This window comes from Pollicipes pollicipes, unplaced genomic scaffold (assembly GCF_011947565.3).
Source record: "Pollicipes pollicipes isolate AB1234 unplaced genomic scaffold, Ppol_2.1 Scaffold_7231;HRSCAF=8579_pilon_pilon_pilon, whole genome shotgun sequence".
NCBI lineage: Eukaryota > Metazoa > Arthropoda > Thecostraca > Pollicipedomorpha > Pollicipedidae > Pollicipes > Pollicipes pollicipes.
The window spans coordinates 3576918-3641302 of NW_023597034.1; the positions used below are offsets into that span (position 1 = coordinate 3576918).

Sequence of the window (64385 nt, forward strand, 5' to 3'; positions counted from 1 at the left end):
ATGCCACGCTACAACTTCATGGAGTACCCGGCCAACAGCACCATGCGCCGCCTGCTGCATGAGTACAAGCGCAAGCGCATCGACGAGGTGACATTCAATGAGCAGGCGGTCGAGCTGGCGCGCAAGATGAGTCCACGTCGCATCCTGCTGCACCAGAACCAGCTGCTGCGCGACCAGCTGGCACTGGAGCGGGCAGCCGAGGGCCGCGGGGGGCCCTCACTGACGCTCGTGTCGGCGCGGCCGGTGAGCGAGCGCACGCCCATGCGCTGGCACGAGCCGAGCCCTCCAGCAGACGTCCGCGGCCGCTTTGCCGAGGCGCTGGTCGACGAGGCGCTGCGCCGTGCCGGCGGCATTTACCGCCACCTGCTCGAGCGCAGCGACATCGACCTCTCGACGCTGCTCGACGCTGACGACGAGACGCGCCCGTTCGACGACGACGGCGACCTGGAGCTCAGCCCGTCCGCGTTCGACTTCGGCGACGAGCAGCTGGAGGTGGACGCGGCGGCCGTGGAGCGCATTGACGCCATGTACCGCAGTCAGGCGTGCACTGCGCGCAGCGAGCGTGAAACCCGCGCCTACCCGTCCGGAGAGCTGGGCACGTTCAGCTCGGCCGTGCTCGACCCGGGGGTCAGCTGCAGCTGCACCACGCTCAGCGGCATCGACTCACAGTGCTCGCTCTGCCAGCTAGCGGTGGCTACCGGCGCCGGCAAGACGTGAGCCGGGCCGGCGGAGGGGGGGGGGGGGGGGGGGAGGCGTCGAAGGGATCAGCGTGGCCGGCTGGGTGACCGGTAGTCTGTTAGTGCCTGGGAACTTCGCCTTTTGAATTTAGCGATTTCAAACAGAAGTCTACTTCCCATGACCATTGGTAACTGTCTTCATCACAATATTCACGTCCCGGCAGTGTCGTCCTGTAAATGTCAATACATGTCGGATATCCACCTCAATTTGTGCGCCACCAAGCTGTTCAGTATTGACTGCTGAGGGAACGGCCGGCATCTCCCCGAGCTGGGAGAGCGCGAGGCTCGGAATGGGCGGGACGCCAGCCATGTTTCGGAGGGCATTCATGAGCCACGGGACGCTCCCGCGTGTGGCGCAGTATTTATTGCCTGGGGGCGCCTCCATCCAGGACCGTATTCATAGCGCCACTTGTGGTTCCCATGCGTCCCCCAGCCGGCAAGTGGTGTGGCGCATCTGCCATGAATGTTGCATCTCTCGGGAGAAGTGAGCCTGCGAAATAAGCACGTGTGCGGGAACGGCGGATCGTCTGGGGCAATATACAATGTGTCTGCGGAAGCATCGCACCTACGTTAGTTACGTGTGTTCGGCCGGAGGGATGCCTGAGGTGTCTACGGTGGTTACACACCTTCAGAAATCAACCATCACTTGTCCGCGAGAGCGACCTTCGTGTAAGTCTCTTGTGTTCTGGAATGACATGTAGCCTATCTGCTGGAATGAAAGGCATAACACATTACAGGTGACGTGTATGTGTGTGTGTACACTAAAGTATCATGAGTTCAAATATCAACACGCGCCGGGGCGCTCGGTTTAATACCTTTCGCTCGTCAAGGGGGTAAATTTAACCCACTGAGATCTAAAAAAGAGAGCTAGAGACAGAAAATTCACAGGGTGGATTGACCTGTATATGGACTAATTTGTGTCAAAATTTGAAGTTACTAGGCTTTGAACTTTGGGTCAAATAAGGTCAGATACCACACTGATGTCCGACGTGCCACCAGATCTCCTTATGTGGCCGCCTCGAACCTAAATGCCTATTCTAAGAAAAAGGTCACAGTTGTCTGTTCAAGGTCAAGTGGCGTTCTTGGCCTTTAAAAGGTCATAGTGACCAAAATCCTACGAGATTCTTTTCATCGTTGCATTCGAATAAGCGTGAAGGATTACGGTAGGTGGTATGTTCCCAGAACAAAATGTTGACCGAGGTCATGCTAGGTCAGTGACCTATTCTGATTTTTAAAAAGTTCATAAAATATGTATGATGCGGTTCCTGCTATTAATATCTTCAAAATAAGCACCAACAACTACCGCATGCAAGAATATCTTGAGTAAAAAAGCAGGTTGGCTTAGAAGTCAATCTGACCTCCATACCTGACCCTAGATCAATGAAATCTGTCGTAATCCTAAATTCAATTATCTTGTTAGCTAAGAAAATATCTATGATACGTACGACTTCTTCTAGCACTCCGTTATCGTAAGATTCCCCACACACTGTGTTCACTGACAAGCACTGTCTGACTTTGACCTGCCATAGGTCAGTGAACTTCTAAGACACATCTGATTATTTGTGCCAAAATATCTGTTATCTAATTGTCTTTAGCTACGCACAGCTTGCGCGGCTGCGCCACTCCGTTCCAAGATAATTTTATAAAAACTTTAAGTGGGAGGGACAGATAAACCCTCTCACCTGGGCGCGTCTTAGCACGCGCTCGGGTGGCCGGCTGAATATCCTCTGCTCAGATGGGGGTCGGTTTGATCCTCTGAGACTTAAAAACTAAGATAGCTAGAGACGCCAAATTCTCAGAGTAGATTTAATTGTACATGGACGCACTTGAGTCAAAATTTGAGGTCACTAGATTATGATCTTAAGGTCAAATAAAGCCAAACAAGGTCAAGCTCCAAATTATTGTCTTAAGTCCCCCAGAACTCCTCATGCACCCGTCGAAAAGCTGGATATCTGTGCTAAGCAAAACGTCAATGAGATCAGTGACCTTTTAACCTTTATAAGGTCAAGATGATCAAATACCTACGACATCTATCCCATTTTGTCATTCGGATAAGCGATACGCTAGGCGCCATGTTCCCAAAAACAACATGTTAACTTTGGTCATTATAGGTCAGTGAACTACTCTGACCTTTAAGGAGTCCATGGTACGTACCTTTTGCAGTCCCTGCTATAAAAATAGAAGAAAACACCCGAAACTAACCCATAAAACCAAGCATACAAGTAAAAAAGCAGATAGTTTTGACCTTGTCCTGTCCTTTCTGCCTGACCCTCGGTCAATGAGATTGGTTGTAATTCTAAATTCAATCGGTTCATTGCCTACAAAACTATTTCAGATATGTATGAGAACTTCGTCTAACACTGTGTGTGCATGTGCATGTGCAATGCAACACTGCGCTGTTGGATCACATTGAACGATTTTCTGGAAATGCCCTTTGCTGACAGCTATGGCAGAACTTTGACCTGCCATAGGTCAGTGACCTTGCAAGGTAGATCTATTTTTTGCATCAAAGATTCCCTATTTAATTCTACACGCGCAAGTTTGCCACCGCGCCTCCTGCACCCTAGGGGCGACATATGCTGGCCCTCGGCAGTGAAATGTCCCGGGGCTGCGGCGGTGGCATGTAATTTAAACAAAAAAACAGACAAACAGAAAGACACCTTCCAACGGAAAAACAGCGTGAAAAACAGAGGAAGTGCCGTAAAAAAAACATTCTATTTAATCAATCGAGTTTGAGCATTTGTTGTTGGCACCGCAACAGCGTTAAGAGTTTCTGTGTGCAGCAACTCATTTGCAGCTCTACGAAACAAGGCTCCGGAAAGGAGCCACCGCGCCGGAAAAAAGCCCGTTCACGGAACTCGTCTCTTGTTCGCAGCCCAGCAACCTTCCGCGCCAATGGTGTCGCCCCAGTGCGGGCGGGCCGTCCCGCCGGCATCTTTTTGTGCGCCGCTCATCCCCGGGGAGGGCGGCGGCGCGGCGTGCCGTACACAGCGACGCCGGCCTGTTACCCGTCGTGCAGCTGGGACGGGCGCGCGGCCAGCGCCGCCTCCACGCTTTGTTGTCGCTACGCTGTCCGCAGCCGACAGGCCGAGAGACCGCCGGCCGGGTGGCGACGACGGGATGTTGTGTGTGACGAACGTGCTAGCCTTCGCTAAGTTTAGGTTCATGATCGTCCTCGCCGTTCATGTGCCGACATGGTCGGCGTCTCAACGCCTGCGACGATCTAATTGGAGTGCTGTTGTAAGCCACACCACTTCACGCTAAATCTGGCGTGATCCTGTTTTACATGGTCTGAGCATGCCGTTAAGCCTCCGCCGTGGGGGCCTACACTGATGCCCAGGGGCTCATTAGGCCTTTGATGACTGCGATCGTCTTTATATATCTCCTGGACCGTCTGGGCCGAGTGGACCTGGCTCATAAAAGCGGGCATGAGATAGCAGGCGTCATCGTTCATCTTCCTCAGCACCGACCGCGAAATATATTTCGCTACGTGATCTGGCAAACAATTGGAAACATGGTAAAAACTGAATCGTAAGTTGAGGTCTGCATAACGCAGATCACTGGCACACGACAGCCACTACACAGGCCACCGCACCACTACAGTGGCCTGCGCGGTGACGAAGCGAGAAATTAAACGAAACACCAAATAAAAAAACTGAATTGTAGACAGCGTGGGAATAATTAAAACATACATGAAACGCTTTGTTGCTTGCACTGTAACCATCCACCGCATTATTAATTGAATGCACATATCCGTGTTTAGCTGATGAAAGCTTCAAGGTGTCGAAGGCAGAGTTGACATACTTTCTATAGCAGATCTAAAAGTGATAGATCATAGTTCTTCCACGTAGTGCGGCGACCTTTAACTTTTCTAGCATCTAAAACAAAGCATAAAGGGCGTAAAACTAGCCCTTTTACACAACAAATTGTGACTGTGAGCCATCAGTATATGCTACAGCAATACTCGATTTTTTCCTTCGCAGGCGTCATTACTTAAACTTGTTTCAGAATAGACAAGCAAGTTCCTTGCGAAATTATGCTCTGCTGTCAAAAATATTCCCGCTGCTAGCGGTGCGGGGAAGAGAACCCAACATGTTGAAATTACGTGTCCTCACAGCTGCTTTTTATTTCATTTCATGATTTCCATTTCTTAAGCAAGTTGCTTGCGAAATTTGCTCCGCTGTCAAAAATATTCACACTGCTAGCGGTGCGGGGAAGTGGACTCGGCATGTTGAAATTACTTGTCCTCACAGCTGCTTTTTATTTCATTTTTTGTGTGTCATTGTCATATGCCATTTTTCCTCACGGCGCATGGCCGAAAAAACAGCTCTCAATCATTTTAGACTTAAGACAGATATATTTTTGTGGTTTACTATCCAACAATCTAAGGGTACATCTCTCTGAGACGACGTAACATTAACTACTCTTTTGAAGGCGTATGTGCTGCCATAGTTGCAACTTCTCTAAATACGCGCATATATCACGCAGAACCCAAACCAAAAAGTACCAACAACAAGTTACCAAAATGCTCCTTATTTATATATTTGGCTCCTTTTGGGACCGGTAGCGCCCCAATTTCCCCTAATATCAAGAGTTTTCGCTGTATTCCGAACTTAACTCCGGTTGTCCAGGATACTACTTGCCGTTGGAAGTAGCCACGCAGTAGAACTGCGAGACCTGAGCAGACCGGCTATGCTTCAACCAGCAATATGCGATAATAACCCTGAAACCGTTATGAGCACGAGTAACTTAACCCGTATTACCATTTTGCACGGCCATAGCAGGACACAGGGGGTGCAGTTCGCCGTTTCAAACCGATAGGAATGGGAAATTGCTGTGGTAAATTACATATGAGCCATTCAGCACTGCGGGCCGACAATTTGACACATGCTCGCTATTACAGGCCGCCAAGAACGAGATCGCAGCCGAATCACCTTACATAAAGACAGAAAAAACTGCCCATCTCGTGATATCGGACGATGTGACCCTCGAGATGAAGCTGAAGAATGATAATATGCAGCGCAGTCACCACACAAAAACGAAGCGCGGTGTAGTTTCGAGCAAGGCCTCAGTCTTCGTAATGGGATTCTGCACAGCACGGCGACATTAAGCACCCAGGTGATGTATGAATAGCTTGAAGATGCGTGCAAACAAAAGGCTACTAAGAACAAGCACAATGACCCTCTTTGTGTTTGTAGGCTCGAGTCCAGGCCTGTATTCCAAAGCCGTTCCATTTAATTTCGGCGTGCCTCAAAGGATCGTGGTCGCTGTGCTCAGATCTCTTCTCGGTGCAGGCAGTAAACAGGGACCATAAATTCATTCCGCCATTCGGACCGAGCTGACCTCCACGCCGTGCATTGTTCTCCCATACTCTGCCCTCAGACGGCGCCCAGCCACACCCCTGCAAGTCAGGCGGGCTCGTCGAACACCGCCCAGTTCAACTGGCTGCGAGAACAAGACTCCAAGGTCGAGGTTATTCTTGCCATAAATCTTGCTCCGCTCTTCGTGTGGGACGCCACGTGGAAGGAAACTACGTGTTTTTATGAAATCGCACTTTCTACAATTGGTTATAAACCACACGCTACCAGCCACATAAAATATGCCAGACCAAGGCAAACACTACACTCTAGTGTGTTCTGAACGCTAAATTATTTTGATGCCTCAAGAGACGCGCAAAACGCATTACTTAACATTGCTGTGTCGTACTTTATGCTTTTACCGAAACCGAAAACTAAAACACAAAGCGCCCATTGAGCTAGCCCGAAAGATTCAGGCAAGCAGAGTTCATGTATATGTGACTAGGTGCGCAGATTGCAATTGCATAATTGTGTTGAATGGTGAGCAGCCAGAGCCAGCGTCATCGTCCACCCTTTTCGAATAAAATACCAAACTTAACTTTTTCTCTCCTTTTCTTGTTATTCTCGCTCACCTTTTCAATGCTTCAAACGTCTTCAGTGGGAATCATTTTTTCATGGTAGTTATAAGCCTAAATTATCCTTGCCTCGAAAGTTTTCTGCAGAAATATTTTAAACATGCTGAAACGTTTCGAAAATGATGAACAAATATTCCTGTTAAAATAGTCTCAATCATGTGTGCTTGCCGCAAATAGTTGGCGTAAGTGAAATAGGTGTACGAAATGTTCCAGCTGTCTAGCATTTCATGTGTATGATCTTCATCGGCTAACATCATTGATTCCCCATGCAATCAAAGCAAAAACGGAATTTTACGGTGAGGTGAGAAAAAATCTTAGATTCTAGCCGACGTGACGGCTGTGCCAAACTGGGCCAGGCTGGGTGGGTCAAGGTCAAATTTCCTCATGCGTCAAAAGAGTTTCTCAGCCCAAATAGAAGTTGAGTTTTTATACAGTGCTGTTGGCTTTGTGTGCAAAAAATATTGCTAACAGTATTTGATTGTTTTTTAACCATCTGTGACCGTTTATTAGTTCGAAAAAGTTTGGGACCAACGCGCCTTACCGTAAGAAAGCTTCCATTACTTTTTAGACAATAATACACCGTTCAAAATATTGTAATCTGACAACAACCTGACGATTCATTCTCCGGCATACAAGACTTTTCAGGAAAAGTTTCAACAATGTTAACGCCTCGCCCCAACGCATGCAGCGAATTCGTCCGGCCGTTCAAATCGATTGGCTTCCCGCCAGCAGCCGTATGGTAGCCGCCACAATGACGTGTGAAGAGCGCCGTTTACAGCTTTGACCGGCTTTACCGGAATTGTAATGAACTGAGCTCTTATTGCATGCTATGAGCGACACAGGCGATCTTTCGAGGAACATTGTGAGTGGCGCTGAATCCATGCACTTACATAAGACTAAGGTGCGGTAGGAGGCCTGCATTAGTCATCCTAGTTCTGCTCAGGTGCTTCGTTGCATTAATTTGAATAGACCACGATTTAGACAAATTTTCGAAGCATCACAACTTTTGACGTCGCCGGTGATACCACCATTGGTGTGCAGTTTGACTAACTGAACAGTGCTGGGATCGCATCGTCCAGGGTAGCTTTTGTCTTTGGATTGGCTCTAACCATTGGTTATGGCGTGGTAATGAAAGGTATTAATTTTTTTTTTGGTATTGAAAGGTATTGAAAGGTATTGAAAGGTACAAATTTTCGAAGCATCACAACTTTTGACGTCGCCGGTGATACCACCATCGGTGTGCAGTTTGACTAACTGAAAAGTGCCGGGATTGCATCGTCCAGGGTAGCTTTTGTCTTTGGATTAGCTCCAACCATTGGTTATGGCGTGGTAATGAAAGGTATATTGCTTGGAATATCTAGCTAATGCGGCTATGACGCTCAGCACGTCGGGACTTGTTTTTTCAGCCTCACCAGGCTATGTGACATGGCGTGAAGTCACGTGGCGCTGTAAAACACGCTCGTGCTAGTGCTGCTGCGCTGAATGTCAATACTTTGGGTGTCGAACCGATGTCATAACTTATACTTTGGTATGTCTGCTGCCTGCCACGGATCAGAATTTCTTCTGCCTTGCCAGTGGGTTGTGGTCTGTGCCGAGATGGGCATGATTCTCCAATTCGTACCTTGTACTGTGATACAGAATTTAGACTGAGCTTCTGGTTAGCGTCGGTCATGATAGCCGATCGAAACATTACGTTTTTCCAAAGTTGTATCCTCACGCTGGGGTCGATTCGGTCTGCAGCCCGGGTTTCCTTTGTCATAAACATAACATTCCAGCCAGAGCACTGACACGCAGTGACTCTCATCGACCTTCAATGCGGCATGCTCTGACAAAATGTGGGCGTCCGGCCCGCACAGCCTAAATGTGATTCCAGCCTCAGGTTTTATTTGTGGGAGTCTCTCAGCAAAAATCGCGGTCTGTTAGTTGGGCATTCTCTGCCATGTTATTCCTGTTACCCAAACTCACTCCCCGACTGGAATATTATGCCATAGTCTTAAATATGTCGCAACTAACCGCTACCACGACTTCAGAAACGGACTGGATTTTCATAGACAGATGATGATTGGTTATTTCTTTACCTATAGCTTCATCCTGAATGGTTTGCATGCATGCCTTCGCGCTCTCCGAGCACTTGGCACGCAAAACTTACGCGCGTACCGTGAACCCATCACAAAGTTGTGTCGCCTGGCTCAACGGATAACTTTGCCTTCGCACTGGCGCCGGACAGGACTGCAGCGGGTATTACATGCGCACGATGCTGCGGCACGGTCGCCCAGGCCTGGCTAGTCATTCGTTCAGCCGATTGTTCCAGGCTAGTCGGGCCAGGGGTCTGCTCTCCAGCGCTTCCGGGCAACCCGGCCACCTCCATGGCCGGCCGGCCATGGAGATGGCAGCGGCGGATCCAGGGAACTGCATTAGAGAAGAGGGGCTCGGATTTCGATCGTCGACAGTCTCGAACTGGATGTTTCTTCGGACGAAGGGACTATGACACCTCGACCGTGTCGGAATGTTGCGGAGGCGAATGCGGAGGCTTCGCGAGCAATGGCATGCAGAGATACAGGAGGAAGGAGCGTCAGTGCTTTGTACGCTCATGCTTTGTACGCACTGTGCAGCTTACCGCCGCATCAAACATGTCCTTTCTCCGCGAACTTTCTATGTCCTGTAGCCGTCACTGATTTGCACTGTTGCCACAGGTGAATAGAAATAGCACAATATACAGTAAGTGTCAAATGGTGGTCTTGGCTTCACAACACTTTCTTGATGCAAAGTCATCATCACATATTTTTATGTCCTCCACAAAAAACGCTTCCACGGGAAGCGTCATATGCAGATACGATCCAATAACACGCATAAAGATAAGAGGTATACGATACAGAATACCCGGTAAGAGACAAACCGGCAATGCAAATTGCACCTAACACGAGGCAATCGTTCCCCTTACTTTAAGCGATGCGCTGTCAGCCACTCAGTCATCCACTCCGCGCGATGCGCTGTCAGCCACTTCGTCATCCACTCCGCGCGATGCGCTGTTAGCCACTTCGTCATCCACTCCGCATGATGCGCTGTCAGCCACTCAGTCATCCCCTCCGCGCGATGCGCTGTCAGCCACTCCGTCATCCACTCCGCGCGATGTGCTGTCAGCCACTCCGTCATCCACTCCGCACGATGCGCTGTCAGTCACTCCGTCGTCCACTCAGCACGAAATTACATCGCAATGCCAGCGTCGTGCAATTCTCCCAGCGCCTCGCTCTCCCGGGCGGTGGCACGGACGCTAAGTGCTGGATGAGCGTGCTGAGCACAGCCGCAGGTACTGCCGCGGAACCGCGGGTTTCTCTGGCCGGCACGGGCTCTCGCCACGACGAAAGGTCTTTCGGGCAGGTTGGTGCATGCACATCGTGCACAAGACGGTGTGCCGTGGCAAAGGTTTCCCTAGGCAGGACCACTGTCCTCTTTGGAATATTTAAACTCTCGTAAGCGCAGGGTTGCACGCCGATGACGACAACAACATTCAACAACTCTACTGCGGTTATAATATTCATATAAAACATGTTCACAACGTGACTGTCACGACCCAAGCAGCCAGACAGCCACACAATAAAGGATATGTGGAAAAACCCAAGCTTCCACGAGTATTTCAGTCCCCTCCTGCTGATAGCTGGTGCAAAAATTTTGACAATGAACTACCTTGAATAGCAGCATTTCGTCACCACGGAAATATGCCCTTTCAAAAGTAAGATAGGTGCCCAGATTGACTCCCAGAATTTTACTCGAGGCGATGAGCGCAGCGTCACGTCACCGAAACGTGTTTCAAGATATTGGTGAAGCCTTCTCTGTCGTAAAGATATTTCAATAAGATACATTTTAGTGTGAACGATTTTTCACGTGTTCTACACACGCCATGATCACACGCTCACCCAGCAGTCACTCCGCTCAGGTGCCACCAGCAGACGATACTTGATTTCTTTATCCCCATTTTCAATTCCTATATTGATTCTGTATCCACCATCGATCCGTCAGCAGCATGCCCACCTGCATTTCTTTCAGAGCTCACCTAAATTGCGGAACCATCGTGCAAAATAACGCAGGATGGACAACGCAGTAGTAATAACCCTATTCTTCGTAGAAAAACCCGGAGAATGGAGATATAGATCAGTTGATGCCTCGGCAAATGCATTTATTGAACCGAATACCAGAAGTAAATTCTTAGCGATTTATTTTTGCTATTCGTTTCGATAAAAGCACGTTGTCGAAATATCAACGCAACTATATTCTCCTGGCCTTTTTCTTCATCTTCATTCTCCTGGTTTTTCTCTGAGGAATAAGACTGTTGGTACTGCCTTATTCGTGTTTATAATGTTCCTTGCAAATGCACTAAACACCTTACGTAAGAATGCATGATGTTTCGATATTTGTTCAGATAAAGCAGGTTTAGCTTACCACCTATTTTGTCCTTCCGTTTGTATCATTAGTTTTCGGACATTTGTATCTGCGCAGAAGCGCAGACCACACCACAAGGTTCGATTGATATGTCTTCGCGAAAATCGGTCCAATAGGCTTAGATCTCGCGGTGCCTTGGCAGCGCTCGCATGGGTTGTTTGCAGCATTCGGGGCATGTAAAATATAGTTAAATGCTATGATCTTTCCACATCTTGTCTGTTTGCCTGCATTTCTCGGTATCCAAATGGTTGATTAATGCCATTACTTATCTACAATATATCAACATCAGTCCATCAGTCAGTATCAGCACCATTATCAGTCTACTTACAGTACCTAATAAACGCCTTTTTCTGTTGTGACTATTATGCCATTATGCAACCAATACAGTCATATTCGCTAGACCTCCCCGCCGCATTCAGACGAGTTGTAAACCAAATGTCTTTTAGTCTGTGAAATATTTGCTATCACTTGGCAAGAGGCTGCAGTTCAAGCAATCCGAACGCCCATAATGCCTTTGATTGAAAAAGGCCTTTAACCCCATGTTCCACGACCAATGTAGCTCAGAGACGCAGAGGGTTCTGAACGCCGCATGACGGTAGGTAAAACTCATAATGTCTTGATATCTTTGGCGTAAGACACAAATATCTTTCACACAACATGATTTCCTCGCGGCGGTTTACATAAAGTGGTGGGCTGACACAAGCAACCGTCCGTAGTTCACCACCCGAGTGTATCCAAACGACTTTTACCTATATATGTGCATCCCCAACAGTGGCTGCCGTTTGAGTACCGACTGCGTGCCTATTTTTTGGTCTATTTGTTTCATCCAGAGATCCCCTTGTGACCTGCCCACGCGTTTTCCGAATAACAATATATGGCTTATGTTGAACTTGTCAGCAAGGAAATAATTTTGCTGGGACACAGAAAAAAGTCTTCGCGTGCACCATCCGTGCAGAATAAAACGCCTTAATCGCTAGACAGATTGGAAAAGCTGAGATCACCTTCCAGTCTAAACTCCCTGTTCTGCAGCCGACGAGATGCGATTCTGCAAATCTGACAAGAGGCTAGGCAGGGTCAGCCCCGGTCGGGTTGTTCATGTAAATACCAAGTCCTCTTTGTCTCGTAAAGCGCTTGGAAAGCCACTTCGTCGCTCACTCGCAACAAATGCCGCGCTCTGTTTGACTGAGCCAACTACGAATGACCCGGTGGCGTGACTTTTTGCGTAAAATGTGCCCGTTTCCCCCCTTTAAATGCGCTGACTGTGAAGAGCATGTACGGTTTCGGACAATTTTCACAATTTAATCAAAATGAGTTTTCAAACATAGGCACCTTTTATTTACGAAAAAGCTTCGGGAGTAGCGCAACATTGCATATCACCCCTGGTTGGAGGATTTCCGAAGTCCGGTTTCAGGGCCTATTTTAACAAACGTTGTGCCTATTTTTACTAAGAATGGTTGTAGAGAGAGGGGGTGGGGGCGGGAATTCCAGCAGTGACCACCAAATCTGCCCAAAATAAACATCGAAATTCGTCCACCCATTGTGAAAAAATGGCATGCCAGCAAGTCACCTACGACATGGCCCTTGGAAACACTGCAAGAAACAACTGTGAGGAGCATGTTTCTGTGGTCTGGCATTTATTCAAAACCACAAGTGAAAAAGAAAAGGAAAATGAGTGTACAGATGTTTCTTAAATGCCGAAGAGGTTTCCAGTGTCACCAGCTTAAAGCTGATTGGCGTGGATGAGTGCATAGATTAGGACGAGGTCACCGACAGGGATATTTTATGCTTGCCAGAGTTCCGCTAAATTTAATTCTGATTGGCTCAGTTTCATGAGCTGCTATGATCGCAAGCCAGTTGATATAGATCGCGCAAAGTGCGGCGAATCAAGCTGGCGAGCCGCATACGGACCACATACCGGTATGTAGAACCCATAATGACCTTGGTATCATCGACGCGAGAAACCGGTATCTTCCCTGCAACATGATTTCCTAATGGCGGTGTAGACAGTAAAAGTAAGACGAAGCTTCTAAGATGCTGACTTCCACAAGAGAAAATGTTGACACGCTCAAAAATCATTTACCATTGTCACGACAGCGAGAGGAGTCGATGCTATGTTGACGAATTACCGGGACAATGGCAAAATGGAGTTTTGAATTATGAACGTCGTGACCCACGGGTTAACACAGCTCAAACTTTATATTTTACTTTACTTTACAAACATGAATTTGATGACAATACAAAGTGTACGAATTAACATGCAGTTTTGCGATTCACTGGAGGCAAACAAGCATGACTCAAGTCATTCCATTGTGGTTGTTGTGAACCATGAGCCAACAAAGTTGAACTCAGAATAATATGTTCTTGGCTGCCAGCAAAATAGAGAACCGCCTTCAAGTTTTTGGACGACTTTGAATTGTGTTGAACCATAGGTCACAACGTTCATGACCCACACATTTCATCCTTGTTCGCGTCCGGAACATCGACTACGACACGTTCCGCATGTTTCACCTACGTGCTCCATGCCTGTTTGCCTCCAGTGAAGCGACTACGCCGTGCCGATTTTTGTAGATTGCGCGTGGATTGGTCACCGCGTATCCGCCACGCAAAGGCTATCTGGTGACCTGTTCACATCGCGCAAGATACGCGCTAAGAACACGCCGGTCAGAAACGGGCCCTGTCTTTGACTTGAATCGAGAAGGTATGGTTGCCGCACCCCGCTACCTAATGCGATCACCATTATCGAATGCTTCTGATGGTTCGTCTTTATACACGACCGGCTGGCCAGTTGAATACCATTCGTTCCGACAGGGCGGGGTTCAACGTAAACCCCTAAGGTCTCAAGAACTAAGTAGACGAAATGCATCAAATTTACAGGGCAAGTTGGCCTGTATGTGAACTAAACTGTGTCGAAATTTGACTATCCCTAGGTCATCACCCTTATATCAAATAAGATCAAACAAGGTGAATCTCCAGATTGGTGTTCACTTTTCTATACGTAATTGTTCAATATTTATGCCCCAACATTCCCCATGCAGCCGCCTTAAAACTAAGTACCTGTTCTAAGCAAAAGTTAACCGATTTAAATTTCAGGTCAGGACTTTTTTTAACCCTGATAAGGTCAAGATGGCCAAAAACCTACGAGATTGCTTCTATCTGGCATTCGAATAAGCCTCAGGGATTACGCTTATCGAAATGCTCCTAAAACACAACGTTGACCTGGGCCATTTAGGTCAGTGAAATCTGACTTTTAGAAAACTCTGATCTTTAAAAAGTTTATGGAACATGTCTGTTGCGGTCCCTGCTATCTGTAAATTCGAAATGAACACCATAGGCTAGCACACAAATCAAACTGCCGAGCAAACGAGTAGGCCAGTTTTGATTTCAGTCTGACCTTCATACTTCACCCTACATTAATGGAGTTTGTTGTGATTCTAAATGCGATTTTGTATTGCCCAATAGACCATCTCAGGGATGTATGGCTTCGTCTTCATTGTCGCATCAAACTAAACAATTTCTTAAAATGGTTTTGCTGACAGCCACGGGCTGACTCTTGTCAGCCGGAGGTCAGCAACCTCTCAAGAAATATTTAAACTTTTATACCAAAAGATCAGATATTTTATTGCCTGCAGCTATGCAAACTTTGGAGCAGCTACACCGCGTCGTTCCGAAGTAATTCTGGAAAAACCTCGGGGTTCAAATTGACCCCCCCCTCGAGTGTGTGTTGGAAGTGGCAAAGACGTCGAAATTTCAGGTTATGTGGTCGATGGGGAATTTCTCAGTAAGGGGGCGACAACGAGCTTTCCTTAGATAATAGTTTTTGGCCTAAATAGTAAGGGCGTAATGGCCGAGTGGTTAGCGCGTTTGGCTCCGACTTGAGGACCCCAGTTCTGAGCCCCGGTTGCATCATAAGCCCTGAGTGTCAATTTAGCCCTTGCAATCACTGATGCTCCATAAAAGGATACACGACAACGTGTGTCAGTTAAGATACACGCATATCTTGGGAACAGGTTGCGCTCTCTGATAAGATGGTCATATGTTGTGTGAGAAAAATATACCCACATATGGGTCGTGAGCGATTTCAACGAGCTAGGTTGCTGTGACTAACTGACTCTCACCATGCGCGATTGGGCCCGAAAGTCTTAATAATTACGGACGTTAACGTTCCAGACAGGGCATGGTCGACATGACTTACGACCGCCTAAACTATCCGGTGAAAACCCGTGGTTAAAGCGACAAAGAAAAACAGACGGAAGATAAAGGAGTATAGAGTTTTCAGCTGCATTGCAACGCAGAGGGACTCTTCCTGATAGGTGATCACAGTGTTGATCGAGCCTTGCCGAGCCCGATATTATGTTTCATGCAATGAATCGTGCAATAAGGTGCATTGCATGGTCTTCCTGTGCACGCAGTGCACCATTGTTCACATGTAAACCAATATCGCTTAACTCCATGCAACGCCGGTGTCATTAAATGACATTTATGCAGTGCTCCCAAAATTGTGTAAAGTTGGGATGACACTAATACTGGAGATCAACTCGGAATGAAAGATTGGTCGACAGAGAATGCTTGGAAAGGTTGAAGCAGGAAAGCTGTCTGAAGAGAGGGTCTCCCAATTATAACAAAATGCTGACCGTGTCCACATTTTGAATAAAGCGAAGTGCTCCCACTTCAATCACCATACCGATGTCTCACCCGAGCGGCAATGTCTCAATCGGCGCCGCTACTGTATGTGAGCCAACTACATTCTACTTTCCGTGTTGCGTGATCCATTGACAACCATGCATTGGTGTCTTTTTTCACCGTCTCCACTTTGTATGTGTGTACACATACAAAAATGCGTCGTTTCCATGCGAGGATGCTGCTAAAACTGTCACGTGAAAAGCTCGAGACTTCAAAACTTTAAACCCATTGGTATAATTTAGCTCATTGTGTGGAGACTTTGGAATAAAAAAGCCTGAAAATGGAATGTTTACGGCCCGTCAGGCATTAGAATTTACGCTACTTTTTTCTATTTGAACTGCGTTTTGCAGTATGGTGGCATGACATCCAATAATCCGCAACAGCAGCAAGAACAAAACAAGAGACAAGGCTCCAAGCAGTCAAGGTCAGAATTCGTGACATCTCCGATAGATAATGATAAACGAAATGCTCTACAGGATCGTGAACTGCGGCCTTACCTGAAACATTCTGAAAACTTTAACAGGTTGGTAAAGGCCGGAATAGTCCTGTCCGATGGGCGTATAGTCTGCAGTGACGAACAGTGGAATGAAACAAGAGAGGCCCTGTTGAAGAAGACACCAATAAATATATACGGCAGGAGTCCATCGACATCCCCCGAAACAAAGATTATGAAGACTGGCGGGCCAGGAAAGTCAGGGTCGTTCAGCCAGGAGTCCGCTGCATCACCTTTAGTGAAGGTAAGGACCAGAAAAAGTAGTGCTCATCAGCATGTGGAAAACCAAAATGACGAAGCTTCGCAAAGCAGTGACGAGATTTGGGGCAACACGAGCTCTCATGCCGGCACTTCAAAGGAAAGAAGCCCGAGTAGGAAAGGTAGCGCGTACTCCCGTGAAAGTGTCGCAAGGCATTCTTCACAGTCCATTCATCCCCCCGGATCCAGCAAATCAACATCTGGAAAAGCACGTACCACAAAAGCTGAACGCGCGTCAGAAATGAAAAGGAAATTGAAAGAAAAAGATGCACTGAATAAACAAAGAATTCTAGCAGAGCTTCAGCAAGACGACGGCAAAAAGGCACCAACACAAGACAAGCGTCAAGAAATAAAAGAACATGCACGGAATAGGAATAAAGGAAACGAAGAACCAAAAGCTCGTAGAAGGAACACGGAACACTCCGCTGAGGTTTGGATACATAGCTCGCTTGCAAAGATTGTACAAGCAGACGATGCTGTAATGAAGACTTTAGAACAATCCAGAGATATTTTAAAAATGATGATGGACGAAGGTCGCCTAATAAGAACAACAAATATGCTAGGATCAGACAGCTCTAGTGAAAGTGATAACGTTGTGGATAATCTGGACTCTGTATTTTTTGATCTCATGAAAAGACAGGAACAATTATTTCGAGCACTGGGCGAAAGAAACATTGATGACATTTCTAGCCTTTTGGAGTTCATGCCAGCAGCCCTTGAGCAGGAACACAAGGAAATGTACAGGGTATATGGACCCCACGCACAGATGGGAAGAATGGTGGATGATCTGCTGTGCAATAAGATAACAGCAGACATTTTCTTCAAAGAAGCTGCAAGCCTGGTCAAGCTAATGCATCCAGGTAAAATCATTGAGCATTTTGGAAACTACATAGCTTCCAAAACAGGGCCACGACGTCTTTTGAAAGTAACCTCATCATCTTCTGCTGAAGACGACCGATTCGCAATGTCTTGGTCATCCCAGCCTCCCAGCAAAGAAAAAGCGATGGCTGTTGCATCCAGACTGGTGGACGACACCATAGAGCACGCCCGCAGCGTCCACACCTACCTAACGGAGGGCAGCGGTGTCAACCTCAGCCTTCTGGGGATTGGCTGTCCGGACCCACTGACCGTGGCACAGAAGAGATTCAGCGTCGGTGACCTCACCATCGAGAGCTACAGTGACGAACATGTTTCATTCAGTGAACGAAGTGTCATTTGTCCCCGCCCCCTGGAAGAGGGCCAGTCGGTTGCCGACCTGAAGCCAGTGCTTGACAGGCCACCTACGCCGATACCCGAGGCTGAAAGAATTCGGAGAAAGTCACGAGAACGTTTAGAGGCATATAAACACCTTCCAGAAGCCAAGAAAAACGCGCGGGAGCTCGCGGAGGATATTAGGCAGGAATCAGAAAAACGGCTGAAAAGGAGAATGAAACAAGACGGACTTAGGACTGGCAAAAAAGGTGAGCATGATGCCAAGGGAACTTTACGTCTTGCTGAAACTAACGCACAGCTGAAGGAAGGTGTCTACGCGAGGCTGGCTGAGTGGAAACAAATAGAAAGAGAACGAAGCAAACAGTTAGCAAGAGTGGTAGAGTCAATATCCGACCTCATGCCTCATGTTGAAGGCGAACAGCGGGACAGGTTTGTTCGGAATATTTCCAAGCAAGTCTCCAGCATCGTCGGCACAACCTTGAAACAAGCGCGGGACATCATGCTAGAGGCGATGAACATGTCTCAGGAATCGGCAGTACCTGAGACCGCGGAGGACAGCGACGACTTTGAGTCTGTGTATTCAGCCGTAGATGATGACACCAGGCCCAAAAACAGCGCTGAGCCTGAGGGCCACGCGGAGGAATCTCAGCCAGAACTAACCGCACAAGGCATCGGGGAAGCCAAGTTCACACCTGTGTTCGGCAGCAAAGATCTCAGTTTGGACTCAAACGTCATCTCCAGCGGCCTGGCGGCGATTTCGGTCAAGCACGAGCAAGACGTTGGTCGCCACAGTCACGACGGTCACAGTCACGCCCCCTCCGTTTCACACATGAGGGAGTTCTTCAGGACCCGCGTCTCCATGCCAGCGATCTCCGGTCTCGGCCGGGGCCGCGTGGCCGACAAGAAACGACACTCGATGCCGGCGACGCTGCCCGAGTGCATGGACCCTAGCAAGCTGCAAAGCCGCCACAGCTTCCTGTCGGTGGTGCGGCCGGACGTGAAGACGCTGCCCGAGTACCGGGACAAGACGCTGCGCCAGGTGGAGAGCGTCGTGCAGGACCACTCGGTGTTTGGCCGGCTGCAGGAGCTCTCACCGGCCGAGTCGGACGAGGACGAGCTCGCCTCCGAGGAACTGGGCCAGGCCGACGAGGAGATCATCCCCAAATTCCGGCGCGAGAAGCTGCCGCCGGCGCCGCCAGTCGACGCCGACGCCCAGGAGGAGGCCGCCGACGCGGTGCCGGACCTGCCGCCGATCGGGGAGCCACGGCCCGATCAGCAGCCGCCACGCGCCGTGGCGAGCACGCCAGTGGCGCACCACCAGCCCGACCCCGAGGAGCCCGAGCCCGACCCCGTGGCGGCACCGACAGCCAAGACGCAGAGCCTGACGCCATCGCGGATGATGCTACGCTGCGATTCGGACCCGCGACTCTCGCTGCGCTCGTCCACGGCCGAGGTGCAGGTGGACATCCACCAGCACAGCGCGCTCTGCGAGGACCACGAGGCGCACGACGAGCCGCCCGAGCAGCTCGAGAAGATCGAGAGCTCGGCGTTCGGCATCAACGCCGAGCGCACGGCCTCCGACTCTCAGGTGGCGACTGTCGAGTCGGCGGCGGGCGCGGTCAAGCGCTCGGGCTCGGCCGATGGCGGCCCGCTGGCGCACCCTGATGTCGACAGCGACGACGAGACGGAGCTGCGTGTGCGGAACCCGGTCGACGACGCCGCGACAGCGGGTGGCAGTCAGACCCGCTACTACTGACCAGCTCCGCAGGCAGGTTGGAGTGGGGAGAGCTGGCAGGGACCTATCCGCGGCCGTCCGCTCGGTAGGGCTCGTGCGAATATCCGAGCAGAAGTGGATCAACCGGAGGGGCGAGCTTCTCCGGTATCGGTGCTTACTGATTGGGGTGTATTTGTCGAAGTTCGGGTGGCATGGTTTAAGCTGAGAGTTTGTTTAGCGAATGAATCCTTGCAACGGTGCAGAAATTGGGCAAACGACACGTGAAGCTACAACATCGAATGAGCACCCGGCTAACGGAATCGTCTGCCTCTATTGTTCGTGAGTCTCAGCCTACGGATGTATACGCCCAGTGTTATCCCAATCTGAAGCGGATTGGTTAATTCTGTTGTATGGCATATGGGCAAACACGGTTGTAATATGTTTCACATGTCTGCAATTTCACTCAACTGCTGCTAAACTGGGTGTAAATAAAACAATGGACGAAATGATGCTGTCTGTTAAAGAAAGTGTGCAACCTTTTTTCACTTATTCAAAGTAAGATCAGACGCTTTCATTTCATCATCAATACGAGTTTTCTCGAAATCCTTTAATAGCTCGGAATTTCGATTTCAAGTAACCGCTTCTACCGGAGACATGTGATTGGAGTCCATGCCCACCTCTATGGAAATGCTACCTTTCATTTGCTTTGCTTTCTGCGACGTTTGTGTTATGTGGCGTTCGCAATGCTCTAATTGGTGGAAATGTACAATGCGTGTAATTTACAAAGCAGGCATTTACCAGCAATATATTACATGGAGAAAAAGCGAGCTCCTTCGAACCTCCATCGATGCAATTGACTCAAGTGGCCTACGCCTACCCCCGCACCAACCACAAGCCATCATTTCTAGTTACGTCATTCATACCAAAAGTGTATTTTTGAAGCCTGCAGACGAACAAAGCGCGAGCAAGAATATTTCAAAAATACCACCGCTAGTACGCAACAGCTGATGACGGCCCTCAGCACATTCGGCTGCTACGGATTGGATGTTGCACTTTTGAGCTCTTTTTGTCCGCGCTTTGGGAGCTTGAGGGAGCTTCAAGAATGATAGAGAGTCCAAAGAGCCCATCATCCTCATCCTCATGCCAGTTTAAAACGAGATCGACGTGAAATACCCGTGCGCAGTTGCGGAAGCTGTGATGAGTATCACACTTTAATATTTTACAAGCGCCAAGATCACCCATGCCAGAAATGAAAGCTGGGGCTGCAGAGTGAAAAAGATGTGACGAAACGTTAACCGCGTAAGTTGGACTTAGCAATGATTCAAGTTCGATTCTGTCTATCTAGTTGGTGATGCAGTGGCATTCCCCAGTCCCCAGTGCTAAGGTAAGACATGATTCATACCGAGGTTTCGCCAGAGCATGTTTTTGAATTATGCTTCAGATGTATCGCATCCCCTTTAATAAACATCTAGTAGGTGTTGAACCATTCGAGTGCCTTCGTGGACCGTGTGTCAAGCGGTTCCACGAAAAACCGGATTTTGTGCCAATATGTCCCCTTGTCATAATTAGAAAGAAAAAAACAACTGCTGATTTAGTCAATGCATTTATCAGAAAAACATATGGGCTCCAAGATGCTTTCCACTTCATGCGCGTTCTACATTTGCATCATTGGTGGGTTAATACCCTGCGTTACGGAAAGTCGGTCAATGGCGGTCCGCCGACGTGGAAATCTCGGGGTGGGGGACAAGTTACGAGGACAGCATTGGACCTAATACCATGGACACGGAAGAAGAGATGTGACACTAGAGCGCATCAGCCGAATTACAGCGCTGAGAGCTCCGCCTTCAGACACCGTATATTTGAGACGTCTCATATGCATGGTAATTCTGGAATTACTGGAACGTAAATAGCAGTGATTAAGGCCGTCACGCTTTTTAAAGTTAGTTTTATCGGTCCAATCACGGCGCTCAGAATCGTGAGCATTACGGGAATAAGTGCTTTCAATTAGTGAAGAAATCGAAGCATTGCCCATCGCTTCTCGGTCAGGAATTTTTGGTTAACCCTAAACTGGCAATCTCCCCAGCGAGGTGCGCGTGGCGTGCTGGCGCTAAGGGCACCAACCCAGCGTGGACCCACGCTGCCTGGGGTAACGCCTGCGAGGGTGCACGCCGGGCAGATCCGACGGCGGCCGTCGGGGGCACCGGTGGGACCTGCACCCGACCCGACCGCCGGTCAGGTCAGGCGCCCGAGGCAATGGCCTCATATCGGAATCGACGGATGGGACGTAATAAAGCAGTGTAAGGCAAGACAGTCGAGCTTAGCAACTGACCAATACTGCTCATAGCACTGCACGGTGAATCTAGCCGGCTTCAAAGCCACCACCAAAGCAAACGAGATTGCCCAAACGTGCGCAATTGTTTTTCTTGAGAGGCTGCGTGATATTTAATTCTGATACAAATTTTGGTGGAATGTTTACGGATAACTAAGCATGGAATGGCAACACCTTTATATTCTAATTTTTGATTCAGTTTTGTTCTTGAGCTCGCGGATTTTTCATGCAGCATTTTGTGTGATCTTTCGAACATTTCAGCTATTTTTTAACGTTTTTTTTTGCTTGAGAAAAATTACGCAAATAGCGTGCCGTCATCAATGCAGAACTTTAAATATACGTATTTATGCATTTTACCACAATTTAATAACGAGAAAGGTCAGTGACAGGTCATCGAAAAAACGCCGTAGATACTTGATGACAGTAAAAGATGGGAAATAAATATTCCATGTTAAAAAATTGTTGATGGCTGCTGAACGGTATACGTGCGTTTCAACAACCTTTTAATTCAGGGATTTTATGCATTTAATTGTGAGAAGAAATCAAAAGTCATAAAATGTTATAGTGCAAATAAATCGTCTGTGCTTTAACCTAGGCCGAATGTGGCCAAATGTTTTGTTGAGAAAAAAGCATGTGCACACATTGCCTAGATATCAAGCACTTGGGAAAACCATACAATCTTTTATCTTAACAATGTTGCTAAGTCGAAAGCCGAAACCTCGAACGATGAATCAAGAAGCTTGGCAATGCGGAATCAGCGGTCGATTTAATCAAGCATGCACGAATAAAAATATTCTGCCAAGATATACTGATTTATGTATATACACGCATATAAATATGCATGTACATATAAATATATATTTATATGCATGTGTGTGTGTGTACATATTATATGCATACACGTGTTGCCGAGGTGTATTAATTTACGCGTGCATACTTACCAATTATCTATGCAGTCATATAGATAGGAGATTTGTAGCTCAGCTGTGAAAGCGACCCACTGCATTAGCGCGAATCATCTGCGTAAAAGTTCTCCCATTCACCACGGACACTCGTCGAACCGCGCCACCTTCGCTGAGCCCACTCGTGCTCGTAACAGTACATGTACGCACGACAAGTAACCGCCCATCTGGTGGCCGCGATGGCTCCGCAGCCCTGCTTCCATCAGCTCTGATCCATCATGCCATCAGCTCTGATTCCATCATGCCATCAGCTCTGCCCGATGCCGGTCTCAGCGTCGTCTTCCAGAAGCGTCTCCTCTGGGCCGTGCCGGGCTCAGAACGCTCCGGGCTGACAGCGGGCGAGCGGGCTCGGCATCGACCTCAGTGCGCGTGTGCTGTCTGAAGCTGACCGTCTCGCAGGCGCGGGACACCTCGGAGCCTGCCCACCGGCGCCGTGAGCGATCACAGGCGAGCTGAAAGCCGACGGCGGCTCGGCCTCGGCGCGCCGGTGGTTTTTCTTCGGCCGCCTTAGGCCTATCAGCGTGAGTGGCGTCAGCGGCCGCCGGCCAATATTGCGGATTATCGTGTCAGCCGATACCACGATATTGCGGCTCGGAACAATGCGGTTCACCTGGCACATGCTTAAATCAGGCACGCGCAGAATTTCGCACCGCACAAGGATGGAAAAGACATTTTACATTAGGTCGCCGTTATATTCGTGGCATGCATTGCCTAAATATGCCTTTCAGGTTAGCATTTGAGCGGGTGACTAAACGCTTCCGTCTTCACCACTAGCAGTGCCATAGTTAAACGTAAAGTCTTTCTACTTTCGATCTCACTCTGGAAGCCATGGAAGATACCCTTGTTACGAAACGTCATGATCATTGATCGTACAGGTTTTTGGCTTCATAAAGATGCATTTTTATATAGAGTAGTTCTGCATTTAATGGCAAACTTTTAAGAAATACATTTAGCGCTGGAATGAAGCATTTCACAGGTTCCTGATTCCAATTATGATAACGTGCTTCTTCCCTCCCAGCAAAACACATCTAGTCGGACAATTTGCATAATTTCGCCGGCAGACCACTCATGCCAAATACTCGCCGCATATTCAGAAGCGCTTCAAGCAAAGAAGAAATAGCGCTCTACAGTTCGTGGCGGCCTGGCTGCACGACGAACACCACCACCTGACGACGTTCAGGTCCTCCCCATGTTTTAGCTGCTGCATTCTCGTGTTAATCGGCGATGGGTTGGAGGGGGGTGGAGGGGAAGCATCACACCGAACAATGATTTCTGCGGCCATACCATGACTCAAACGGCCTCGTTTGCCCCCAACTTCCTGGCCGGAGTTGGGCCGCCGGACCAGCGGCACGGTGCTCTTCGCCTCCCCCTGCTCGAGGCCCGCACGGGAGGCGCGCGGGCGGCCGTCGGCACGCCGCGCCGCCGCCGTCGACTCTGTTATTAGGGCGACCCAGCGAGGAAACATTTGATCCCACACACAATTAGTACGAGGGGCGCGGTCGGCGGAGATAAATCATCTACACTGGAAATTAGACGATCACCGGCGGAATTGGCCGGCTTTGTTGGACACAGACTTCCCACACTGTTTTGCCCGGTGTCTATAGCACGTATGTGCCTGAGTTCCCATTCAGTGCTACCCGAAGCACTCAGAAATGACGGAAAACCATGCCAACCTGCGCTTCCTTTGTCTCAGCTGGCTCCACCTATGAAAACAGTTCAGCAGTTTTCGCGTGGCGGCGGCGCGAGCGTCTCCCCCGTGACATTTGTCCGCGCCGCCGGTAAATCGAACGGAGCTCTTGTATAAAAGGGAAAGTTCATATTTATGAACAAAGTCTGGCATGTGGTCCTCCCACAGTTTGGGAAGTTAAGCAATACGGCCGTTAGAGCCAGCAAGCATTATCACGGCATTGCAGCACACGTCAAAAATTGCCAGCTTCGAACAGCGGCGGTATTGATGTGAACAGAGCCTACGAGAGTTTGATTTGATGGAGCAGAGAGTTCAGGGACAGATGGTGCCCAGCTGCGATCTTCCCAACTACCATTCATATTCAACATCACAGTAAGTGTTTTCACGCTGAAACCTTTGTGAACTGTTCGCTCAATTATGGCTGACAGGGCCACGTCCTCGGCCGTTTTCCGAGAATGTGAGAATAGTTAATGTAACTCGGTGTGAAGTGCGATTGCAAGGGCCGCCACGGCGCTTTGTAAAAGCGCGCTGCTTTCCGTCCGGAGACAGCTAACTGGCTCGACGCCCTCGTTCCAAAGCTAAGCCCTTCGGCCCACGTGTGGCGTGAGGTGGGACTCAACCAGGTCAACGACGTTGACTTGCCTTAATACCAACCAGTGAGAAGGCTGATGTTACTCTGTCGACTACATTCAGAAACATTTCAAAAACCTTGAGGTCATAAGGGCGAAGAAGCGAACAAAAAATAATTACACTCTGTATGCACACCAACTGCATATTTCCAGCACAACAAGCATACGCTCACGAACACGTTTATGCGTTTGTATGTCAAAGTCCAGCAGCGCACTTAACTCTGTCTTCTCTAATGGACATATCAGCACAGAACGTCGGCATAGAGTACTATTGTCAAAAGCGTTAACCTTAGTCACTAACGCAAGGTCCGGCTTTTTCAACGCTACATGCCTTAATCCGTGCCCGGCCGGGGGTCTGGACAACCGTCTGGACAATCTGCAAAACAAGTTGGTTTTCCCCCTTGGGATCTCAAATTTTCAGACGCCGTGTGAAAAAATAAACCAATTTAAAGACTTGTTAAGGCATAAAGAATGCAGATCAAATTTCTGACCTTAGGTCAAAAATGAGGTCAATAGAGATTACGCAAGGTAAAAAAAAACGGTCGTTCGATCGATGCAGCTAAGCCCATGCCCGCACGTCAAGGCGGATATTGAGGGCGCGTTAACAAGGATCAAGGCTACGGGAAGTCCATTCCGAACATTTCTGTTCCTTCATATGGGTCAGGCCAGACCAGGTCACCATTCAAAATCGCCCTACCAGAAGCCTACGAGAACGATACTTTCCTTTACAATGTGTTTTTGACTAGGTTTATTTTATTAGATGTAAATGTGGGACAAAAGATATTCCGGGGACACAACTGCCATTTTAAGGTGACCTGGTCATCTGAGGTCAGCTTGGGTCAAATTTATACACCGTCCGGTAACAAAATTTGACATGCTGACCGAATCTACGTGACCAGTACGATGCTCCTCTGTGGTCAAAAATCGTGTATCGCACATCTACATGTACTCAAGATCGCATAGCTGTTGTCTACATTATACATGACCTTCCGACGCTTGGCAGTGTATTTGTAACAAACTGAGAACAGGTGTGTTGGCACCAGAAATTAGACGTCATCAGCTTCACAAACACGATACAGAGGTTGTGATAGGCGTCGCACCCCTTCATCTAGCCCCTCCGCTACTAGCGACGTAGGTCATCGACCTTGGATAACATCATATGATCTTGCATGTCTTCGCGTGACCTATTATGACATCATTATACATTGAAATGATGTCACGGCATGTAATCAGTGGAACATTCCAATTCTCCTTTCAAATTATCTGACAAAACTGCCTATTTTGAAATCGGTGTGTGGATTGCAGAAGGCACCCACAGAGGTAGGTCATGACCTAGGCCAAGGCCATGAGTTATGCGGTCATGTGTTGGTTGCGCATGTGAGTGAGCACTCTTTTTCCATATACCAACACCAAAACCATACAGAAGTGCGTACAAATTTAAATTATTGACCAAAAATAGTAAAAATTGGTCTCACTTCAGGTCAATGAACTCGCATTTTCCGAAAAATCTCAAATATTAAACTTGTCTATACTATCATGTTTTATTATCATATCTGGTTTGAACAATGACAAATGGCTTGTAAAAAGCTATATGTGGGTAAAGTTTTTAGAGGTTAACCTCTTTGACCTGACCTCGGTCACTGATCTTTGCAGACCAAAACTTCAATCTGCACAAAGGAAGCCAAATGATAGATAAACAGCACTAACAACCTCGCCCGGCTGCAGGTGTGCGTTGTTTGGCCTGTGCTTAAAAAACCGTAGAGGGAGCCAACTTCTCTCGGCCGAGCGCGGTTTAAATTTTACCCCCAAACGCATTAGGCATCGATGCCCGTTTACCAGCATGGCCCATTCCGGGTCACATAGCTCACCTGTGTCTGATGAAGCTGAAGACGAGGCCGACCACGCTGAAGCTGCTGCAGACGACGACGGCCAGGCTGAGCGCGTCGTCCTGCGGCGTGAGGACGGCGGCGCCGCTCGGGTGCGCGTGGTGCCCGGTGGAGCCGAACATCCCGGCCGCTACCTCCCCCGCTCGCGCAGATCTCAGCACACCTGGGGAGAGCTGCGCCCAGCTAGCTACCGGGCATCAAGGAAGCTTGAAGGGAGTGTCCAACATTCGGGGCATGTTTCAAAAACATACCCTAGTGAAACCTCGAGACTCGTTACGCCTAACAATGACACTGAGTAGTGCCATTGCAGCACCGTTAAGATGTAGTACATATATTAATTCTAGTTATTTTCGGGTCCAAATTACGCTGTCAACGCTTTGCAACAGCACCACACTTCTTTCCTGCAGTCGCAAGCATCGTCGTTATGACAGCGACCGTGCGCACCTCTACTGATGCGCACGTAAATAAAGAACATTTGTGATTGGCCCAGCAAGCAAGGACCCGCTAGCGAAAAGTTTGCTGGTTGGAGTGAGAACAAATGCGTCACATGTGTCACGTGATACTCCTATTTCCAAAGCCAAAGTACACCACGATAAGAGGCACTCTGGTAAACGCCACAATGCATGGGGAGAAATAAGACCATAGTATAACAATTCGTTGAGTTTGCGGGATAATGCCTTCTTGTTCGCATATCTTGTTGTCTAAACAGAGTGTTTCAAGCTTTCGTAGCATTCATTACACTAACATTTGGGCACATTTCTGTGTCGCAAACATTTCAAAACACACATGTTGGAAAAAGTATGGCGAATGAGACGTATTATATCCAAAGTGGAGAGCAGGGGGTCAAATGAGATTTCTCCCGCGGGTCAGCTTCTTCAAACAGAAATTCTGAGCTGTTCAGAAGGACTTCGAGAAAGCTGGTATTACTGATCAAATCGCACCCGTCTGATGAAACAATAAGTGAAAATCACAGAAAATGAGGCGTACTCCCTATGACAACGCGGGATGTGGGGCAAAGCAATCTGCTGTTGGGGAGAGGAGGGGAGGAGGCTGATTCAGCGCGGCGTGGTTTATATCTTCCGGAACGCTGGCGTCCGGGAAGCTTACCTTATTTCTACGCTAATGGATGGCGTGATAGAAGACTGGCTTTCTGGGAAGAACGTCTGACTAGATGTGGTTGTCGTGGCGTTGAAAATAAGATAGGACAGTATTTGGGAAACCATGGCATACCTCTCAGCGAGAGTATGGAGATTAAACTAAGCTGAAAATGAAGCACTTGGGATGTGGCTTAGTCAGTGATTCCAAAAAGAGGCTTCATTAAGAAACAAAACAATTTCGAAAATGTGTATTTACCGACCACGGCCTAGAACTGGCAGCGATAGATTTTAACAAAATGCCGATGCTTCACCTTTTGTTCACCTGCCTGATGCCTCGGCTCACAACGCCACGCCGCCGCCATGGATACTGTGCCGCAGTGCACAACCAAACGCCCTGTACCAGGCAGCCGCACGGGCCAAACCTAAACCAAAATTGGCAGAAATTTTGCTCACAAAGTAAAGACGAATATCTAAAAAGGAAAATGTATTACCCAAAAGGAAATATGGGGGCTGTGAAAGCACGCTGCCATTTTTGTTGCTCCAATCTCACTAATTTCATCACAAATTCCCACCAAGGTGCATTTCGCATGCCATGTTATGAAAAGCCTAATGACGTGCTGCTACGAACTTCCGAAGACCATGACGGCACATGGCGAGGAAAGGTCACGCAATGGCTCCCCTATTGCACGCTGTCCCGGCGGGCGGCACGCGGCTCGCTCGTGGCCGGCACAGACCCTGCCGTGGTGCCGAGCTGTGGGGCCAAGAGGTCGCCGGTTGCCGGTCGTGCCGAGAATCGGCCAGCTGCTGCCGGAGCAGGAGTCCGGCCGGGGTCGCTTTCCCGGGGAATGGGGAGAAGTGACACTGTCGCAGCTACCTACCTCTTGATACGGTTAGCAAGTGCGCTACAACGGCTACCCATTAGCGTAGCCAGAACACCCCCTCCCCCCCGTAGCCACCCGGCTCGGAAGATGGTTGAGTCCTCTGAGATCAGAAGCCCAATGCTTTCGCAGTTTAGGAAGCCAGTAGGGCCTTTATGACGTCACAAACTGGCCCTCGGTGTACGAAAATGGGATCCGAGCCTAAAAGGCTCTAGATTCCGAATGCTATAATGCTAAGGTTGTCCGAGTGCTAAACAGAGCCTCTGTTGCGATTCAGCGCACCCGTTGGATGGAAGAACTCCCTATGTTTCAATAAGCTCCCTCTCGGAGGAGTGCTCCGATGAGCCCCTATGTGCCGATATCCCTCCTCTCTCCTATATACCCCGCTGCGGATACCTACCCGGGAAGATAGTCAGAGTGACGCCGCTGCGGCGCCGCGGTGCCGTCGAGACCGACGGTCGGAGGGGCCGTCCAGACGTCGCCGCCGACACAGCTCGACTGGCGAGCCGCCGCCGTCCACCCGGCCGCAGCCGTCCGGCGCCACCGACGGAGGCACAGAAGGCAGGCGGGCCGGCCCCGTGACCGACCTGACCTCTCCGGCCGCCCTGTCGCCTGGGGGAGTCGCGACGGGCCGCCGGTGGAGCGGCCGGTGACCTGCGACGTCTGCAGTGTTCGGGAGCCTGAGGGAGCCGCGACGGACCGCCGGTGGAGCGGCCGGTGGCCTGTGACGTCTGCAGTGTTCGGGAGCCTGAGGGAGCCGCGACAGACCGCCGGTGGAGCGGCCGGTGGCCTGTGACGTCTGCAGTGTTCGGGAGCCTGAGGGAGCCGCGACAGACCGCGGGTGGAGCAGCCGGTGGCCTGTGATTTCCGCAGTGTTCGGGATGATTCTCAGTTAGTGTAGGCTTAGGCGAATGATGTTTGTTTAGAAAAGCTTACTCGGCTCTGTGGAGATGAGCGACTTTAAATTTTCATTTTCGATGTCAATAATTTTGCTGGAGCGGCGTCATCCTTTTAACACCCCATTAAATTTCACACGCAGTCCATAATGAAAGGTGGGAACGGAAATTCACACTTGCGCAAAATGTACGCGAGCTATCTACACATACGATACACATTTGAGCATGACGAGAGTAAAGCCTGTAAGGGACAAAATAATAAAAAAAACATGACTTAAAACTGGAATGCACCATTACGCCTGTATAACGTATATGGTGAGAAGCTGGACTCAATGGTCATCTTAAGGCATTGTCAATGGCGCCATGGTGTCCAAGGTTGATGCAGCTATACACCGTTTTATAAAACTCCAGCGACTCCAGCAGTCGTATCAGGGGCCAGTGACCGTAGCGGTAAAGGGAAATGGACCGGGGCCTGCTAGTGATAGTCCACATCTTAAAGATGGGGACTGACACCACCAACAGGTTTACTCCTTCCTTGCAGAGAATGAGGAATCGCTCCCCACAGTAACATTTAGTCTTCTCCTGGTAGGGGCGTAAACAGCACGTTTCGTTTTCCTCAAAGGACGTACATGTGAGCGTGCCGATTGAGAAGCCCTGCCGCCGAAAAAATTGCGAATGAAAATCCAGCAGCGCCGTTCAAATAGATCAGAGCATATCGCAAAAACGCATTGCAAAAGTGATCCGCTGACAGTCTTAAGTACCCATTCGTCCAGCGTAAGTGACATGGCCATGCCCATTGTTGTCGAGGAGCACTAAGCTTCCGAGCAATCAGCATATGTTTATTGACGGGTTTACCGAAGCCTTACAGTCTTTGGCGCTGCGCACGATCAAACCATTCTTGAAGGATTGGGTAAATCCTTTTCCACTTAAAAGTATACTTACAGTTATAAGTGAGTTCGTTTCATCATGGTGATGCCTGATTCGAGATCAAATGTGAAAATGTGAGTCAAATGTGAAATATTCCCTTTAATTTTACGCTAAATTAAAGAAGCTGGAAGAGGCGTCTGTCGTTCTCAGGACAAGCGAATGTAAAAGGATTCTTTGGAAAGGGAGTGAGCCGATGTACCGTACCGTAACCATCATTCATCTTATGCTAAATGGCATGGAATCTTCAGACAGCACGAACCAAAAATTTGCAGCAGCCGAATTTCTGTGAGAGCGCCCTTGATTAGTGATTAGCGCTCGTGCGGTATGTGTGCACAAGATGGACCTTGCAATATGACATTAGTTAGTAAGATGTTGCTTAAATCCCCAGATGGTGGTGACAACTTCAGAAGGGACGATAATAGCCAACAAACACCCCAAAGCAAGACAGGTGAGCGAGATCACACAAGAACAGCTCAAACCGGACTTTCCTACCGCTGCAAGAGAATATTAGAGTCATCGTTCATGACGTAAGCTATTTTACTTTTAACCATTCCACTGCACGTGGCAATGTTAAGTAGTAAACTTGAGACATTTCAAGACGCAAAGCAATGTTAAGTATTGTTCAGAAGACAAATTTCCTAAAAAAAAAAAAATGGTGCGGTTAGCTGTGAGTCAGGATGGCCTTCCTGAACCTTTCAGAGGCAGTGTTTTTCTCCCGCAAGACAACGACGGACGAGGGAGCTTGTCAGAGGGAGTACCTACTGAAAAGCCTTCTACCGTTCATCGCGAAATATAAATGAAGCCCTATCCAAAATGCTTTAGATCAGATTCTCCCGACTGAGGACTTGTGACAGGTGAAGAGCAAGAGATCAATGGGAATGTATGGGGGAGTCAAGTCCGAGCGAATGCCCAATTAAAACATGGCATGGGCTGTTAGAGAATATCGCGGGTGAGAGAAAAAAGCCGTGCATCTTCTGATGCAAGAGCACCGCACAGAGGTGTGCCCCTCCAGCAGATATTCCTCCATGCAGCAGTCAACTGATGTTTTCAGCAACCAAAGATATTCGACAAAGTTTGTGTCCTCTTTCAGCACTCAACGAGTTCGTCATGCATTTGGCGGCAATGAGTCGCTGGATCACATTTTGAAACTCATCAGATCTCTCAGTTCAACTCAAACCCATCAACAATCAGAACAAACCCGGCAGCTCCAGCACTCACCCTGGACTGGCAGCTGGCCTGGCAGTGTGGTGTTTCCACGCAGGCAGCGACTGGTGAGCTTGCACGAACCACTTACAACAGGTACTGTGCCGCCGTCCGGCAAGCGTTGCGGCACAGTCTACCAGCCTGCACTGCCGGTGCTCCACAGGCCATCCGCAGGGAACTCCCGCGGATGGTTCTCAGGGGTAGGAAAACAGGGGGAAATACGATGTCAGGCGCCGTATGAGTCATCTCTATAAATTACCTTTCGAATGCAAGACCCATTTTTGTCTATTGTGTCTCATGGCACCGACAAACTGAGGTGGCATAAACTTGATATAAAAAGAAAGGCTTTGAGCTCCTGGTTTTCTGCTATTGAGAGTTGGGAGGTGCTATTCTGGTAACAATGTGCCTTCAATACACCGGGAGGTACTTGCATTCTGAGCGTGATTGATAACCACGATCATCGAGCAGGCGTTGGCTATTGTGGCGAAGCTCGGCGTTTCAAGCGGCGTTGCTGGCATCCGTTCTCACGGATTATGTCAGCGACTACCGGCTCACAGCGGCTGCTGCCGAGGCTGGTCTTCTGGTGGGCAAAAATCGCCGACGGGAGCGGTGATGACCGGGTCGGAGATGATGAGATGATGGACCGGTGATGATGAGAGTCAGCCGACGCAGCCCAGTCTCCAGGTCGTCCGCCTTACCGTGCCTAACGTCAACCATCACCATGCTCGCCTGCAGCTCGGCCGTAATTCTATCAACCTCTTGGTCTTCCTCGAAAAGCGTTCTTGCAGTATCACAAATCGCCTGTCTAAGTGTCTCCATCGCCTCGCGCAAGCTCCTTTGAAAGCTATGAAAATCCTTCTGCAGCACAAGAGTCACTTTCCGTGCCTCTCATCGCACGAGTTCTCTAATGAGATTCGGCCAACTTGCTCTCAGACTGGCAGGCCAGGCCGCCGGTCCGCCGGCCTCGGTCTAAGCGCAAGGTCAGGCCCGTATCCGCGGGTGCCTTCGAACCCAGTCGGCGAGAACGCTTGCTGGGAGACCGGTCCGGTCCGAGGCTGGAGACCGGAGACCGGAGACCGGTCCGAGGGGCCAGCCGCGCCGGAGTTAAACATCTGGACGAGCGATGAGATTGGCAGCTACTGTGCGCTAGGAGGGGTCTTCACGGCCAGGGTAAGCCCATGGTGCCCAAGCCCGTGGGTTTCCATATGGAATGGGTAGAGGGGTGGAGTTGGGTTCAGGTTTGGTGAAAATCGCTGGTATGGGCGCGGGTAAGGTAAGGCGTTTTCGTAATATCCGCTAGATACTTCAAGAAATACCGCACAATGCTGCTGCTGGGGCTTCTTTCTGTCATATGTAACGCCACTCAAAATACTTTTGCGATTATCAACGCCAGAGAGCAGATTTGGGAGTAAGCTTTCCTGCAACTTTTCCATGCTTTAGAACTAAAGTGCTGGAAAATGCAGACGACTGAGCAGCGTATGGGCGGGGGATGACACAACTGATTTGGAGTGGGTAACGGACGCAGGGTGGGCATGGGCACAGTCCCAAGGGTCACGGGTGGATTAGGTGAAGGGGATCTGACTCATGAAAACTTCTAGCCAGGGGTGGTGGCGTTTGCTCCTTCTCCCTATACACCGTCAGCGTTCTTGCCGAGCGGAGCCACTGAAACCAACTGGAAAAGTCACAGCTGCGTGAACGATTGAAGTTTCTGGACTTGGTGCCAGTCAGCTGGGTTCGCTGGATCACCTCCGCTTAGCGCTTAGGCGTGAAGAAATAATTGGTACTTTGGCATAGCATGCTGGTCTACGGTTAAGTTTGTGTGCTTTAGTTTGTTGGTGTCCTATGTCCGGGCCGGGGCGAATCTCTTTCAGTTTGCGGCAACTCCTTTAACTGTCTTTTTTGAAAATTCCCCTCTTTGCCCTCGGAGCGACTCTGGTCCTGTGTTTTGTCATTTCCTTTGCTTGGTCCTGTGGGTTTACGTTCACCCAGGGACCAAACTAACCGCTGCGGACTCCGTCTTTCGTCTTCAGTGTTTGAGCGCTCCCCATTATGGGGTTGAGACGCAATTCTGCACTTGCACATCCTAGCACTGACTCATAACGTATGTGCGCGTGACCTCTGCTATATGCTACGACATGTGTTCTTCCTACGCATGGGGCCTACCTGCGTTTTTTTGGGTGTCCCCCTACTTGGAGTCATGGGTGCCTCCCTATTAGGGTCTGCGGGACACCTAAACCAGGGCTTGGACTCACCTCAACCTGTGTAGGGCCGGAAGTCTTTTTACTTGAACTCTCCCTGCTACGACTCGAAAGCGCCCTCTTCTACAGTGGGGGAACCCTTTGCTTGAAATCCGGGGGGCCCCCTACCAAGACTTGGAACACCTGCCTACTCAAGCTTGAAGGCATCCCCTCACTGTGCTTGGGATGTCTACCTGGGCTTAGGTCACTGCTCTCTAAGCTTGGTGTCATCTTTCCCGAGTTAGAACGTCACTATACTTGGGCTTGGGAAACCCTCTTTCTTGGTTAAGGGTCCCCCACCACCTGGGCTCGAGGGCGCACATTCGGTTGAGCTCAGGGGCCAGGGGCCAGGGGCTTAGGGGCCAGGGGCCTGAGCTGCTTATCCTTTCCAGTATTGCTCCCTTGGATCCACTGCAGGATGACCGCCTGAGTTCGCTGGGAGGGCGCCAAACTTTCAGGTGCTCAAAGGGGCCCACAAGCCCTAAAACGTGCGCCGCATTTGGTGGGCTGCCTATCTATCCAACCTCCAATATGAGGGAAAACTGAACTTGGCCGGTGGAAAAATGTTATGCCGGAGAGTGACAGGTGCGTCTGCCAAGCCCTGGGCTCTTACTTACCCTTGCGCTTTATTTACATTATACAAAACAAAGTGGATGAGGAACTCGGTATGGCAGGTTTGGAGGTAGCCGTAATACTTATTTTCGGTTGGAACAGCCCTTGCCTCACTCAGCAGTTTCTTCCACCCACTCTTCTCAGCATTCTCCGGCGGTGACGGGGACGCCCGAACGGCGAGAAGGAGCGGTGGGACGCGAGAAAAGGCAGCCCGAAAGGCATTCGTCTCTGGACGGCACACGCATTGTCTGACAGCAGACCTGTGCAGATAAAAAGTTGCCTCGCTCTAACCTGATAATGTATTGGATTACAACGCCGCTGTATCATCGTCACCTTTATCGAATCAGTAAACCAACCACGGCAAAGGATGGCGCAGTAGATCTTTGATCGACGAGCGGCCCGCGCTGAGAGCGTTCACAGACAGCCGCATCGCTGCCTCCTCTGACGACGCCGGTCATTTCCCAGGTACGTCGACACCAGTGTGTTTGAGACCATCGACTTCGATAAACGCGCCTGTTTAATAGCCGGTCACACAATGCAAAACGGTGGAGAGCCCACGTGATCTTACGAGAACACCCGCAGTCAGGGTAGCTATCACAAGCGGTAGGACGCTGTCTCTGATTACAAGAGCACGCCTCAGACATGTCAGCCTTCTCAGCGGCCACGCTATCAGCCACCGCTACACGCGCATGGACGTCCCCCTTCGCGACACGGGCGGCTCCATGAAGACCATAAAAAACTACGGTCTAAAAACTACTAGCCACGTCTACGCTGAAACTCGTGCCGTATGGTCTTCCTGCCCGCACCGAAGGCGAACCGCTGAAGTCGACAACCAGGCAATCAGTCACTGACCGTCGCCGACGAGCGAAGGCACAGCCCCAAACACAGCAGTCAGGCTCGTCGGTTTTACACGGTTCAACTGCAACAGACGCCCTTCTAAGTCTCCGCGCGAACCACAATAAAAAATTTCCCCAAGCTCTTCGCATTCATCAATGACGTAAGCATAGCAATCGCACGTCAAATCACAAGGCTTGGAACAGAGCGACCCGAAAATGGCAAAGCTTGCACCTTCGCCATATAACACCCTCTACTGGCTGCACACGCCGCCTGGCGGTAAGGAGGCCTCAACTCCTCGCTGGCGGCGCCGACCCCAGCCACAAAGTGCCCGTGGCCGCACTGAGACCTTGCACACGAGGCCCGTGGCCGCACTGAGACCATCCACACGGGCCCCGTGGCCGCACTGAGACCATCCACACGAGCCCCGTGACCGCACTGAGACCATCCACACGGGCCCGTGACCGCACTGAGACCCTGCACACATATTCTGCGGGCGGCACTGAGACCGTAAACATGAGCTTCGCGGCCCTCGCGCAAATGATCATCTCGCAGCACAAGCCATCACGGTGCATTGGGCACATATAGCATTTGATTTGCTCGAATTATCACATCATGTCTGGACTGGTCAGGCCTCGCTAAAACGTCTTAGTATAAAATGCAGATCAATATATTTTTGTACTTGCATCAAACTGAAATGGCACAGTGCAACAAAATTCCGTCCAATTATGCGGAGCAAAGTGACTTTCGTTATTGTGCTAAAGCGCCAGCGTCATCTGACAACAGATGGATGGTAGGATTCCCAATAGCCTCGCATAGCGTCATGTTATATTGTGCCCAGCTGCGTGTGCAGCATTCCACACATGCTAGCAAAACAAGCCGAAATCGGGTAAAACGCACGCAAGAAACCTTCCCACCTTTCAAAGGCCAAATCCAGTGCAATGCCCCCTTTTCCAATTCTGACCAGGAGAGGACGCATAAATTACGACTGGTACTTAAAAACGTTGCAAGGCGAATTTGAGAAACCAAGCTACAAAGAGACTGCCGACTGCGTCGGAGCGGCTAAGGAGCCCGCTAACCTGTGACGTCACGCACGCGCCGCGGCTGCCCCCGCCGCCAGCAGCGGGCGGCGGAGCGAGGCAGCTCGGCGGAGACCCCTCCCTCCTCCCCCTCACGACTGTCTGACTCACGGCTCCAGCACGCCGGCGGCGATCCGTGGAGCGGCCGCCGGACGATACGGCAGGGGCTGCGCCGACAGCCGTGCTGGCGGCCAGGCAGCCGCGCTCAGGCATACTGCTCGGCGCCCACAGCGTCCCGATGCCTGGCGTCGTTTGTCTACAATTCCACACGCCCGCCGGGAGCGCAGGGGCGCGCGGCGCGCTCCGGACGCCGGCACCGGCCGCCAACTGGGCCCGGGGGGCTTAACACCACCAGTGGAATGTACGCGAATGGCGGAGAAGCACGCGAGGCCGTGATGAAACACGGACGGACTGGCGCGGCGCCCAAGGCCCCCGGCCGCGCCCCATGAGGCACGGACGGACTGCGGCGGAGCATGGTACTCCCAGGCAAACCCCCTCCCGACGCAGTGGACGCCGCGCCCCATGAGGCACGGACGGACTGCGGCGGAGCATGGTACTCCCAGGCAAACCCCTCCCGACGCGGTGGACGCCGCGCCCCATGAGGCGAGGACGGACTGCGACGGAGCATGGCACTCCCAGGCAAACCCCCTCCCGACGCAGTGGACGCCGCGCCCCATGAGGCACGGACGGACTGCGACGGAGCATGGCACTCCCAGGCAAACCCCCTCCCGACGCGGTGGACGCCGCGCCCCATGAGGCACGGACGGACTGCGGCAGAGCATGGTACTCCCAGGCAAACCCCCTCCCGACGCGGTGGACACCGCGCCCCATGAGGCACGGACGGACTGCGACGGAGCATGGCACTCCCAGGCAAACCCCCTCCCGACGCGGTGGACGCCGCGCTCCACGGACTGCAAGCGACCGGCGCGGCGCGGCGCGGCGCGGCGCGACAGACGGCCCTCTGGGAATGCGGGCGGACGGCGCTGTCGGGCGGCCGCGGCGGGGTCCGCCTGGACGGGGACCACGAGCGGCCGGGCCGGGCCGTGACCGGCGGCGCAGGCGGCTGTTGGGCGGCCGCGGCGGGGTGCGCCTGGACGGTGACGACGAGCGGCCAGGCCGGGGCGTGACCGGCGGCGCGGCGGCTCACTAGCCAGCCGGCGATGTCCTTCTCCTCCACGGCGTGGCTGCTCTTCAGGTGTTTGCGCAGGTTGCCGGTGGACCCGCCTGCCGGTGCGGACGCGCTAGTCAGCGGCGTCGGGCTGCGCGGAGGCTGCCGCTGCCGCCAGTGGGCGCGGAACAGCCGCGGCACGCCTGGTCTATCGAGCGCCACCCTCAGGTAAGGCCACGGGCGTGTAGGGCGTGCTGAACGCACCTGGACCGTGCTGTGATGGCCATGCAATGCGAGTGGCTGGGCGACGAAGCGCACCCCGAACTCAGTGTACCAGGGAGCAGACACACCATCTGCAATGTGTATGTTCACGATCGCGTTGCCTACGATGTGCGACTTAACCAAGAACAACGAAGAAAAAGACATTCCAAATCATTTTCCTAGCCGGCGAAGTGACCATGTTCCCCCAGCTGCTGACTGACATAGCGAACCCCACACCGTCTTACCGAGGGAATGAAGCCGTTTTCCGCAGATTTTGCAGGAGGCGGTGCGGTTGCGGTGGTCGGAGCCCTCCTCCTTCTCCAGCAGGTTGTAGTAGAGCCACACCTTGCTGCGGCACCGTGACCCGTACACGGCCGTGCGCACTGGAAAACAGGCCACTGGTCAGGCACCAGGCGGTCACCGACTGGTCGTGAGATCGTTATCAACCGGTCACAAGGCTGTCACCGATTGGTCACAAGGCTGTCACCGATTGGTCACCAGTCTAGTGCTGGCATTTCACCGGGCTGTTACTGATCATCACCAGGCTCTTCATGACCCGTCATCAAGCTGGCATTGGTTCGTCATCAGGCTGTTACTGATGCGTCATCAAGCTGGCGCTGATCCATCATCAGGCTGTTACTGATTTTTCGTCAGGCTGGTACTGATCCGTCATCGGACTGTTACTGACTCTTCATCAGGCTGGTACTGATCCGTCATCACGCTGGCACTGATCCATTATCACGCTTGTGCGGATCCGTCATCAGTCTGGTAATGATGCGTCATCAAGCTGGTGCTCAGGCTGGTACTGATCCGTCATCACACTTGCACTGATCCGTCGTCAGGCTGGTACTGATCCGTCAACAGAGTGGGATTGACCAGTCATCATGCTGGGTCTGATCCGTCATCAGGCTGGTACTGATCCGTCATCATGCTAGTACTGGTCCGTCATCAGAATGGCACTGATCCGTCATCAGGATGGTACTGGTCCAACATCAGGCTGTTACTGATCCGTTATCAGACTGTTACTGATTCTTCGTCAGGCTGGTACTGGTCCGTCATCACGCTGGCACTGATCCGTTATCACGCTGGTGCGGATCCGTCATCAGTCTGGTAATGATGCGTCATCAAGCTGGCATTGAACCGTCATCAAGATGGTACTCAGGCTGGTACTGATCCGTCATCACACTTGTACTGATCCATCATCAGGCTGGTACAGATCCGTCATCATACTGTTACTGATTCTTCGTCAGGTTGGACTGATCCGTCATCAGGATGGTATTGATCCGTCATCACGCTGGTACTGATCCGTTATTACGCTGGTGCGGATCTGTCATCAGTCTGGTAATGATGCGTCATCAAGCTGGCACTGAACCAGTCATCAAGCTGGTGCTCAGGCTGGTATTGATCCGTCATCACACTTGTACTGATCCGTCGTCAGGCTGGTACTGATCCGTCATCAGAGTGGCATTGACCAGTCATCATACTGGTACTGATCCGTCATCAGGCTAATACTGATTCGTCATCAGCGCTGGTTCTGATCCGTCATCAGGCTGGTACTGATCCGTCATCATGTCAGTACGAACAAGTGCCACACCAACGGAACTACCCGGCGCCAACAGCCTGGTACTGACCCGCCGCCAAGCTTATACTGCTGCCAGCAACCTGAAGTCCTGAAGCTTTTATCAAGCTTCTCTGCTGCCGATCTATTATCGGGGTGCTAACAGTAGGTCACCAAGATGTTGTTAGTGGGTGTGTTGAACGGGCACCAGGATGTTGCTGCCTAGCCACTTGCTGAAAATGATTGCTCACCAAGAGGCTGCTGACGGGTTACCAGGATACTACGTGTTTCATTCCGACTTAACGACGCACTCAGCTGCTGAGGCTATATGGCGTCGTCTGCTTCTCACCCTGGCAGAAAGGGCGGGCACCGCGGGGAATCGAACCCATACCTCTGGTTTCCCGAACACGCAGTGGTTAAGGCACACGCGTTAACCACTGTACTATCGGCACCTCCGGCTGCCAGGATACCACTAATGAGTTACCAGGATACCACTGATTTATCTCCCGGCTGGCACTGATCAGTCCCCGGCCTGTTTTTAGTTAGACAGTAGACCGTTTTGAACTGTCTTGTCACCGGGAAGTTACTGGCTGGCAGCTACTGTTTTTATAACGGTTTTGCTAGCTGGCTGTAGTCTTGAAGCACGCCGAACTTCAACACCCGCGACGCTGCTCGGCTCAGCGACTGTGACGAACCTACTCTATACTTGGAAGCGCCCACGTGGCGAGACAAGAACCGGGGCGACGGGCCGAGCTCAGACCGACTACGACCCCAGTGCTGTCTTCTTCACGCACCCGGAACCAGTTAACACTGTACTGTGCCGCCCAACCGACACACAGCACTGCATGTGACAGTTTCGGCACCAAAGTAGGCTACGTGCCAGAAACAACATACCCTGCAACAACATGCCCTGCTCCAACGCGCCGGGAGTCCCCTGTTCTGCCCGCACCAGGAATTGCCTTCTCTATCCACACCAGGAACCCCTGCTCTGCCCGCACCAGGAATCACCTGCTCTGCGTTGCTCAGCAGCAGGAATCACCTGCGCCCTCTTGGTGCAACGAACCCGCCGCTTTGGCCCAGTCCAGGGATGAGCCCACCCGGGCCAGGCACAGCCACCGGACCGGACCACCGGCCGGCGCGCGTCCGACAGACCCCGACAACGAAACCCCTGCTTTGGCCCAGTCCAGGGATGAGCCCACCCGGGCCAGGCACAGCCACCGGACCGGACCACCGGCCGGCGCGTGTCCGACAAACCCCGACACAGTCTCGGAGACAGCCAGCGCGCGTCCGACAGACCCCGACACAGTCTCGGAGACAGCCGGCGCGCGTCCGACAGACCCCGACACAGTCTCGGAGACAAGCCACCCGCGCGGTCTCCGACAGACACCCGAGCAACAGTCTCGGAGACAGCCGGCGCGCGTCCGACAGACCCCGACACAGTCTCGGAGACAGCCGGCGCGCGTCCGACAGACCCCGACACAGTCTCGGAGACAGCCGGCGCGCGTCCGACAGACCCCGACACAGTCTCGGAGACAGCCGGCGCGGCGCAGACGGCCGACCATCAACCCGTCTCGATGTCGGGCAGGCAATTATCCGCACAGCCTAGGCCGATTCAAACGTCTGAGCCGCGTCGGCTTATGATGAGAATATGACTACGAGGAACCGACTCAGGACGCACGAGTCAGGGGCAGGCGCTGTGACCGCGCCTCATCTCGTCTTTGGAAGTGGAAGGGAGGGAGGGAGGGCTCTGATGCTAGGAAACCGCACAGCGCCTGCTACCTGCGTCCGACACCTGGCCTGTCGCGGCCCGCTGCCCCATGGATTGGTCGTGCTGGCGTGCCGTACCTCTCGGAGCCTCGCTGCACGCTGCTCAACCAGTTCTAAGTTTTCCTCTTCTTGCATTTGCTTTTTATGGTAGGGGCTGATGTTTATGTTTATGCCTCTTGTTTCTTTTAGACGCCGAATTACGTGGATCACGGCTTCACGCACATACGCGCGCTCAAAATTCGTGTTTGGCGGTGGCCAATGGGTTGTAATAGCCGATGACCTTGTCACGGGCGTCACCAACACCGTGCCGTGCCAGTGACACGCGAGGGTTTTGCCCGGAGTAAACAAAAATAGTTGACACGTGCAATGAGTACTGACAAACGTTGGCAAGCCACCCGTTTGTGCGCTGGAGGCGGGCACTCCCGAACGGCAGCCGGTCACCATCAGCGTGATTTGTAGCGCTGGCTATTTGCCAGCAGAGAAAGTGAGTGCGGCTGTCATTACATGGCGCCTTCCGGCAGGAGTTTGGACGCGTTATTTGAACGCCTAGTCACGGGCGTGGGAGTGGATCAACTGCCGCCGAGCATTAGGCGCACGGCCGGCCTCTTTCGAATGCATGTATAATTGCGTAGCAGGCAGATTTTGAAACTGCGTGGCACTTGTCTGGCACTCTCATCATCGAGCTTACCTCACCAGCGATCGCGAGTCCTTTCTAAAAAAGAGGATCGTTCAAAAAACACTACACAATTGGTCTACCTCACCCGGGTAAATCCGGTAGACAAAGCGACAGAGACGGCACAAACAAAACACTTCACCCCGGGTGTCCCTTTGTGTACGTAGGGGGGGGGGGGGGCGGGGCTGTAAGCCCCCCGATGCTGCTGGAACCACCTCAATGCTTTTCTGAGCCGCCCGTACATATGAGCAATAGGAAGAATACTGGACCACTGAAATGCAGAGAGCCTGAACTTCTGAACTGCAGATACACTAGGTAGGTAAACGCACCACATCAATATCATCAGCATACATCATCATTATCACTACCACATCCGTTTCAAATGGGCGGTCATACCTGAACATCGAAACCATTTTGAAACCAACCGAATATCTTTGAATATTTATGTTGATGTTTTTGTTGTTGTTAATTATGTTGATGATATGTTATCAGGGGGCACAAATCAAAGTGGCCGAGGTCCGGGGGAATCCGAATTTGTGGGCATGTTCGGTCAACTTGATTGGCTCAGCCCCGCCCCAACCGATTTTAGAGTAACACCCCTCACTGCACCACCAGCACTCAACCCACACCTATTCTTGCGGTGTCAAACTCGCGACGCCGGCTATCTACGCCCAAGTTTTAGGCTGCGATATTACGGAAGACCTGTGTCACCTCGTCGCAGCGCACCGCACTTAACGCCCATCACGCCGCTGCCGCCGTCTCCTCCGCCGCCCGGCCACCACCAGCGTGGTGGCCAGGCCGGGCGCCGCAGCCGGCCGGCCGCCGCGCGGTCGGAGGCCGCTCGTCGCGGGTCCCGCAGGACAGCGGCGGCGGCGGCGGCGGCGGTGGCGGGCGGCGCGGGGGCGTGGGCGGCGCCGGGGGTGTCGGGCCCGGCGTCAGCGGCCGCCGGCCCCACCATCCGTCAGCCGCGGCCGTCATGCGCCGGCGCCGCGTAATGACTGAGTGCGTGCCGAGGCAGGCTGGCACCGGCGTCGTGCAATGACGGAATATGTGCGGCGTGTATAGGCGCTGAGCGATGACGGAACGCGCACAGGAGACGCGTGAAATGACGTCACGTAATGATGGCATCCTGGGGAGGAGCGGAGGCTGACACCGGCACTGTGTAATGACAGGGGCGGTGGTAGGAGGTCGATCCAGTACGGCACCAGCTCCAGGCGACGCCGAGCGGAAAACCAAGCAATCCGAAATGTATTGGGGAGATACCGGTAGGAGCCACGCCAACGGCGGGGTTAAGCCGCTAAGCCCAGACCGGGAAGTTGAGAAGGGACGAGGCTGGTCGAGCGTCGTCAGCGCGGAAATCGGCGCATGAAGAGCGCCTCCGCCCGGCCGGATGGCACCAGCAGCGGCGGGCCAGCAGCGGCGGGCCAGCGGCGGCGGGCCAGCGGCGGCGGGCCAGCGGCGGTGGGCCAGCGGCGGTGGGCCAGCGGCGTGGGCCAGCGGCGGGCCCCGGACGGGCCAGCGGCGGCGGGCCAGCGGCGGTGCACCAGCGGCGGTGGCCAGCGGCGGCGGGCCAGCGGCGGTGGGCCAGTGGCGGGCCAGCGGCGGCGGCCAGCAGCGGCGGGCCAGCGGCGGCGGGCCAGCGGCGGTGGGCCAGCGGCGTGGGCCAGCGGCGGCGGGCCAACGGCGGTAGGCCAGCGGCGGCGGGCCACCGGCGACGGGCCAGCGGCGGCGGGCACCGGCGACGGGCTCAGCAGCGGCGGCCACCGGCGACGGGCCAGCAGCGGCGGGCCAGCGGCGGCGGGCCAGCGGCGGTGGGCCAGCGACGGCGGGCCAGCGGCGGTGGGCCAGCGGCGGTGGGCCAGCGCGGTGTGCCAGCGACGGTGGCCAGCGGCGGTGGGCCACCGCGACGGGCCACCGGCGGCGGGCCAGCGGCGGGCCAGCGGGGGCCAGCGGTGGTGGGCCAGCGGTGGCGGGCCAGCGGTGGTGGGCCAGCGGCGGTGGGCCAGCGGTGGTGGGCCAGCGGTGGCGGGCCAGCGACGGCATCGGTCCCCAGCTCACCTCACACACCGCCCGCCGAGCCAGTGCCGGCAGACCGCCGCTCTCGAGACGGTGGGGGAGGGGTCACGCACCACTCCCAGGCGACCGTCGACGTCATGCCAGGTAGCGCGGTCCGAGCCAGCGGCCTATCGCCACTCAGGACGAGCACCATCAGACGGGGGCGGAAAGACTCTCGAACCACTACGCCGACGTACTTGGCGGCACGGATTCGCTCTCAGCAGTCCGATATTGCAATGTCCAGGAAGCGTCACACCAGGCTCATATCCAGACATGGAATGCTTCGCAGCCCGGGGGCTTATCTTGGGCGTTCAGCGCAGATTTGACACGTATCGCCCGAAACATTACGCAGGTGGATGCTGCCGGGACCAGGCCCGCGCATGGCAGCGGCGATATGCGGCGACCACCGTCACCCAAAAACGCATGTCCTGGCACAGTGGTGGTGGATTGAAGAGAGAGCGCGAGAGAGAGAGAGAGAGAGAGAGAGAGAGAGAGAGAGAGAGAGAGAGAGAGAGAGAGAGAGATAGAGAGAGAGAGAGAGAGAGAGTAGAGAGAGAGAGAGAGAGAGAGAGAGAGGAGAGAGAGAGAGAGAGAGAGAGAGAAGAGAGAGAGAGAGAGAGAGAGAGAGAGAGAGAGAGAGAAGAGAAATAGAGAGATAAGAGAGAGAGAGAGAGAGGGAGAGAGAGAGAGAGAGAGAAGAAGAGATAGAGAGAGAGAGAGAGAGAGAGAGGAGAGAGAGAGAGAGAGAGAGAGAGAGAGAGGAGATAGAGAGAGAGAGAGAGAGAGAGAGAGAGAGAGAGAGAGAGAGAGAGAGAGAGAGAGAGAGAGAGATAGAGAGAGAGAGAGAGAGAGAGAGGAGAGAGAGAGAGAGAGAGGAGAGAGAGAGGAGAGAGAGGAGAGGAGAGAGAGAGAGAGAGAGCGAGAGAAGAGAGAGGAGAGAGAGAGAGAGAGAGAGAGAGAGAGAGAGGAGAGAGAGAGATGAGAGAGAGAGAGAGAGAGAGAGAGAGAGGAGAGAGGGAGGAGCAGGTTACGCTCCCTGCTGATCAACTGCTTATGGCATTAATGTGCATGTGAGCAAACGCCGCCAATTGCAAACTCGATGTAAACAAGTCAAAATACGTGAGCTGGAACAGGGACGCAGCCAAAGGATGCGCTCGGGGGCCTGCTGAGGCCCGGGATTTCGATTTCACCATAGATGACTCCCGACAGAAAGCTAGAGCTCGGGGTGATGCGTGTTCACCGAGTTTCGGACCCCTCCTTAAAGCAACCCCTCGCTGCGCCACTGGACTGAAAGCGTACGAAGTCTTTATGCACCGTGCACACAACTTCATAATCCTACAGTGCGCTTAAATAGGGTGTTCAGTGAGAAATATTGGATTGCGCTCCCTCCCCACTGCAAATCCTGCACACGGCCTTGATCTCTCGGTTGTGGGGCTTGTGTTCTCTCCTTTGCGTCACACCGCCTGGTCTACTGCCAGTCAGGCGCGGAGCTGTCGTCCTGTCCCCGGACGCCAACAGCTGCTATCCTGCCTATCAGCTGTCGTCCTGCCCCGGACACCAACAGCTGCTAACCTGCCTATCAGCTGTCGTCCTGCCCCGGACGCCAACAGCTGCCATCCTACTCCGGACACCAACAGCTGTCGTCCTGTCCCGGACAACAACAGCTGTCGTCGTGGACCCCGAACACCAACAGCTATCGTCCCGCCCCGGACGCCAACAGCTGTCATCCTGCCTCGGACTCCAACAGCCGTCGTCCGACCCCGGACACCAACAGTTGTCGTCCTGCCCCGGACGCCAACAACTGTCATCCTGCCCCGGACGCCAACAGCTGTCGTCCTGACACCGAACACCAACAGCTGTCGTCCTGCCCCGGACGCCAACAGCTGTCATCCTGCCCCGGACGCCAACAGCTATCATCCTCCCCCGGACACCAACGGCTGCCATCCTGCCCCGGACGCCAACAGCTGTCGTCCGACCCCGGACGCCAACAGCTGTCGTCCGACCCCGGACGCCAACAGCTGTCGTCCGACCCCGGACGCCAACAGCTGTCGTCCTGTCCCGGACACCAACAGCCGTCGTCCGACCCCGGACACCAACAGCTGTCATCCTGCCTATCAGCTGTCGTCCTGCCCCAGACGCCAACAGGTGCTATTCTGCTCCGGACACCAACGGCCGTCGTCCTGAACAGCATACCTGGAGCTGTATTTCAGTTTCCAGACCAAGAGCTGTCTCGGTTCTTTCAGCCGAAATGCGTTGTTGGAACGATTGGGCAATCGTGCACCAATCAAACGGAACCAGTCACCCGGACCATCCTTTAAAAGAAAATGGGGGTGCCGAAAAATTCTTATTTCGTGCATGAACAAGACAATAATGATTCTGGAAAGCAGCTTCTCAGCTTCAACGTATCGCCAACAAGCACACTCCGCTTCACTTAGAGCCTTTGGTGAAAATGAGTTTTGAATTCTGAAAAATTCTGAAGTTGCAAAGCTGTTACATCATGAAATGATAGCTACTAACTTCCTCAAAAAGATAACTGCACGGAAAAGACTGGGAATAATTGCTGCGCGACTTTTATATCCATAATTAGAAAACCACTATGCACTAGTCCAAAAACCCCTCAGCTCCAAGATAAGATGTACCGACCGGTGTGTACACCATGCTCTCTATCCACGCCTATTCTGGTCAGGCCGAGCTGATCTGACCACGGCAGCCCGCAGCGGCGTCCCGCCGTGTAACCAAGCGCAGGCCTGGCCGGAGTGTTATTGCAAGGTTGGCTCCCACACTGGCCGCCGTTCGCGTGTCTCCCCACCAAGGTAAGATCTGTAGGTTCAAAGTCTCCAGCGTCCAAACTGCGAGCGGCGTCACGGAGCAGCAGATGTCACCGGCAGCTGAGTTATCAGCCTTCGCAAACATGCGGACGAGAGTCAGCTGTAGGTTCGGCTTGTTTTCGGACACATGGAGCCGCCACGGCTACAAGTCTGTCGCGATCTTTCGGTCGGTCGTGGCGTGGGAAGCCGAAACACGCCTGGCCGCGGACGGGAGCCACTTGCACGCGCCGCGGGGCCACGCAGCCACCTGCACGTGCCAAACGACACGCCGTTCGGATAACTTCCGTTGACGACGCCGACAACTTCTGTAGTATTTTCCGGGCTCGCGGTAACGGCGCCTTTCGCTCGCGGCGGGCGGCCTCTCTCTGCCGTCGTTGGGCGGCGGCGGCACGCCACGGCCATGTCATGTGCTAATTAGAGGCTGATCTCATTAGCAGAGCAGCGACGTGGACCGCCGGATACGGCCCTGTCCCGCCTCGACGCCGACTAACTACTCCAGCGGGCCGGCCCATGCACAGGCGTGTGAGGGCCCGCCGCGCCAAACGACCGGCCCGACAGCCATCCAATCGCCAGCGCTGTCCTGCGACGCCGTGCGTGTGATGACGTAAGGCGCGTCTGAGGTCATCGGTGACGTCATCCCCGCGCGATGGTGGGCCAGAAGCGGTTTCTCAGTCACGTGACGCAGTGGGTAGTTCGCTCGCACGCTCCTGCACGCCATTTCATCTCCAACAAATAGATGATGGATAACACACAATGGTTTGGCTAGCAAATCAGAGTTGGTTGCGTGTATTTCCCGGCAGCCCACACGGTCGCTGTGACACGCGAAGTACGCTCTTAAGGCGGCGAGTGCCGTGATCTTTAACATCGGCTTGCACATAAAGGACGCAGAACCGAGACGCAAGCTGGCGGGATTGATCGCAAGCGGGATTAATCAAGCTCCAGGCAGCACCCGACAAGTGCTCCTGGAGCACACGCTGCTGCACAGCTATGGACAACATGGAACACAACTAAGCACATGTGCCGTTGGGGCTTTACGGCGCACTCAGCTGTTGAGGCTTTTTGGCGTCGCCTGCCTCTCACCCTGGCAGGCAGAGTGGGCACCGCGGGGTAACAAGCCCCGTACCTCTGGTTTCCCAGACGCGCAGCTCAACCGCTACACTACCCGGGATCCCAGAGCAGCAATAACGCAACGGGGCGCTTCGCCTCGCTTCGCCCCAGGGCCCTCGCCCTTCGCTTCACTTCGCCTCGGGCCTGAGTCGCTACGACGCAGCAAAACGGCGCGGCCACACTCCCATCACGTCACGTTCACATTCACACCACTTGAGCTGCGCCACAATCATACGTTCGCTCCAGATCCACGGCCCACTACACGTTGAGATAACGATGGTAATCTACCTGTCTGAGGGTTGCCTCTGTACAAAAACCAATGCACACGGAGCTTAAATATGACGGAACACACATGAGCCATGGCTTTCTCGCCACGTTTCAGAGCTTCTTAGCCTGAGCTGCCTAGTGCACGACAAAAGTCCTTCAAGTGATAATGGATGATTGCATCATCTGTGCAGTGTGACCACTAGCAGTGACATCAACTGACATGGCACATCAAAATGAGACCGCATCGACGCTGAGCATACGACACAGCTCCGGTCCACCCTAAGCAACTCGCGTACTGGGTCCAAACAGGCCCTGATCTTCTACGGTGGCTCATCAGTCAGAAGATTGTCCTCTTTCTCGATGTGATCCCGAAGGGTGGTCTCTCATAACCGACGACTGACCACCACTACCCCGGGGTTGCCCCCCCCCTCACTACCTCGGGGCTGACCTGCCGCTACCCCGGGGCTGCCCCCCCCCCGCTACCCCGGGGACTGACCTGCCGCTACCCCAGGGCTGACCTGCCGCTACCCCGGGGCTGACCTCCCGCTAGCCCGGAGACTGGCCGGTGGACCGCAGCGCGTGCCATCCATCACCCCTGCGCGGACCAGCAGCTCAGGTGAAGAGGTGGTTGCTGAGGCCGCGCTCGATGCCGTGGATGCGCCGCAGGTGACCCCACAGACAAGTGGTGGAGGCCGACTCGCCCTGCCGCAGCTGCTTGCTGCAGTAGCGGCACTGGGCTCGCACGCCCGTCCGCACAAAGTGCATCCAGATCTGGGAGCCGTTCTTGCGTGAGCAGAGCCGCGGCGGCGGCAGCGGCGGCGGCTCGATCAGACCCTCGAACAGCTCGCCTGCAACGGCCGGCCGGGGTCACCGTCACCGGTCATCAGTCACGGGTCACAGGTCGCCGATCCAGCTACTGGTCACGGTCACATACACTGTCAAGGTCACTGCAGTATTCAGGTCTCAGAAATCGCCCCGGGTCGCGGTCCACACAACGGGTCAGCGTCATGGTCCCCGTTTCGGTCGTGACATTAAGCCAGCCACGGTCAAAAACTCGGTCAAAATTACAAATAATGCGGTTACAGTCATGGTCAGTGTCACGTCAGTGTCACGTCAGTGACACTGCACATGGCCAGCGTCACGGCCGCACGACAAGGGCATCAGCTTTCAGGTTATGCAGCGCCAATGGCCACGGCTGCAGTGAGCACAGTCAGTGACGGTCTCGGTCACGTTCCCTGAGATGGCCACAGTCGGTCGTCACCGTCGTCCAAAGTCGTCCAAAGTGGTCTCGGTCGTCCTGGCTGGGCGACGCAGATCGGCGGCGACTCAGGCGGCTACTCGACTGTCCGCCTTTCATTGCAGGGGCCTGGCGTGTCATGTAGAGGGTTGCCAGGGACGCAGGAAGGGTAGGGCACAGGAGGCACGTGCGCCCTGTGGTCACGTCGCGCTTTCCGATACCGACAATCGAGGGCCCAAATGGAGGGCCCGAAGGGCTGACCCGAGATCACACTGAGGGAACCGTAATGTACCTCTCCGTTTCAGTATCCCCTTGACCTCTCTCTTCTCGCGATCTGCTTCCTCTTCTCCCTTATCATACGTGCCCACCTCTCTGTCTCCCTTTTCGTCTCTATCTCTCTCTCTCTCCATCACTCTACCTCGCTTTAGATTTTCGACCGATGAAATAGTCTTCCAAATGCAAGATATCCAAAAGGGAACATTTGTTTCAATAAATTTTCACCGAAAATGTTGCGGTAATAAGCGGTCATACTCGCATTGCATTCGAATTTCCCATAAATCAACTTTTCCATATTCGCTACATTCGGTGCCGACTCCGAAACTAAGCAACAGATCTATCGCGCGGGAATAATGTCGCAGCTCGCGGGGGAGGGAGCCGCCGAGCAATCAGAACCACGAACGCCGCCGATGAGTCCAACGGAGAACTGGTCAACCAGGTGCGATACGCAACCCGCATGAAAAACAGCGGTAAGAATGCGAACTCAGCTGACCTCCAGTAGGTGCGGCTATCTGAAGCAGGCCGGCGGCACTCGGCCAGTCTCGACCACGTCAGCAGACGCGCTCAGAAGATTGCAGCTTGAGTGTGCTTCCAGAACAATGGCACCACGCCATCGCCCGCTTAGAACAAGTTGCGCCATGGCTTTCTCCATACGTTTATTTAGAACGACGAACACGAACTATAACCACGACACATCAAAAAGCTAAGTAAATCGCGCGTAGATGCTCACAAAACGGGTGGGGGAAGGGGAATTCACCGCTACACAGCGTGCAAAGCAGTTCGCAACAAGCATGTGTGCAAACCGGCGGCGAAGTCAAAGTGCATCGCACCTCCCCAAGCAGCGGACTCCGGCCGCGGAGCGGCCGAGCCTGTCGTGCGCCGTCGGCGGAGCTTGGCTGTCTGGTGGTGACGCCACGCCGCGGCGCCGGTCCTGACCTGACCCCGGCCACAGGGCACGCACGTCGCCCCACCGGCGCCGCCGCGCCAGCTCCGGCCGTCGGCGCACGGAGCGCCGCAGCCACTCACTTCGGCGGGAACGTCACGCCTGGCCTCACCGGCGGCCTCGGTAGCGTCACGAGTCCCGCTGGGGCCGGCGCGGCGGCGTCTCCTCCCCCTCCCCGCACGCCCCGCGCGCCGCCGGCTCGCAGCCGCCCAGCTCTGCGTCCGGCTGGGCGGCGCGCCGGCCGGGCCGGAGGACCGACGGCGGCTCGGCGGCGGCCGGCCGCCGCTCGCGGCCGGCCATCTGCTGCGGGTGCCGCCGCCGCAGGTGCAGCCACAGGTTGCTGGTGCAGTAGTCGGCGGCCGAGACGAGCCGGCGGCAGAGTGCGCACTGGTAGCGGCCGGGCGACACCGGTCCGAACACGCTCCACACCTCGGAGCGGACGGGCCGCGGCCGACAGCCCCCGCGCCGCGCGGCCCGTCCCGCTGCAGCTGCAACACAGGCACACCGTCACCGGCGCCGCCCGGCGGCCGGCCGCCGAACCCCAGCTGCGGCGGCCACCCGGGGCCTTGCTCGTTCGTCCGTCCGACTCGGCCCGGATCCGCCCCGCCACCGCTCGCGAGCGGCCGACAGCCGCCGCAGACGCCGCGGCTTCGCGGCGCCACGACCGACCACTCGCTCACGCAGACGACGCAGCGCTGCTTGTACCGGATCAGCTCTCAGAAGACGCCGCTGCTGTATGTACAATTCGTGCTGCCGCCGGGCCCAGGCCGCGCATCCAGGGCGCGGCTCCGCCTCTTGCCGGCGCGCGCCTCACACGATGTCGTGCATGCGACGCAGATGCTTCCAGAAGTTGCTCGAATTGAACGGCACAAGGCCGTCGTTGCCGCGCAGGTGTTTGCCGCAGAGCTTGCAGACCATATTCTCGCCGTCCGTGGTGAAATACTCCCAGGCGACGGAGCGCTTCGGCTTCCCGACCGTCGAGCTGCTGAGCGTGGCTGCAACAGAGGCCGTCGGTCAGTTGGCTGCGGCGGCTGCGGTGGCGGCGGCTGCTGCTGCTGCTGCCACTGCTGCTTCTGCTGCTGCTGCTGCTGCTGCTGCTGCGGCGGCGGCGGCGGCCGAGCCGGGGCGGGCAGGGGGCCGTCTCGTCCGTCCACGCCTCGAATCGGCTACGGCTCCACATCACGACCGTCGCCAGCGCCGCCCGCCGGTCGGCACGCAAACCTCCCGAGCAGCCTCTGCCGAGCAGCCGCGCCAGATCGGCTCCGGTCCACGAGGGAAGACTAGCGCCGTCGATTCGGCCTCCTCCGTTAGATTCGCCGCCACGCTTCTCCCGGCCGGCCGTGCCGCAGAGCGCGCAGCGCCGCTCACGCCAGGCTGTGGTCGATGCCGTGCGCGCGCCGCAGGTGTTTCCAGTAGTTTTGCGTGGAGGAGGCGCCGCCGCGCAGCTGCTTGGCGCAGAGGGTGCACTGGGCGGCGCGGCCGCTCAGCCGCCGGAAGTACTGCCAGACCGCCGAGCGGCGACGCCGGGCCGCTGCAACACAGCGCCGCGCGCGTCAGAGCCCAGCTCGCCTCGCGTGGCCGAGAGGCGGCGCGCCCGTTAGACCTCCGCTCGCCTCGTGCCAGCGAGGGGCGCGGCGGATGGAAACGGACCCTACGCCCGTCAGCTCTCCGCTCGCCCCACGCGGCAGAGACGAGGCGCGGACCCTGCGCCCGTCAGACCTCCTCTCGCCCCAGGCGGCCGAGGGGCGCGGCGGATGGGAGCGGACCCTGCGCCCGTCAGACCCCTCTCGCCTCACGCGGCCGAGGGGCACGGCGGATGGAAGCGGACCCTGCGCCCGTCAGGCCTCCTCTCGCCCCACGCGACCGAGGGGCGCGGCGGATGGGAGCTAACCCTGCGTCCGTCACGCCTCCTCTCGCCCCACGCGGCAGAGGGGCGCGGAGGATGGAAGCTGACCGTGCGTCCGTCAGGCCTGGGCTAGCCTCACGCGGCTGATGGAGCGGCACGGAGGCAGCGGACCACCGCGGGGGTCGACGCTGGTGCCCCGCCTTCAGGGAATGCCGCCACAGATAGCTCGCTCTCCGGTTTCAGGGAGGTCGTGATATCTGGGCTCCGGCGCGCCTCGACGGATGATTTCTGCTGGAGCTGGGAAGGCGCGGACACGCGGCCTTCGCGCAGACCGGTGCCGCCGGACTATTTGGCGAGATACGAATGCAAGGCTGTCGCAGTTTTGTCGCCACAGTTCTGCCGTCCCACGCCTGTGTCGGGGCCGCATTGTACGGGAGTAAGACATCCCAGAATCCGACGATGTACGAACTTCCTTCGTCGGCGAAAGATGTTCGCTCGCAATTATGCAAACACAGTTTAACACCGGTTGCCGATAAAAAGCGCAATGCAGTCTTAAGAAATTATTGTTATTATTATCCGTTCGCCGCCCATCCGGAACTGAAATGGGGATGACCTTTTATATGGTTTATTTCGCTAAATGTAAGAATCCGATTGGTGCGAACCCCAGCGACCCCACGCCCTGCCCGAATAATACAGATCGGGCGGGAAGAAGCCGGGACCAAACAACTGCACTCCAAGTAGGGACCAAACAACTGCACTCCAAGTAGGGACCAAACAACTGCACTCCAAGTAAGCTCATATGTATTCATTATTGAACGATATCTCACACCAGGTACTGGCAGTAGAGAACAATGTATACACAGGGATGTCTGGCGCGCCAGACTCAATACACACGATCAGGCCGCCGTCCAGAGCACAGCTCGTCATCCGGCCAACATACGGCCACCTCAGCTGTCACGTTCCGGCGCACCGCTACTGCGGCCGGCTGCCGTCGTCCGGGTTGTGCCAGAGCTCGGGCCGGGTGTCGAGCGGCGGCGGCGTGGGCGGCGGCCATAGCGGCGCGCGCTCGGCCACCGGCGCGGCCGGCCAGCCGGCGGCCGACTCGGCGGCGCGCGGCGACCAGTGCACCGCCGAGCGGCCGGCCAGCGAGGGCACCAGCCGCGGGTGCCGGTGGCGCAGATGGCTCCACAGGCCCGACGTGGACAGCTGCCGGTTCAGCCGGATGCCCAGGCCGCACAGCAGGCACACGCGGTCCTGCGCCTCGCCCGAGAAGAAGTCGCGTACCGCCGAGCGGACGGGGCGCGCCGCCGCCGCCGGCCGCGCCACCGCCTGCAGCGACGTCACCAGCGAGTCCAGACTGCGCAGACTGCCGCCGTCTGCAATAGCACAGAGGCCGCGGCCGGCCGACGGTCACAGCGCGTCCCGCCCGGCGGCGGCGGGCTGGTGCCAACAAGGCCCATCTCGCGACTTCCACATCCGTGGAATGCAGAACGTCATCCCACCGGCCGGTGGCGCGCGTCGCCTCCGCACCGCGACAGCGACGCCCCGTCGCCGATCCCTGGGGTGATCGGGGACGACACAGATATACAGATTTGTCCTGGATGAGTGACAGCCACGATGCGCGCTGTCCGCCGCGCTCGAGAATCCATAGACAGCGTCGCGCGCACTCTGGAAGAGCCGCTCAGGCACGGCGGCCCGCACAGTCCGTTTGGTCGTGCCACGACGCCCTGACTAGCGGCAGAGTCCATAGAAAAGTGGGCGAAGGGAGGGCAAGCCGCCGAGCCGGCTCAGGGCATGGACTGGCACGGCTGCCAGAGCGCCATGTGGTGCGCCGCGAAGCAGTTGGCGTGCAGCCGGGCGCCGCAGCCGTGGCACATGCGGCGCGTGTTCTTGAGGCAGCGCGCGCAGCGGCCCTGGATGGCGGCGCGCACGAGCAGGCTGCAGGCGCCGAACATCCGCCAGCTGGGCTCGCCCAGCCAGGAGGAGCGGCCGGGCCGCGGCGCCGCGCCTGAAACAGGCGGGCGCGCGTCAGAACGGCCGCAGCCGCGGCCGGCCGGGCCGCGGCACCCGGCGCCGACCGCGCCCAGTCACGCACCTGCGGCTGCCTGGCTCAGACTGGCCAGCGGGCGGCGGCGGCGGCGGCGGCGGCCGACGGGTGCCGCCGCACCAGGTGGCGCCGCAGGTTGGACAGGCTGGAGCGGTGGTAGCGGATGGTGCAGTGGCAGCCGCGGCACAGCGCCTCGTGCTCGCCCACCGTCACAAAGTGCTGCCACACGCCGGCCAGGCCGCGCGCCGCGTGACCTGCAACAGCGGGCGAGCCGTCGGTCACTGGCGCCGCCGGCTGCCGGCCGGCCGGCTCCGGTGCGGTCATGCCGGACCGAGCGGAGAGCGCGGCACCGTCCCACCCAGAGATGGAGGACGGCAGGCGTCACAAGTCGGCACGCCGCCACGCGGCGCCGACCATCGGAGGTGCGGTGCCAGACGACACGCCCAGCCGACGAGTGCAGACAGACTGACGCCTCGTGGTCAGCTGTGCAGCGGAAGATGCGATCTACGACCCGAGACGGGGGCAGCCTGCCCCGCTGACGATCGCTAGGAGCCCTCCGAGGGGCCGACGCCAGTGCAGTGCGGCGGACTGGGCGCTGGCGGGCGGACCAGCACCATTCACCGCTCAGCCAACAGCCGCCACTGTCGGCTGGGCGGCTCCACTATTGGATCTGGAAGTCGCTTCCTCAGTCCTCCGCTCCCTGCCAGCCCACAGCTAGAGTCCGAGCCCCAGCGCTCTCCACTCCCTGCTAGCCCACCGCTAGCATCCGAGCCCCAGCGCTCTCCACTCCCTGCTAGCCCACAGCTAGCGTCCGAGCCCCAGCGCTCTCCACTCCCTGCTAGCTCACAGCTAGCGTCCGAGCCCCAGCGCTCTCCACTCCCTGCTAGCCCACAGCTAGCGTCCGAGCCCCAGCGCTCTCCACTCCCTGCCAGCCCACGGCCAGCGTCCGAGCCTCCACGCTCCAATCCCTGCCAGCCCACGGCTAGCCTCCCACACAAACACGGTACTCAACGTGATGATGTTATTGATAAATGAGCCCGTCGCCTCGACCGAACAGACACCGGGCACAACAGCCCCACGCGCCGTGAAGCCACTGGCGCCGCGTGGCGCCACCGGCCGGCGCCGGCACGCGGCTACTCTGTGGCGCGGTGCAGTTGGTGGTAGCGCTCCAGGTGGCGCCACAAGTTCGAGGTGGAGGCCGAGGTCGGATGGCGGTATGACTTGAGACAGAGGTTGCAGGTGACCGTGTCGGCGTCCAGACGGGTGAACTGCTGCCAGGCGAAGCTGGCCCCCGAGCGAGAGCGCTCTGCAACGGCAGACGGGCGCCGGTCAGCTGCGCCAGCCCGCCCGCGCGCCGGCAGCGGCCAGACGGCGGCGACGGCGGCGGCGGCGCAAGACGGTCGGCACCAGTCGGCCGTGGACGCCCGGCGGAGCTCGGACCGGCGAGACGCGGACGGCCGGCGCGAGAGGCGGCGGCAGCGGCGGCGGAGCGCCATCGCCGCTCGCCGTCTGACCGGCATTCCACCACCGCCGCCACCGCCGCCGCCGTCGCCAGGCAACAGAACGGAGCTACGCACTGCATCCCGCTGACAAGCCGACTAGACGCAATTCTCCCCACCTCTCGCGCGAGGTAGACAACAGCCGGGTCAGTCACCGTGCTCCAGTCGAGCGACTGTGCTTCGAAGGAGAGCACTGCTGCCCAGCCGCCACGGTCGGTATCAGGGCTCGTGTTCGCTATGGGTAAGCGGAGAAGCACTCACTGTATCTCCCTTTCCATCCTCTACTCCCCGAGCGGCAGTTCTCCGCAACTAATACGGACAGAACTGTACGCTTTCGTTTTCGTGACAGATCGCCTAATGCATCATAAAATGTCCATCCCACGGCGCTCTCTGCAGCCGCGTCCGACGCCCGGACCCGGTGCTGCTTCCCGACCGGTGTGCGACCGGCGGGCGGGCACGGAGCAGAGCTCGACGCTCGAGCCAGGCCGGGCCGAGACCGCTCCAGTGGCGTGTGTGTGTGTGTGTGTGTGTGTGCGTGTTTGGACGAGACGAGCAAGGCCCCTCAGCCACCTCAGCCACCTCCGCCAGGCCCGGTGCCGGCCGCCACGCGCACACAGCAGGGCGGACAGGACTGCGGCCGGCCGCCACCAGCACACGCTCAGCAGGCCGCCCACTCACGCGGCACGGAACGCTTAGGTTACTGTATGCAACAGCGCCAGCAGCAGAGACAGTAGCAGCAGCAGCACCAGCAGCGCCAGGCGGCTGGAGCGCGCCACTGGCAGACGCATTTAATGCTTTAGGCTTTTGGCACGCCGAACGGTCGGAGGCATTCACTGCTCTACGTAAAAGTCACTGCTGACTTAAAAAGCGGGTACCCTTAAAGCGAGAGCGCCTAGGCGACATATCTGGCATGATTGTGACTTAATATTATAGCTCGATTTTTGGACATGTCAATCCATATGATTCAAGCTTTTCGCACTCATTTGCAAGCTCCATCAGTTTAAATCTCCATCAGTTGTTGCAAATTTGTGACCAAAATCCAGTGTAACTACGCTGGAGACAACATCTTATAAATGCATCGCATTTGTTCCATGCTATTTCTCCGTAAAGAGCTCACTCCTTATCTGTCGTCCAGTCCGACATCAATGTTACATGTGCCAAAAATAGCTTACGGCCAAATAATGTCTCCATGACAAGTGCTCGTAGAGCAAATTTTGCACTTCAAATTAGTGACATGTCCCCGCACCGAAAGCATCGAGCTATACCACGTGACCACCAGACACTCTCGCTTTAATTGCAGTACGATATAGCTAAAAAGAAAGAGTACTCACTCGCTGATGTGTCGGCTGATTCATGACCTATTGTTGCCATTGCTTGTGCTGCCAAAGGAGAGAAGACGGATTAACGCCCAGCAGAGCAATTGCAGCCAAGCACCTGCCCAACTTTGCGCAACAGCAACTGGAGTGACAGGCTGAGCAACAGAGCACACATCAACACGCATAACCTCACGTCTTATATCGCGGGTCCTGACGCGTCTCCGACAACCCGCTGCAACTGAAATCGCATGCCCTCCCCGAGCGTACTCCGGATAGGCGCCGGCTCGCGCTGCAATCGTCCGCACGGCGGCGCCACTCACCGACCACGTCCGAGCCGGCGCCCTCCATGTCCGGGTCGAGCATCTCGCCCGGCTGGGAGTGGTCCAACAGCTCTCCCACCATCGTGTCGGCCATGCCCTCTGCCTTGATGCTGACGCTGATGTTGACCGTCTTCTCGGGGTCGTCGGCCAGCGGGGGCGGTGGCGGCGGCGGCGCGTGCGCGCCGGCCGGCCCGTCGGCCGCCGCCGCAGCCGAGCCGGAGGCGGGCACCGGCTGGACGGCCGGTGAACCGGGCCGCGCAGGCTCAGCGCGCCGCCGCTTGGCCGACGGCGGCTCCGAGTCGGCCGGCCGCGGTCGGCTGGCCGTCTGCCGATAAAGGAGGTCGGTCAGCGCGCGCCGCGCTCGGACCAGCGCTCCTGGCCGGGCGACACAGGCCGCAGATGCACGGCGTTCGCTCCGTATCATTGAGCCGACCATACGACAGGAGAGCGGCGATGCCCGATGGTGGGAAGCGCCGAGACGAGCGCGACTGCGTGCAATTCCTCCACGATCAGGAGCTCAAAGAGCTTGGCCTCGCTGAGAGCGAGGCCAAGTCAAATAACGCCCAAGAACATGCTCGCAAAGTCAGCAGACACAATATTCCAGGATAAGAGCTCAGTCTGGCACCTATGCCAACCTGCCTTACTACACTTGGGAGCCCACCTTCTGTGAGTTCTTCTTGGTGTCGTCGTCGGCCAGGCCTTGGATGGAGAAGGTCTCAGCCACCTGCAGGAAGGCGCCCAGCTGCGACTGTTTAACGTTCACCTGGCCCTGGTAGATGAACTCCATGATGGCCTGCATCACCTCGAAGTCAACAGTGGGCAGCACGATGACCGGGTGCTGCTGCGGCGGGATGCCCTGCGGAGACGCCGGCGGCGGTCGGTCAGGTCGGGCCGACGATGGGCGCGCAGACACGACGCGTCAGCCTCACTACTAGCCGTCCCACCAACAGACCCATGCTCGCTGAGCGTACCCGGTTGGTCAACGGGTACTCATTCAGAGACATGCAAGGCACCACTGGCACGTCGTGAACAGTGGGACGCGACTTCACACCGCAGTCGCCGCTGTCGCAGCCGTTCGTCCGGCATCCCCGGCCCGACACCACCGCCGTCCGCCCGGTATCCCCGACGCCGCAATCGCGTCCGTCCCGCATCCCCGGCCCCACACCGCAGCCGTCCGTCCGACATCCCCAGCCTGACACCACCGCCGTCCATCCAGCATACCCGGCCTCACACCGTTCCCGTCCGTCCCGCATCCCCGGTCTGACACCACCGCCGTCCGTCCGGCATCCCCGGCCCCACACCGCCGCCGCCCGTCCCGTATCCCCGGTCTGACACCACCGCCGTCCGTCCGGCATCCCCGGCCCCGCGCCGCCGCCGTCCGTCCGCATCCCCAGTCCGACATCGCCGCCGTCAGTCCGGCAACCCGAGCCTGACCTCGCCGCCGTCCGCCCGGCATCCCCAGCCTGACACCGCTGCCATCGCGCAGCACCCGATGCTGCCACTCACCCGCAAAATCTCCTTGAAGTGAACAGAGCAGGCAGAAAGGATGACACGATGTGCCTTCATCAGGCGGCCGGCACAGGAGAGCGTCACATCCGTGAATGACTCATCCCCTCGCAATGCCTCCAGGGACAGGTGGAAGTTGCTGTGGAAGTCATTCCAGCGCAGACAGAACTCCTGCTGGTCACCCATCCTGGTGCTGTAATGGATCAGTTGGCATCTCAAACAGCTGTGCTGTACTTCTGATTAGCATCTCAAACAGCTGTGCTGTACTGCTGTCTCTATCATGGTGGCAGCAGTGAAGCTGATCATGCAGTTGGTGCCTCTAGCACCATATGGCAGGGGGGGGGGGGGGGCAGGCAGAAATCAGTGACTACCATATCAAGTTAAAGCTGTGTGGCATATCTACGCTTGACATTTGAAAATGAATGTCATGAATTGCAGCTTTCATAAGCTTTGCAAATTCATTTTACCTCACTGCCTAGTATTTCAAGTCTCCATAGCATGCCTGAGGTTGACAATAGCTTTATATGACGGTTTTGGACAATTCCAAAATTTGTTCCCTGCCATCTCAAGGGGGAGTCATAAAATGATCAGAGCTTCAGTTCCTGACATTCCATCATCTCATGAGGCCCTATAGTAAGATAACTAGTCAGTGTTAAGAGACATCACATTGGTATCACTGGTGTGTGCCTCACAAAGCCACTGAAATGGTCTATGTCATCTAAATCTTGCATGCAAACCATACAAAATTGGTATCAGCAGATACACCAGATGTGTATGGATACTCCTAACATATGTATTTAATGCTTTGTCAGATGACAACAATGACATTATCTCCTAAACCTGCTGCCCAATTGTTGATATAGCAGCACATGAAGTTGTCCCTTGGCTGTCAGTTAATTATGAGAAAATAGGGCAGGTCACTAACAAAATGCATCGCTTAACCACCACCACTGCCCGGCTGGTCTTGCGTGCTCCCATAGCCAGCACCGGCAGCCTAGTCTGCAACATACACATGCCCCAGCCCGCCAAGTTCATAAAGCCAACTGCACCCTTCCAGTAACACGTGCACCTTAAATCAGGCGGACAGTGACCAAAAGGAACCAGACGGCACAGAACGTAGCATTAAAAACAGAAGATGAGATGGCGTATCCCACACCTCCCCGGGCGTAGCCCGCGAAAAGCCAGAGCTATACACACCTCAGTTAGTGTATGATATAACAGCTCTTTTAGAACCTTCAATGGCCAACAATCACAGCCTATTTACGCGCGCGTGTAAATGCCTACCGCCCTCGATTAAGCCCAAATCACGCAAACTCCTGCAGCCGGCAGTCAACTATTTACCCGCGATGGTACAAAATGGCGACTTCAAAATGCCCTTCACTACGGCATTCTGATATTCTATTCGCTTTTCATGGATATAAGTAAGTAAGACCGCTAAGATGGCGCTTTGTTTTAAAGGAGAATAACTCATTAGGAGATATTATCTTGTGCAGCTTATGGCGCAACTCATGTACCGTTTAGTTGCGTATTTATTTAATTCCACCACTATTATATCGCTGGCGAGTATTCGTCGACATTTGTCGCGCAGGCAAAAGACCAGTAAAATACAAGAAGTAAAATTTGTCCGTAATATTGGTCCGCCACTGCAAGGATACTGAACGTCATATCTCTGGAAACAATCATTCATGATTTAACCTGTGCAAAGAAAGCACATCCTCAGAGGCCATATTCGTCTTTGACATAAAAGGTAAGTATGCACCTTTCCAAAAAAACAAAATTATCTTCAATATGTTAGCGCTAAGCTAAACCCACTCCCCAACCCTCAAGCGGTCCCATCTCTTCCAAAATCCTTAATCAGAAGCGTGAGATCCAGGGGCGATGCTTTTCAGAATGAGTTTGGGTTGACCCTCTTAAAAAGCCAACAAACAAGTTTCTTTCCAGACCAGGCTCACGTTCTTGCCATAGCTGCGAGGCAGGAGCTAAAGCCTATATTGCTGGAGGGAGCTTCAGTCCCCTCTCCAACTGAAGAGGAGACTGCACCTCTGGCGGGATCATTAGATAAGAGAAGGAGGCATGTCTTAAACAGGGGTTTATTTTATGATGATGGTCATCAGAGTGACACAAGTGCTGGTTTGACTTATGTGTTTACATGGGAATCGGATCAGACAATTTACATCCTTTCGAAATGAAAGCTAAAAATGTGGCTCACTATCTATCCAAACTATCTATCAATACACACTGAAAGCTTCATGTTTGTCAGGGATGGAAGAACATCAACAATTTCAAGAACCAAACATCTAAAAAGTAAAGGCACACCTTTTGAAAGTCGGTGAAAGTTTGAGTCAAGGTCAGTCTGTCAAGCTCATGCCATTATTTTTCCGGAGTTTCAATGTTTCAATATCCTTTAAAACCACGATATGGCCGAATCTGTGGGCCGATGTCAGTCATCTCTTTGCTTTGCTTCAGTCGAACAAATTGCACCCTTGTTTATAGTAGCTTCATCCCCAACCCAGACCGAGTTGTAAACAAATATGGCAGCCCCCATGGTCATGTCGATATCGGCGGTGATCGCAAAACATTCGAAGAGCAGCTTGCGATTTGCGTTTAATCCAAGTAAAAGGTGTCACACTGTTACTATGGCTGACAGTGGCAAGCTATGCTCCAAGTTCAGGGGCTGCTTGGTAGGTGCTCTTATGGGAGACTGTTTAGGCGAACCTTTTGAAAATGACGATTACGAAGAATTGCCTAGTGAAAGGCAATTGAATGATTTTTTCCAGCAGCTGGTGCAAGCAAAAGTAAAAGGTATGGTGAAGGCTGGCAATGCTAACAAATTAAGCTGCACATTTAACCACTTTGCAGAATACATGGGGTTATCCATCATTTTCCAAGGAGAACAAATGGGTATCTGCATAGGTACCTAGCTACCTGAAGTTTCAACATAAGAAATTGAAAAAGGAGGAAAACAATTCCAAAACACTGGGTCTTAAAACCAGTCTGTTTCAGCTAAGGGATGCACTTGATGAGCCAATAAACTGAGGCTCTGCCCAGGGCATAAGCCAAAGTCAAACATAGCTAGTGCTGAGGGTCAAATTATTAAGTTACTTTCAAGCACCTATTCACCTGCTGGTTTCATGCTGCAAGAGTATAATTTTTTTGGACCATCTCTGTTTGCATGTTAGGACAAAGGCAACTGCAGAGAAAACAGCACAATCCCTGACAAAACTTGGTTTACAAACTCATGTTTAGATAAGAGCTGACAAAATTTAGTATGATAAATGAGATGCAAGTGGGCATGGGCATAGGAATAGTGGTCCATGGTGCTATGACACATCCACTTCCTGGGAATAATGGACATCAGTCATTGCTGACATGTGAAAGGCACTCATTTATGTACACACATATGGATCATCACAATGGGCATTGGACTCAGATGTATTCTGGCATGCTGGTTAATCATCATAAAATTTAATAATTTTTTCACTGTCTCTTGAATCAGGAGTCCTTATCAGGGTGCCCTGCTGTTTGAGTGACATATGCATTCTGGCATGCTGGTTAGCCATTATAAGTGACATGTGTATTCTGGCATGCTGGTTGACCATTATCAAATTTCTAAAAAAAGAAGTCAGAACAGTTTTCACCGCCTCTTGAGTCGGAAGTCCTAATCAAGGTGTAATGCTGTTTGAGTGACATGTGCTGTTGCTTGATTGCTACAATAAACTAATTAGGATTGAGGGTGCTTGAACAGCTTTCCCCAGCAGTAAGTTGTTATGCTTTGCATTAACTATCCAGCATTATGTTATTTGTCTCTTCTGCTTTTCTGTCTCAAGATGAAATGTCTGTCTCATAATGAAGAGATGGCAGGTAGCTCTGCAGTCAGTCCTAAGGTAGCCCAGAGCCCTGCTATTATGATGATTAAATGTCAAGTAACATTCAGCTGTACAGAAAGCAGTACACAAAGCAGTACTGTACTACACAAAGCAGTACTGTACAGAAACCTACTTATATGCAAAATAATGGTTGAATCTGCTCTTTTGGATTTAGACAGTTGATGCCAATAACCTCATTATTTAATCAACCAGCAGGCAGCAAAGCATGTGAAATAAATTTATAGAGGCTGTTGGAAAGTCAATACAACTCTTAACCGACAGGAAGTGAAAAGGTATAAGTATTTAGAAAATACAGATAACTGGTTTCATTTTGACCTATGTTTCAGTTCCCTACAAGAATTACACTGATGATACTGCAATGACAAGATGCATTGCAGAATCCCTTATCAATAAACAAGCATTTGATGCCAAGGACATGGCAACAAGGTATGAATCTGTTTCAAAGGCTAATCCTTCAGATAATATGTTTTTAAGCCTATTAGTATTGCTGTGTCAGAGGTCTCCATGTGGTTGCTAAGTTGACAGTGGAAGGTGACCATTTGGCATATTGCTATCAGTGCTAGTTAAGTAGCACAGCATGCTTTGATCGGCCTATCTTATGTTCTTGAAAGGTGTGTCTGACATGCTTTAAGGTCACTATTTAGCATTCAAATGCTTGTGTGATCTATTTTGGTGCATTCCAGTATCAGTTAAAGGTCATAGTTTGCTCTGGTTGGTGGACATTATGTTCTTGATAGTTATGCCCTTCATGTTTTGGAGGTCACCACTCATCAGTCAGAGGCTTAACATGGCTCGCGGCTAGGACTGACATCCGTGATGTCTGCCTGTCCCCCCCCCCCCCCCTCCCAATGTCATGGTGCTCACCGACCAGGTTCGTCAAGGAATACTTCACTGAGCCAGGGCGCGGCTATGGCTCCAACGTGCCAGTCGTGTTCGGCAACTTGCGCAAACAGGAGTGCGAACAGCCATTCCTGCCAGCGCGTGAGCAGTTCAACGGCCGCGGCTCCTTCGGCAACGGAGGTTCGTCCGGGGCCGGACAGCCGCGGCTGCCGCCGCCTGCCCGCCGCCCGTCACCCGCACGCCGTCAGTGTCCCGGCGCTGAGGTGGCGAAGCTTGCTGATGTAACGCGGCTGGAATTTGGGCTTTGCGTAGTGTGTGGAGAGAT

The 64385-nt window shown here is 53.9% G+C and overlaps 1 protein-coding gene across 1 annotated transcript; it reads right to left on the reverse strand.

The window, feature by feature from the left end:
* Positions 1-26934: 26934 nt before the first annotated feature.
* On the reverse strand, positions 26935-60676 carry LOC119109259 (modifier of mdg4). Its single transcript, XM_037232853.1, has 9 exons — positions 60531-60676; positions 59334-59526; positions 58489-58683; positions 58119-58152; positions 57828-58070; positions 57523-57570; positions 38334-38471; positions 37801-37943; positions 26935-27018 (listed from the first exon to the last, which is right to left on the reverse strand). Exons 2-9 carry the CDS (start codon positions 59517-59519, stop codon positions 26935-26937), a joined length of 1071 nt encoding a protein of 356 aa, XP_037088748.1. The 5' UTR covers positions 59520-59526; positions 60531-60676.
* Positions 60677-64385: the final 3709 nt, after the last annotated feature.

Excerpts from the sequence above, each read along its gene's own strand:
- LOC119109259 (XM_037232853.1), bottom strand. The coding sequence starts at position 59,519 with ATGGGTGACCAGCAGGAGTTCTGTCTGCGCTGGAATGACTTCCACAGC. Across the intron at positions 58,684-59,333 it reads ACTTCAAGGAGATTTTGCGG|GGCATCCCGCCGCAGCAGCA; the intron begins GTGAGTGGCAGC and ends GCGTCTCCGCAG. Across the intron at positions 38,472-57,522 it reads ATCAGCCGACACATCAGCGA|TGCGCACGGCCGTGTACGGG; the intron begins GTGAGTACTCTT and ends CCTGTTTTCCAG.